At 44.1% G+C, this 71794-nt stretch overlaps 2 protein-coding genes across 2 annotated transcripts; both read right to left on the bottom strand.

Annotated features, from left to right (window-relative positions):
- Positions 1-23417: 23417 nt before the first annotated feature.
- On the bottom strand, positions 23418-28349 carry LOC119256683 (coiled-coil-helix-coiled-coil-helix domain-containing protein 5). The gene is made up of 4 exons (XM_037524454.2): positions 28157-28349; positions 27093-27233; positions 26840-27005; positions 23418-23748 (listed from the first exon to the last, which is right to left on the bottom strand). Coding segments are annotated over exons 1-4 (333 nt in total). The 5' UTR covers positions 28159-28349; the 3' UTR covers positions 23418-23724.
- An 8142-nt stretch (positions 28350-36491) lies between these two features.
- LOC119256685 (DNA-directed RNA polymerase I subunit RPA2) lies at positions 36492-60505 on the bottom strand. The gene is made up of 15 exons (XM_037524457.2): positions 60276-60505; positions 56260-56427; positions 55433-55579; positions 54410-54542; positions 52632-52768; positions 51707-51930; positions 49671-49842; positions 47697-47868; positions 46780-47061; positions 45817-45950; positions 44132-44302; positions 43479-43635; positions 41247-41443; positions 40255-40508; positions 36492-38548 (listed from the first exon to the last, which is right to left on the bottom strand). Exons 1-15 carry the CDS (start codon positions 60450-60452, stop codon positions 37666-37668), a joined length of 3408 nt encoding a protein of 1135 aa, XP_037380354.1. The 5' UTR covers positions 60453-60505; the 3' UTR covers positions 36492-37665.
- Positions 60506-71794: the final 11289 nt, after the last annotated feature.

Here is a 71794-nt window from a genome sequence, read left to right as displayed (position 1 = left end):
GTGTCATCTCCTTTTCTCACCCTGCTGGCTGTGCTGCACCTGATGTCAGGTGCTGCCACTTGGCTCCAGTTTCCTGTGAGGTCTAACCAGCTATAGCTTTTCTCACTTGCACAGCAAAGAAAGAGTGGACCCACACCTCCCTGCTCATGACCCCACCAAAGTCAGCCAGACCCAGTTTCCCTAGGGAGGGCCTGCTGGGCAGTATCTTATCCCTGAAGAATGCTGATCCTCATTTACATGACAATTCAGGTGGTAAAGGGACTGGTGGGGTCCTGGGGGTAGGGTGGAGACAGGGACATGGAGGAGAAAGGCAAAGAGAAAGACAAGTGTGGGGGGAAATAGAAAGAGCACAGAAATCCAATTTTGACTTCTATGACCTGTCTCTCACACCTATAGTCCCCCACTTCCACCATCCTTCCCCCAGCACGTCCACCCCCATCTAAATCCAGCCCCTCATCCCTCGCCCTCGACACCTCTCGGTTATTCCCTAGCCTCCAGCCTCACCCACTTCTAAACAACCTACACAGGTGACCACACTCATCTGCCCAACCATTATTTTCATGAAGTCTTTCCCCACTCCCACTGCCTACAGGATAAAATCCAGACGGTTCTGTCTGGCTGGGGCTTTCCATGACTGCCCTCCTCTGTTCACCTAGCTTTATTTTCCACTGATTCACAACAGGAAAAAATCTACTCTTCCCAGTGGGACTCGTCGCCGCACACTCCCTACCGTGCACTGAAGCCAGTGTATTTGCCGGGTTACCTTAGAGAGTTACCAACGTCCTCACTCCATGTATATCTCCTCATTTCCCTTTCACAGCAAGCCTGGGGAGCGGCCTAGTTATTCTAGGTCTGCAGATGAGAAGAAACTGGGGCTCAGAGGGAGTGGGTCACTTCCCAAGACCACAGAGCTCCAGAGTGGTAGGGCCTCTCAGCGCAGGTCTTTGTTCTCCCCCTTCTGGGACTTCTCACTTTACCTTAAATGAAAGCAGTGAGTTTCTGGGAAACTAGGACTAGGTTCTTTTTTTTGTGAATGACAAACAATAGTTACAATTACAGTATGTAACAGAAAGCAGAGCTAGGTAAATAGTTTAAAGGAACATTTTCTTTCTTCTTTTTTTAATCTTTAGAGTTGCTAAAACTCATTTTGAAAAGTAAATTTTCTCCCCCTTGGCAGACAACACATTGCTGTTCTCCTAAATTTGAAGAATCAAAGACACAAAGCAGGGCCTCCCTGGTGGTACAGGGGTTAAACACAGTGCTATCAAGCTATCACCCAGCCACTGCGGCATGGAGTTCGATCTGAGTTCAATCCCCAGCAGCCAGGGAGCTACCCAAATGGTGCAGCCGACCTCTCCTGTCTCTCCCACTCTCCCCTCAGCAGTGTATATCAGTACATCTGCCTGTTCCGCTCCCCACTCTCTCTCGTGAATCCTCTTCCCCCCCACAACTTTGACTTAACACCCCAGTTTTTGTATGCAAAAATAAATAAATCTTAAAAAAAAAAAAAACCAGACACAAAGCAAATAGGGTCCAGGTGCAGGCTAGAACCCACCTGGAATGTTCTCATTTGGGTTCCTTTCTGAGATGGCAGGCTTTCTACAGAATGGAGCTCATGATTATTGCCCTATCACAGCACAAAGAAACCTCGACTTTGGTTTCCCAATATAATGTTGTGATGTACACACTAATTATGTCTCATGATCTGTGCTGTGTCTGACAGTTTTCTGCCTGGAACATTGGCACATTGGAACAGGAGGCCGGTTGACCCCCTCCTGCAGTGAGAAGGAAGAGGAAGCTCTGCAGGCCTAGGGCTGGGTTAACGAGGAGGCGTGACTGCTATTGCTCCAAGGGTCACATTTGGGCTCTCAGGGCTCCACACTGTCTTTCTAATTAGTTCTCTAGCAATTCCAGATCTCAGAGTTGTTTATGAGTGTTTAAGTTCATTCTAAAGTGCAGATGCTTAATCTTAATTTTTTTTTTTTTAAAGATTTATTTACTTATTTATACAAGCACTGGGTACAGTCAGAAGCGCGGGAGGGTGAGAGAATTCACCAGAGCCAGAGCAGGGAGCAGAGCAGGCAGAAGGACCGAAGTACACTGCTGAGGGGAGCAGCGGGTGGCAGGAGAGGTCTGCGCGCCATGTGGGACCCTCCTCCAGTGGCCGGGGAGCAGCCAGGAATCGAACCAGCGCTGCAGAGGCTGCGGGCAGCTTCGCAACCCAGCGCTCAACCGCTGCGCCAGCAGGGAAGCCCTAATCTTAATTTTTTTAAAGATTTATTTATTTTTATACAAGAACCGGGGTACAGGCCAGAGGCGCAGGAGGATGAGAGGATTCACCAGAGACAGAGCGGGGAGCAGAACAGGCAGAAGGACCGAAGTACACTGCTGAGGGAAGCAGCAGGCGTGACAGGAGAGGTCTGCCACGCCATGTGGGAATCTCCCTGGCCGGCTGGGATCGAACCTGCACTGCAGAGGCTGCGGACAACTACACAGCGCTGTGCTCAACCCGTTGCGCCACCAGGGAGGCCCTGTTTAATCTTAATTTTTAAAAGAAATTTTTATTGCCGTAACATTGGTTTATAACATCATAGAGATTTACAACATTCCATGCATTTATCATTACAAATGGCATCTAAACATACTATGTTAAGTTCATCATCTAAAGTCCAATTCTATCTTTCGCCATACAGTTGAATTACCCACCTCTCTGCCTCCTCCTTCCCTTCTAGTCACTGCTTCCTGTCCCTGGGCAGCTTCCCTGTTGGGAACTGAGGGTGGAGTTAAGCAGCCAGGTCTGGTATATAACCAGACACGTGGGCCTTGGGGGTCTTGGGGGTCCTTGGTTTTACACCGGCTTTTAGCGCGCTATTGGTGTTCCAGCTCAGCGGAAATGGTAGGACACATTCACCAATTTCTCTCTCTCTCTTTCTCCCTGAGTTCTTCATTTCTTCATTTCCCCTTTTTGTAAGTAAACCCTTTATTACTCTTTTTGTATGTGCCTGCAGTTGAGTTTCATTATAAGTCCCTTTAAGCATGCGGGTGAGGACCCACAGTCAGGCAACCCATTTTACATTGGGGTTGCCCTGTAACAAGGATGGCAGCAGGTGAGACAGGAGAGGTCTGCTGTGCCATGTGGGTAGCTCCCTGGCTTGGGATAGAACTCAAGCCTCTGTGGCTGGCAATAACTTGATAGTGCTGAGACTTGAACCCCTGCACCACCATGGAGACCCTTCTCTTGATACTTTAGGGCCATGGCTTTCTACCTGCAAGCACTTTATTAATTATTTCTAAAAGATTGATTTATTTATGCATACAAGAGCTGGAGTGTAGGCCAGAGGTACAAGGGGAAAGGAGGCATGAGAGGATTCACCAGAGACAGAGCGGGGAGCAGAACAGGCAAACTGACTGAAACACACTGCTGAGGGGAGCAGCGGGCGGCAGGAGAGGTCTGCGCGCCGTGTGGGACCCTCCTCCGGAGGCCGGGGAGCAGCTGGAGATCAAACCGGCACCGCAGAGGCCGCGGGCAGCTTCGCAACCCAGTGCTCAACTGCTGCGCCACCAGGGAGGCCCCAATCCTACTAAGCTTTTAAGCCAGTTTGAACATTTAATTCTCTTCCTAATCCCTGGGTGCAAGCTGGGGAGGAAGGCCATCAGATTATAGACCACATGCAATCCTTTCCACATCTGAGTTGTGTGAGCTAAGTACTCTAGCTCATCACGCATTCACTGAAAAGCAGCCTACTTCCTGTCAAGCATCTGGAGTTTTGTTTCCCCAGAGCTCAGGATAGCAAACTGGGCAGGAGAGGTCTGCTGCGCCATGGCCATGTGGGTTGCTACCTGGTGGGGATCGAACAGTGGCTAGGGATAGCTTCATAGTGCTGATACTTAACCCTTTGTGCCAGCAGGTAGCCCCAAGTAAAAGATGTTTTTTAGTGAGAGATGTAGCTTAAAAAGAAAAGGAAAGGACATGGCTCTTGCACTTGAGAAACTCTGAATCTAAGGGGACAAGAAGACAAACACACACACCACTAGGATAGGATGTGAGAAACCAGAGACAGAGGGGTGTTCAGAAGGCCTGAGGGCTCAGAGGAGGGGGCTAGCACCTTGCCAAGAGGGCGGGGAGCAGCCCTCCCAAAGGTGGTCTGCCTGAGACTGGGATGGGGACGGATACAGGACCTGGGGTTGTGGTTGGGGATGTGAACACAGAGATGCAGGAGGCTGGTGTAACTGGTCCAGGACTTGGGGCATCGCAGCAAGGCTTGGAACCCTGAATGGGATCTGGGGCAGTGGGGACAGACAGGCGTGAGAAGAGCAGAGGGAGGAGACAAGGACTTTTATCCTGTGAGAGATGTTAGATTATTTTTGTTGTTTCAAAAGGCAGTAATGGGGAGAGCAGCCACTTGAGGGACAGATATTGGTTCAGAGATTTTTCAAGTTTAGCCGAATAATGGTTCTCATGAAAACTTAGGATACATTTAACCATTCATCTGACGTGACTTATTTTCCACCTTGCTGACCAACAAGACCCAGCATTAGCAGCTCAACCAGCTTCCCAGTGCGCGCCCTTGCTTTCTCCTTTCATTTTCTTTCTTTAGCTCTGCTGAGCATCCAACCCTCAGCTAAGGAGGGGCTGTAAAGGGGGAGCAGTGCTTTCCCCTAACACCTTTTCTCAGGCAACTAGGGGACTGCCTGTAAACTGACTTTAGAAAGACACAGCAGGGCTGACAGTCTGGTTTTCAGCTGGCAGACAGGGAGTGGCCTCTCTTTCTGCTTGTAAATCTCTGCAGAGAAAATAGAGTTGGAAGGGAAAAGCAAGAGCAACAAAGAAGCTAGCATTTTATTTCCTTTTTATGCAAAAACACTTTTTATCTGTAGATCCGGAATGTAAAATCTGCCTTTTTCTAGTAATCTCTTCGAGGTCATTAATAGGAAAGGGATGAGGCAAATATTAAATATCAGTAAGTAGGGCCTCCCTGGTGGCCTCAGGGTTAAGTCTCAGTGCTGTCCACGCCTAAGGCCTGAGTCCCACCACTGGCCAGGGAGCTAAAGCACATATGGCACAGCAGACCTCTCCTGTCTCACCAACTGCTCCCCTCAGCAGTGTTTTTCAGTCAATCCTCCCGTTCTGCTCCCCACTCTGTCTCTGGTGGATCCTTTCACCCCCCACTCCCCAGCACCTCTGGTCTACACCTCAGTTCTTCTACACAAAAATAAGTAAAAATTCAAATAAATATCAGTAAGCAAGTATCAAAGGGACTGGAATTGTCCAACCTCACACCCCTTTGTGGACAACTTCCTCCCATAATATTCACCATGACTAGGAATTCTAAGAGATCTCTAGGAGAATTATACATGTGCCATTCGATATTGTCCATTCTTCCGTAAAGGCTGGTCTTTTCCCTGGCTCCCCACACCCACACCCCAAGCCCTTTTCTACACAGAATCCCCTGCTCTCAGGGAATTCTGCCCCCCCCCCCAAATTCCTTTACTCTTTTCTACCCCAACCTGAATCTTACCTCCAAATCCTCCTGGAAGCCAACCCACAAGGAGTAAAATAAATTCCTGAGACCTTTATGGTCTTTTATATATTTATGAATGATAAGGGACTCATTCATTTCCTTATTCTTACAGCCTCGGCTGCTAAATGTCACTGATAACTGCGGATTCCTGGAACACAGCAACCTCTGGCACAGAGCTGAGGATGCAATAGGATCTCAGAACGGAGATCTGAACGGAGATCTAATAGAATCGAATACAAAACCTGAGTTCAAGTCCCTGGGACTTTAGGAGTTTCCTTACTCTCAGAGGCATGATTTCCTATCTTGAAAAACTAGGATAGCAAAGAAGTATCTACCTTTTTCAGATGTTGCAGAAGTTAAGAGAAACTACAGGAAAAAGTTTAACACCTAAGGGATCAATTAATTTACTCTAAAGTGGTAAGATAGAACTCAAGGGCATTCTTTTTATTTGCTCATTTTTGTCTATTCAGTTTTAGGATTTTTTCCAGCCTTGTGAATTTTATTCAATTTTTATTTTATTTTTGAGATGTGTTAGGTCAGAACAAAAAGATACATTCATGAACTGCAGGTAAATGAATCACATTAGTCTGTTCTTGTGTTTTTCCTTTTCTTTTTCTTTTTCCTTGAACAAGTAGGTAAATGTGCCTATTTCCTCCTCTCCAATGGTATTCTTGAGACCGGCTTTTCAAGACCTCGGTCATCTTTGGCACCACTGCTTAGGAGGCGTTGCCAGCAAGAGCTCCCGTGACAATGGGGTGAGTTGTTGCTAATCCTCACGTGGATTAGAGTTGGTGACGGGGAGCTGACATTCTTCTCATGACTGGCTCAATCATAAATAACTTGTCCCCGTCCCGCAGGCGTCCCTGTGACTGGTGATGGAGCCATAGTCCAGGTCCGGCTATTCAGAAGGCTGGGGCTCCAGCATCGTGTCCCCAAGAAGCAGCCCAGCAGAGGCTGTCTGAGTGTGAGGTGGGATATTTCAAAAACCACGTTCTGCCTTTTGCAACAACATGGATGGACCTGGAGGGTTTTTATGCTTAGTGATAAGACAGAGAAACACAAACACCCTGTGATTTCATTCATGTGGTACAAAGAGAAATAAAACAAATGAATGAACTAAATATTTAAACTATAAAACCACTCTTGGTTACCAGAAGGGAAGGGGAGAGGGTGGGTGAACTGGGTAGAAGGGATCATTACACGTTGAAGGACAGAACTGGGATTTTAGTGGTGACCACAATGTACGTACAGAGGTGGATTTATGGGCTGCACACCTGAAACTTGTAGAATGTGGGCCTCCCCGGTGGCGCAGCAGTTGAGCGCTGGGTTGCGAAGCTGCCCGCGGCCTCTGCGGCGCCGGTTCGATCCCTGGCTGCTCCCCGGCCACCGGAGGAGGGTCCCACATGGCGCACAGACCTCACCTGCTGCCCGCTGCTCCCCTCAGCAGTGTACTTCGGTCCTTCTGCCTGCTCTGCTCCCCACTCTGGCTCTGGTGAATTCTCTCACCCTCCCGTGCTTCTGACTGTACCCAGTGCTTGTATAAACAAAACAAACAAACAAACCAGCAAACAAATAAATAAAGCATGCCTCTATAAAAAAAAAAAAAAAAAGAAACTTATAGAATGCAATGTAACTTCAACAGGAGCCATTCTGAGCACAAACGGCCATCTTGTGACCTACACACTTTCCAGGGAAACAGTACTTCATGCTTGAAATCATTCATTATTGATGAGAGCTGAGGAATCAAGGGTGAAAATCCCCTTGGGGCCCTTCTCAACAGGATGTTATGTTAAGGAGGAAAAGTGCTGGTAAACACAAGTGCCCAGCCACAGGGAGGTGGCCGGAAGAAGTGGAGCTCCACAGCTGGAAGTATTTATTGGAAAAAACAGCGGGAGGGGAGGTTCTGCCTTGGTGTCAAGCTACCCACAAGTCACCTCAGAGGCTGTGACTCACTGTGTTCTGGGGGAGGCTGCTTTCTCCAAACGGAATTGATGCCCAAGGAAGGAAATGAAGCAATCTCAGACTACTCAGCAGCCTTGGGGTAGGCATATCTGAAGGTCCGAGTCATCCCCAGGTATTGTGACTTAGTACTTACACTGTGGCCCCAAGGCACAAACAACACCAAAGGGATAGGATTTCTGGGGAGAGACGGAACTGGGGACTATCTTGAGTGAGTAGCTTTCCCTCACTGCACCTTCATTTCTTCGTTTTAAGGTGAAGGGGGAGACTTGGCACCCAGCACCCCAACTCTGCCCATATCTGTGTTTTACTTTACAATTAGAAAAAACGTTGAATTTCAGTGCCTATGCACACGACTTGTCTTCCAGGTCAACAAAGCCTCTGTCCCGCCCTTCCACCTCACCCTTAGTCGACTTCACAACTTCAGGCTCCCTGCCTGCCTTTGACGTTATTTGAAATGGCAATGCCAGAGCTAGCAGCCCCCTAGTCCTTTCCAGCTCTGGACCTCTCAGATTCCAAACCTTAGAAAATCAGATTCCAAATACTGAGTAGAAACAGAGCAAGTAGCCTGCACTGGGATGAGAAGGAAATTATCCTTCATCCCAGGATTCTAGAGACTGAGCGTGGCAGGGTGCCAGGGCTGAGCATCTGCCAGGCAGAACCGTCGCAGCTTAGGGGAGAATCCAAAACAGTCTCTTTTACCGCCTCCTGTGAATCCTGCTTCTCTAGTGCTGGGCCGCCAGCCGTGGGCATCATGCCCAAACTTCAGTGCGCAGTGAGGGGGCTAGGTACCCATCTGTCCAGTTTCCTAAGCAGGTGGCTGGAAGAGATTGCCTGCATCCAGACTGCCCTCTGCTGGGCAAGCACTGCAGCTGCTGTGGGGTGCGAGACAACAGAAAATCTAGAGGAGAGTGATATCCACTCCTAGTGTCTATACATCTGTCAAGTGAGAAAGGCAAGGAAAAAGCCTTCAGCTTTTCTTCCATATTAACAGGAATGCATGGCACCTTCCTTGTGGTATTGGTCCTCCAAAAAGTCTCTAGTAAGCAGTCTCAGTCTCCTATGTCTAATCAAAATGATTTTTCTGACATTAAGGTTGACACAACAGTGTCTCATACATATTTATTGAACAAGTTAACTAGGTCAGCAGTTACCTATGGTAGAAGCTACTCCTGGCTTTGTTGAGGAGGGTGCTTACTGCTTGTTGGCTCTTTCTGAATTCCCCTCTGTAGCAGGGGGAATCAGACAGGTCCTCCTGCTTGGTTCTTCAGTTCCAAACTGTAGCTACTAAGCATCTTCTAATTCCTGGACCCTACTCCCGCCCCCCTACCGAGATGCTTACAAATCATGGCAGACCTAGTTCATAGCTTCTCCCTTTTCTCTCTCTTTAAATAGTTCCTTCTTGTCTCCCTTTTAGATACCTGGATTCTCATCTGACCTTGAACTCATTGGACTTAGAGATATCTCACCTTCCTAAAATAGTCACAGGCATGCCTCTTTCTCTTATTAATTGTTGTTACTTGACACTTGTCAATACTGTGGGTCTGTACAAAGGGTTAGAAACTTCAGGTTTTCAGGAGGGGCATCTAGGACCCCCCACCCCCAGGGTTAGACTGGGCAGAGCCAGGCTCTGAGTGGCTAAGGTAGGGCCTTACGTCCAGGCTCACAGCCAAGTGGCAGGATGTTATGTAAACACTGAACTTGTCTCAAGTAATCTCAGATGACCCCCACACCGTGAGCTAACTAACCACACTTAGGGTATGTGTGCCAAACTGAAGCATGCTTAAAATTTACTTTGAGTAAAAAATTGATTCAATCTAGCAGATGGAAAGGAGCTATGAGGAGCTGTGCAAAATGAAAGACTTTTATGGGCAGAAGGAAGCAGGAATAAGGATGTCATACTGTTATAGGACAGGGAGAGGGTCAGCCCAAACCCCGCAAACCTGCCTATTCTACATGGGTTCTGCCATCCGCCGCATCAACACAAAACATAGGAGACTTTAATGGGAAGGAACTTTAATTAAACTAGAAACAATACAGGTAAGGCAAAGAGTCTAGTTTCTAAATGAAGCATCCAGAGTTACCCGTCCCCTCGGGGGTAAAAGTCCATCCATATGGGATCGGCCCAGAACAAGGCCCCAAGGCCTGCTACAAGTCTAAAGCATCTTCCAGTGGGGACCCACAGAAAAGGGTCAGGAACAACCAGACAAGCCCGGAAGGAAAAGAGCAAAATCAACATCAAGATAAAAGCTGCCATTGTCACCTCCCCACAGGTCTCACCCACATCTGTGTCACCCAGTCCACGACCAAAAGACAAGCGCAGTTTCTTTACGTGTCTCTAGGCTCCATGCGTCTCCTCTAGGTCTCCTGGCTCCATCCTGCTTCCTTCCTCAGTCTCTTCTGCCAGCTTCTCCTCTTCCTGCTCAGCTCCACCCTCCCTTGGGTGGGGCAGGGAACCTCCCCCTTTCCTGGGACCACCCTGTTACAATACTAGGCACAAAAAGCAGGCTGATTATGGCAAGGGCACAATTCTTTAGAGAAAGGCAGGGGTCTATCAGGCAGATTATCTCACTAGTGCCGAGGAGGCAACTCCTGATGGTCTGGTTTAAGATTCCTTTCTGGGGAGTGGGAGCTATAATTAAACTAAATCTTGGTGTGGTGCTGTAGGGCTTAGCACAAATGACTCCATTTTGGACGGGCTTTCTTGTTTTTAACAATTGGTAGAACAAATTCAAAGGGCTAAACTTATGCTCATTCCCGCTCCACCCCCCATTTTCCCTGTGTATAGAACATGCACTGTCCTTTTCTTTGGATCCTTATAGAAAAGAATTTTATGAACATAAGGATCTGTATGTATAGTCATTTACTCAGTCAGTGTTTCTCAAGTGCCTGCTATAGATAATGAGATAAATTAGTCAACTATATAAGTTAGACTTGTATGTGCCTCGGAAAAGACTTAGTAGGATAAGTGAGCTGGGAATAGCCCTGCAGGCATTTCCCTCTGCTCTCTCACCAGCCTCTGAGCCCCTGACTCTGTCTCTGGTGAATTATGGCTTCATGCATTCCCTGTGCTAGGGGGCTGGCACTGCATAACTAGGTGGCTCTGTGACAAACCCTGGGGGTAAGGTGGGGGAAGCTTAAAAAAAGCTTCATCTTCATTTATCCTGGGTCAAAGTTTGGGCATGTTTTTCTGGCTTTAGTTAAATGTAATAAAAATAGTCTTTATCAGCTGTTCTCAAAGTGTAGTCCATGGACCAGCAGTGCCAGGATCAGCAGCATCTGGGAACTTGTCAAAATGCAAATTCTCTGGCTTCACCCCAGTCCTCCTAGATGAGAAATTCCAGGGTACGAGCCTAGAAATCCCAGTTTTAACAAGCCCTCACATCTGCACTATAGAAATGTTTGGAAATACTCATTTCTACCAGTAGTAGTCTTAAGTACACATTTTCTACAGTCTTACCAGTTGAAAACAAATCTTTCCAAATTAAATCCTAGACTAGGGGTACAGATGGTATATTAACAAGTGAAAAATAATTCACATGGCTTAATTATTTAAAAATAAGGATCAGGGCCTCCCTGGTGGCGCAGGGGGTTAAGACGCAACCTATGAAGCTATCCGCAGCCACTGCAGAAGGAGTTCGATCCCCGGCCCACCAGGGAGCAACCCACATGGCGCAGCAGATCTCTCCTGCCCTGCCCGCTGCTCCCCTTAGCAGTGTATTTCAGTCGATCTGCCTGTTCTGTTCCCCACTCTGTCTCTGGTGAATCCTCTCACCCTCCACACCTCTGGCCTGTACCCTAGCTCTTGTATGCATAATAAATAAATCTTTTTTTTCAAAAGAAAAAAACAAAACCTTAGCCCTTCTCTCTCTCTCTCTAAATATTTAAAGAGCAGGTTTATTAGGGAAAGGGACAGCTTTTGCTACGAGAGGCCTGCATTGTTGCAGGCAGGTGACCTTGAGGAGAGCTGCCTCCACACAGGGATGTCCGTGAAGAGAAGCCCAGGCATGGTACAGGGCATGGGCAGCCAGAAAGCTGCTGCCCTGCAGAGGGAAAGAGTTGATGAAAAGAGGCACTTGGGCCTCCCCTGGTGGCGCAGGCAGTTGAGTTGAGCGCCACGCTGTGAAGTTGTTCGCAGCCTCCACAGCGCGGGTTCTATCCTGGCTGGCCGGCGAGAATCCCACATGGCGCAGCAGACCTCTCCTGTCTCGTCTGCTGCTCCCCTCAGCAGTGTATTTCATCAGTCTGCCTGTTCTGGTCCCTGCTCTGTCTCTGGTAAATCCTCACACCTCCCACGCATCTGACCTGTACCCCAGCACTTGTATAAATAAAAAAAAAATAATAAATCTTTAAAAAAGAAAAGAGGCATCCCGATAGTCACAGGTGGGCAGTGGGAGTGCTCAGCCTTTCTCTGTAATAGTTCAGGAAACTGCAGTTATGAATTGTAAGGAATTTAAAAGCCTGAATTTAAAAGCGGTCAGCATGAAGGACTCACATGATGATGTGATGTAAGTTAAAGGTTCTGTGTCTATGTAAACAATAGTATAATGTAGGAAATGGGAACATTGTGAGGGAGGAAGATGAAGGCAACAAGGCTGAAGAACCGTCCCCTCACCAGACAAGAAGACTAACAACCATCTGAGTCATTCTCATTTCAGCTTTAAAATGTAGAAAAGGCGAGTCATGTGCAAAGCCAGAGCTTAGACTGGAGCAGCAACAACGTTACCAAATCTCTTCCTTTTGGAAAGATGGATATGTGAGTGGCACTTAGCCAAGCAGAAAGAGTCATGATTTAAAAAAACTTGAATTAGATGTCATGCATGGTTTTTTCAGCTTACTGAATTGAAATGAACTCAACCAATTAAGTGTTAATCAATTACATTATACTTTATTTTTTTTTTTTTTTTTTTTTTTTTTTTATAGAGGCATGTTTTCTTTCTTTCTTTCTTTCTTTGTTTATACATGCACTGGGTACAGTCAGAAGGCGGGAGGGTGAGAGAATTCACCAGAGCCAGAGCAGGGAGCAGAGCAGGCAGAAGGACCGAAGTACACTGCTGAGGGGAGCAGCGGGCGGCAGGAGAGGTCTGCGCGCCATGCGGGACCCTCCTCCGGTGGCCGGGAAGCAGCGCGGGGATCGAACCGGCGCCGCAGAGGCCGCGGGCAGCTTCGCAACCCAGCGCTCAACCGCTGCGCCACCGGGGAGGCCCTACATTATACTTTAAATCATTAAATTCTATCTCAGAATTTTTTGTTTTTTAGAAAAGGCAATCTTTCTGGAGATTCAAGAAGTTCTTCTCCAGAACTTTTTGTACTTTATATATTCATTTCTCCCCAACCATTTATTTCAGAAATTTTCAAATCTACAAAATGTTGCAAGCACAGTACCATATACCCCTTTACCTTCCTTTATGAAATGTTAACCTTTTTCCATATTTGTTTTCTGTAGAAAGATAGATGTTTATACATAGTATCTATATATGTACATTTTAACTATACATATGTGAATAATAGTATTGATATTAGTATATCTATATATTTGAGACGTATATACTTTTTTCCCTCCTCAACTATTTGAAAATTTTATTCTGATACTTTACCTTTAGATACTTCAATGTGCATCTCCTGGGACATTCTTCTATATTATTATTATTATTTTTTTTAACAATTTATTTATTTATTTATTTATTTATTTATGCAAGCACTGGGTACAGTCAGAAGCGTGGGAGGGTGAGAGAATTCACCAGAGCGTGGGAGGGTGAGAGAATTCACCAGAGCCAGAGCAGGTTGCAGAACAGGCAGAAGGACTGAAGTACACTGCTGAGGAGAGCAGCAGGTGGCAGGAGAGATCTGTTGCACCATGTGGGACCCTCCCTCACCGGTGGCCGGGGATCGAACCGGCGCTGCAGAGGCTGCGGGCAGCTTCGCAGCCCAGTGCTCAACCGCTGCGCCACTAGAGGAAGCCCCATTCTTCTATATTAAGTCACTACCATTATCAAACCCACAGCATTTAACATTTCTGGAAACTCTTATTTAACATACAGTTCTTATTCAAGTATCCCTAATTAAACCAACAGTGGCTTTAGGGAGTGGTCCAGGCAATATCTCTTTAGCCTATTTTAATGGAGTCTTGTTCATGGGCTTTGCGTTTCATGATATTTACATTTTTTCTTTTTTAAAAGATTTATTTTTATTTATTTATGCATACAACAATGGGGGTGCAGGCCAGAGATGCAGGGGGTGAGAGGATTCACCAGATACAGAGTAGGGAACAGAACAGGCAGATTGACTGAAATACACTGTTGAGAGGAGCAGCACATGAGACAGGAGAGGTCTGCTGCGCCATGTGGGTAGCTCCCTGGCCAGGGATTGAACTTGTGCTGCAGTGGCTGCAGATAGCTTGATAGTGCTATCTTGCATCACCAAGGAGGCCCTATTTACATTTTTTTCTATCTACATTTTCTCTTTTTATGGACTGTTCACATTCTACTCTGTTGGCTTCAAGTCATGGTTCAGAAGGCTTTAAAAACATAGTCAAGGACCTCCCTGGTGGCCTAAGGGGTTAAGTCTCAGTGCCGCCTGATGCGAAAGGCCCACCTCATTGGCCTGAGTTCCATCCCTGGCCAGGGAGCTACCCACATGGTGCAGCAGACCTCTCCTGTTTTGCCCACTGCTCCCCTTAGCTATGTATTTCAGTGGATTTGCCTGTTCTGTTCCCCACTTTGTCTCTGGTGGAATCCTTTCACTACCCTGACCTCTAGTCTACACCCAGTTTTTCTACACAATATAAATTTAAAAAATAAATAAGTAAAAATCTTACAATAAAGGAATAATTCTTTTAAACAAACAAACAAACAGAGTCCAAAGATGCTCTTTGACAAAAATACATCTGCTTTTTTCTAGCACAGAGTTTTATCCTGGGGTATTTGCTCCTGTTATTAATGTGTTTAAACTCTGGTTTATGCAAGTGTTCATTTGTTGTTTTGGATTCAGCGGGGGGTGGAGGGATGGGAGAGAGGCAAGTGTTTTAAATATCCCAGCGTCTGCTTTGAGTAGTAGCCTCTTCTATGAAGAAACAGGTGATTCATTCTTTTTTTCCTCACTGACTCAGGCTTCAGCTATTCTATATTGAGAGTCTCAGGCTCAAGCCAGTAATCCTTGCTCTGCACCCCCACCCTTCCATCTCTCCAACAGTGCACCTTCTGTACTGGATGCCAAACGTGCACATCCCCTCACACTGTGCAGTGGTAGGTCTCCTGATGCAGGGGATATGTACTTGTATTTCCTATAAACCGTCTTCCCCAGGGCCTCCCATGGTGGTGCAGGCTGTAGAGTGCTGTGCTGTGAAGCTGTCCGCAGCCTCTGCAGCGCCAGTTCAATCCCAACTGGCCAGCGAGGGTCCCACATGGTACGGCAGACCTCTCTTGTCGCTCCCGCTTCTCCCCTCAGCAGTGTATTTCATCAGTCTGCCTGTTCTGTTCCCTGCTCTGACTCTGGTGTGTCCTCTCACACTCCCATGCATCTGGCCTGTACCCTAGTTCTTGTATAAATAAATATATATATATATATATTTTAACAAAAACCTTCTTCCCGAGACAACGATGCAACTTCAATCATTTAGGTAGAGTCATTTAGGGCAGAAGGTGAGAGAAGACAACTACAGACCACTAGATCTCTAGACCTCAGTCCACCACTCTACCACCATTTGTTGCCCTTGTACCTCACCACCACAACTACAACCATACTCTTAGGTTGTGACCTGAACACAGAATGGTGACTTCCTCCTTTGATCATTCTAAAATATTTACTGAACCCTGACTATGTGCCACACTATTCTAGTTGCCTTGGGTATATCAGTGAACAAAGGAGACAAAGATTCCTGTCTCATAGAATCCTTTCTGGGGAGAGCGGGGAGACACAATAAACAATAAACCTAGTAAATAAGTGCTTCAAATGGTATGTGAAGAGATGATAAGGAGGAGAGAGCAGGTTATCAGATGTGCTGGGCATGGGATAGGTGTCTGAGGTATGTTGGTATATCATCGGATGACTAGAAGGTGACTTTAGAGAAGGATTTAGAGGTGACAGTCACTTTATCTGGGAGAAAGTTCCCAGCAGAATAATCATGCAAATACCCTGAGGCAGGGCCAAGCCTGGAGTGTTCCAAGAGCTGAAAGGAGGCCACCTAACTGGGAAGGAGGGAGGAAATAAGGTTAGAGAAGCAATAAAAAAGGTGCCTAGAATGCACAGGGCTTTGGATGCTACTGTAAGGACTTGTGCTTTGCTCTGAGATGATGTGTGCCTGCAATTTTAGACAGATAAATGACATATATTCTGACTTCTTGAAAAGAATCCCTCTGGCTATTGTACTGAGAACACTCAGATGGAAGCAAAGTAGAAACTGGAAGAACAGGGAGGAGGAGGCTGCTGCAGAAACCCAGGTTTGAATGATGGTGGCACATGCTGGGAGTGATTAACAGGGAGGTAGTTGGACTATGGAGGTATTTTGAAGATGTAGCCAACAGGATTTCCTAGTGAAATGGACTGAGTGTGAGAGAAGAGGGGTCAAGAAGGCCCCAAAGTCTGGATCTGAACAAACTGAAGAACAGATAAAGCTGAGGCTGGAGCAGCTTTATTTATTTATTATTTTTGTTAAGATTGGCTTTTATTTATTTATTTATTTATGCACACAAGAACTGGGATGTAGGCCAGAGGTGTGGGGTGGGAGGTGAGAGGATTCACCAGAGACAGAGTGGGGATCAGAACAGGCAGACTGACTGAAATACACTGCTGAGGGGAGCAGCAGGGAGACAGGAGAGGTCTGCTGCGCCATGTGGGTTGCTCCCTGGCCAGACAGAACTCAGGCTGTCACAGTGATGGCGCTGAGACTTAACCCTTAGGCCACCAGGGAGGCACCTGGAGCAGCTTTAGCAGCAGGAGTTCAGCTCTGAAGATGTAAGACTGAGGTTTCCAGAGATCAATAGAGATGCTGGGTACGTAACTGAGACGCAAATCTGGATTCTGGAGAAAAAGTCTCAGTGGAGATTAAATTTCAGAAGATAACTACCTTTCATAGTGGCTGTTGTCATTTCCCCAATATATAATTTATGACACACAATAATGCATCATCCATTACTGCATCGTTCTGAATGTGACTTAAAAGTGCAATCTGTGTATATTATAGTTGTGTGGTAACAGTCTGCCTTTGACTGAGGACTAACTGTTGTGCTTTGTATTAAGACAGTGCTAGTTTTTTTTTAAGATTTATTTTATTTATTTATGCATACAAGAGCTGAGGTACAGGCCAGAGGTGTGGGGGGTGAGAGGATTTGCCAGAGACAGAGTAGGGAGCAGAACAGGCAGATCGACTGAAATACACTGCCGAGGGGAGCAGCAGGCCAGACAGGAGAGGTCTGCTATGCCATGTGGCTTAGCTCCCTGGCAGGGGATCAAGCTCATGCTGCAGTAGCTGGCAACAGCTTCATAGTGCTGAGACTTAATCCCTTGCACCATCAGGGAGGCCTGACAGTGCTAGTTTAAATTTAACACTGTGGATATTGCAACCATATTTTCTAGGAGTTCAAGTAATGAAATGAGAATGATTACAGTATCAATGCCCCATGACCAGGCATCACTGAAAACACAGACTAATGGTCATTAATGACAAATGGGAGGACATATGACTGGAATAAGGAAATAATCAAAACTTTCTTGCTGCACATTTCTAAATAGGCAGAAAGACTTGGAATTGTGCCTAGTGCAAAAGAATATTTTAAAGCACACATTGGAGAATGAATTTGAGTTTCAGGATGAGACCGGCAAGTACTTCTAAATCTGTCAAAAGTGAAGTTTGGGTTTTTTTTTTCCTTTGTCTCTCCAAAGACACCAATGCTAGTTGAAGAGTGGCCTTTGAAAAAGCTGCGCACACCACACACGCAAGCACTTATTAGCCTATCATTCCCTTGACTGTTCTATAAAGCAAAGTAAAATTGTATTTTCTGATTCAGACACTGCAACGAAAATGCCCTGTAGGGGGACAAAAGGAGAAAATTCTAACACATGTGTTGGTCTATACAGTGCAAAGCTGATTCTGGCAGCTCTCACCAAGGATCATGCTTGCTAGTTATCCACGGCAGCAACAACAAACATTCTCCCTGACTCTTAGGTACTTGGATTTCAAAAAGAGAATATCAAGTCATCTTAATTTCTCTGTGGTCTTAATGAAACTGCAGAAAACATAAAAGACCATTGATCACTTATCCAACTACAAACTAGACTTTGCTTATTTATCTGCATATTTGGCAGACAGTACAAAAGTAAATTTTGGCAAATCCTATTCAGTCTATAAGCTTCTTGCCAAAGAAAATAAAAAGACATGTTTATAGTGTCCCGTACATTTTGTGTGTAACATTGATAAAAAGACATGTGATTCACTTACTTGTTATATTGAGGCTTGTAAATTTTCCATTGCCTCAAATATCCATAAGAATTTAATGAGTTTTTTTTATTTTACTTTTTTTTCTTCTTTTTACTTTACTGCTTTTATTATATAAAATTCACTTTGGCGGCGCCGGTTCGATCCCCGGCTGCTCCCCGGCCACCAGAGGAGGGTCCCACATGGCGCGCAGACCTCTCCTGCCACCCGCTGCTCCCCTCAGCAGTGTACTTCGGTCCTTCTGCCTGGTCTGCTCCCCGCTCTGGCTCTGGTGAATTCTCTCACCCTCCCGCGCTTCTGACTGTACCCAGTGCATGTATGAAACAAAACAAACAAACAAACCAGCAAACAAATAAATAAAGCATGCCTCTTTTAAAAAAAAAAAAAAATAAATAAAATTCACTTTGATGCACAGCTCTATGCTTCTAAGTTCCCATCACGCCAATTCCTGGTGTCAGTCCAAAGTGACAACATCAAGCTAAATATCCTTTTAACAGAAGTATTGAATGTGGGACAATTAGGATTTTTATTCTTACCACTACATAGAGGAAAGAGGGTCCCTAAAGACTCAGGAAGTTTAGAGAATTGTTACTGGGAATGGAAACAGAAAAAGCAAAACTATTTTATTGTATCATGAGACATAAAGAAATAATATCATTGCTATTTTTTATTCATATCCATTTTAATTTGTGGCATTGTAAGTCTTGCATTTATGTATCTTAAGGAAATCAAGCTTCCCTGGGCCTGGTTTCCTGAGGCACTTGGCAGGGTAGAGTGTTTGTTTGTTTGTTTTCTTTTCTTTTTTTAAAGATTTATTTATTTATGCATACAAGAACTGGGATACAGGCCAGAGGTGTGGGGGTGAGAGGATTCACCAGAGACCGAGTAGGGAACAGAATAGGCAGATCGACTGAAATACACTGCTGCGAGGAGAACACACACGGGAGAGTCAGGAGAGGTCTGCTGCTCCATGTGGGTTGCTCCCTGGCTGGCCAGGATCGAACTCGTGCTGCAGTGGCTGTGTACAGCTTCATAGGTTGTGTCTTAATCCCTTGTGCCACCAGGGAGGCCCGGCAGGGTAGATTATTTGGAGGATGCTATTTCTTCAATTTTTTGATCCGCATTTCCCCCTTCCTCGTCCCTGGCATCACACACTGCTGCATCACAGTCACAATGGTAAGCTTCAGTGACTTCTCCTGGGAGGTATGAGATTTGTCTTGGATTATCCACCCAAGCTTTGCAGCCAGAGCAGCTCATTGGCAGTGTCCAGCCTCTGCCCTTGGGAGCCTCTGGAGGGCAGAGCCCCTCACTGCACAAACTTATCCATATTTGCTGCTTGGCATTTTTAGCTGCTTCTTAATACCTTTCAGAGAAATACTCTTTTTGTCAGCAATTGAACTGATACACCAAGCATCCTATAATTTCTGGTCCATCAGAGAAGAAGGAAGTGATTAAATTTTATGGATGTGATCCTGTTTCATATTTCACCATCTCATTGGTAAATATTCACGGGGTTAAAAATACTACTGTTGTGACACTCATAGGCTCCCAGACTCTGAAAACTGTATCATCAAGGCCCTCAGAGTAGGTTCATTAATTTTCAGAATTTTATTTCTAAGCAATATTATAAAAAACCAGTCAACCAAAATTGAGATATTCCACCAGGCCAGTGGTGCCTAATGAGTAAGCTTGGCTGCCTAATGAGTAAGACAGATTTAAAAATTGATATTAAAAAAAAATACCTATACTGGGTCTAAACCCAAGACATTCTGATTTAATGGGCCCTGTGGTTTGGTGTTAGAACTCTTTTGAATAGCACACATTATGGCAGAAGTCAGTTTGCTTTCTTTTCAAGATTATTGTTAGAAAATCTGACTTCTATTTATGCACAGTCTGCCTGAAAATTTTCAATGTCATGAAGTAGATTGTTTACAGAAGGCTAAGGGCCAACTGAACTATCATTACTATAGTAATTATCAACAAAGTCAGTATGTTCAATGGCAATCATAAATTCTGTTTAGCCATCAAAGGTGAAATGAGAACCTCAAAAACTGCCTTTTGGTTAACAGAGCCCACCTTCTCATCTGGCATTGATTGGCACATTCTGCCGCCTCAGAATTCTCAGTGTCATCAGCTCACTCAACCACTTCAATATTTGCACACATCCCCAACACTGCCACCTGTCCCTTCCCCCACTATTCCCAGTAGTTCCCCATCTTCCATGCTCACTAATTCTAGTTGGCCTCCTTGGTTAAATATAGTCATTGTGCATGTGATCAGGCATTTTGAAAACACTCTTGTTATCACAATACTTCCAGCAATGGTGGCTGTGGTAAAATGCAGAGATGAATGACAGCTGTAACAGGCAGCAAATGTGGTTGACGTGATGGTGGCTACTGCTAAGGCAGCCATGATGGGCTGCCACAATGGCAGCTGTGGCAACAGATGTTGGCCATTGAAGTGAGTGGCCATAGGGCGACTACCACTGAAGTGAACCCAGTGGGCAGCAGCAACTGAGGCAGCTTTCTCTGTTGGAAAGTTTCTCCCCCCAAAGACTACTCTGCCTGTGTGCAGTCAGCAGGAATGGCATAGAATTAAAACTCTGTCCCCTTAAGTATTCCGGAGCCAAATGAGTTACAAGGTTAGTGTTTAAATACCCTCACTCCTCCAGTAGAAAGAATATATATTCCACACAGCTGCCCAGAGTTCCCCAGAGAATTAACCTGTTGCCCACTGTGCCGACTTGCTTGATAATGCACCCTTAATGTGCTGCTGTCCCTTTCCTGTCTCACTTCCCATTGCTCTACCAATAATTTCTGAGATCATTTCCCAAGCCCTGGTCTCAAAGTCTGTTTCCAGGGGACACCAACCTCAGATAATGCATCATGAACCAAGGGTTATGAATCAATCACATATGGCACATTAACAAAAACTGACCATATGCCAAGGCATTTTCAACATCTTTCAAAAGAGTGAAATCATATAAAACATCTTCCTAACCCAACTGCAATTACCCAAGATAATTAGAAAAATCCCCATGTTTAGAAATTAATATAATTCTAAACTTCTAAATAATCTAGGATCAATTAGAAAAACACAATACAAAGCCATGCTTGGTGGGAAATTTAGGTGCATATATTAGAAAAGAAAAAAAGGCTGAAAATGAGTAAGCTAAGATTTCACTTTCAAAAAGCAGAAAATTAAATCCAAATAAAGGAAATAATATAGAATTGAATTAAAAATACAAAATAGAGCACACTGAGAGAGTGAGAAGTAGATTCTGTGAAAAAATACGATTGATAAATCCACATCAAGGCTGATCATGAAAAAAAGGAAGGGGGTACAAATAACCAAGGTAAGAAATGAAAAAGGGGTTTTCACTAGATTCTATAGACTTAAAAGATTGTGAGGGTCATTATAGTTAATAACACTGTATAATAGAATTGAAATTAGCTAAGAAAATAGAACTTAAAGGTTTTCACTATTGAAAAGAGACAAGGAGGATATTCTGAACAAATTTGTGGCAATTTGAAAATTCAGATCATGTGAGAAATTCCTAGAAAAATGTAACTTACCCAAACTGACACATAATAAAATAGAAACAATGACATTTTCACGGTAGCTTAAATATGGGCACAAAAAATTTTTGCAGTTAAATGTCATCAAGAGAGGGGACTCCCCACTCCTCCCCACCAGCACGTCATCTGGGTTGACCTCATGACTTGCTTTGACCAATAGAATGAGTAAAGGTGTTAACTTTGAGGTTTCCATTTTCGCTCCCTTGGACCGGAGACCATAATGCAAGGAAGCTGGTCTAGACTACTGAGAGAGACCACTTACAGAAGATGTTCTAAAGTGAAGCCCCAATTTCCATTTTGGCTGTTATAGTCACACTTCCTTTAGCTATTTGGAGCAGAAGCCCACTCAAGCTTACTTAAGTGGGGTTAGCTGAAGACTCAGAAATCTGATTATACATCCACAGTTCAGAGAAACTGGAGTCAAGAACATAAAGCCACCAGATCCAAGCAGCCCTTTCAGGCACAGAGAACTGATCATAATCCTCTCTCTGCTACGTGGGGTTTTCTCCTGTTCGGTTACACGCTGTCTGATGGTTCCCGCAATTCTGATTACACATGTTTTGCGGGGCTCCTAAAAGCCAATTCACAACTTCCTTTGTCTTAGAGATGAAATCCCTAGGAGAGAGCCTGGCTCACTTCTCCAAGCCAGGTCACAAACCTTGGGTTTCAAATAGCCAGTCTGGTCAACACTGGACAGATTTCCAATTCCCAGAGGTTTGTAGTCACTTCCAGAGAGGAGTGACTTGTCTAGCTGGTGAATCTGGGTGCAGGTCCTTGCATGCTCTGCTCAGCTCAGCTCGGCTCAGCAATGGGACCTCTTTTCAGTAAATGTGCCTGTCTGCCTCCTGGCCTATAGGACCTGCCCCTGATGGAGTTCCAATGACCGAACAGCTATACCCACAGAGCCTGTAATCTTGAAGACACTAAGAAGTTGCAGCAGCCACTGTTGGTATCAGCCCAGATCCAATCTGCACTCTTCTGTGTACTGAAGCCTGCTTACTTGATTCCATTACGTTCTTCACAGGGATCTCTTCTGATGGCAGTAGCACATGCAGACACACACATGGCAGGCAGATATGACAATCAATGCCCATGAAAATAGCCCTCTATGACAGATGGGTTTGCCTCTTGGATAGGATAACTGAGTTAAGTTCTCTGCGGTCTCCCAAAAGTTCCCAGAGGGACAGAGCCCCAGCCATGATGACTGACTGGGTAATGCACCTTTTATTTCCCTCTCTGTCTTAACCCTCTACTCCCCTTCAAGTGTTTCTAGAATCAAGTTCCAAATATACCATCTGCACTCAAATTGTCAGCACTGGATTCTGGAATACAAACTGAGCCAGAAATCCAGTGCAGCAGACTCTAAATCACATCTTTCAATACAGCTATTTTCAGAAATTAAACCAGTATTTTTTATCTTCATTGCCCAATACCCATGTCTATCACTCAATTGGTTCTGAACTCAGAAGCAACAGAGTTGTGTTATTTCTAGTACTTGAAGGCTCAAGACTCAAAAAAACACTCAAAATAATTCTTAGTAAATGCCAGAGTGGGAGAAAGAGCCTTTCCCCAAGTAGATGTAGGAGACAGAATATAGTTGGTGAAATGTAACAATTGTTAAATTAAATTTAACAATTAAATTTCTTTTTTTTTTTTTTTTTATAGAGGCATGTTTTCTTTCTTTCTTTCTTTGTTTTTGTTTATACATGCACTGGGTACAGTCAGAAGCGCGGGAGGGTGAGAGAATTCACCAGAGCCAGAGCAGAGAGCAGAGCAGGCAGAAGGACCGAAGTACACTGCTGAGGGGAGCAGCGGCGGCAGGAGAGGTCTGCGCGCCATGTGGGACCCTCCTCCGGTGGCCGGGGAGCAGCCGGGGATCGAACCGGCGCCGCAGAGGCTGTGGGCAGCTTCGCAACCCAGCGCTCAACCGCTGCGCCACCGGGGAGGCCCAACAATTAAATTTCTTAACCATGTTGAACAGATGGAATATTTTGCCCCCTTCCTTGGTATGCTAGGTAGAGTTAGGGTACAGAGGGCCTTTCCCCTGCAACTCAGGTGCCAAAGGCTAGAATCAAGACTTGGTACACAGAGTCTTTATTTACTGTGGGTCCTGATGTTCAGGGATGCCAGGCCCATGTCCACAGCACTCAGGACTTCATCTGGCCACTCTTCAGGGTAAAGGCATCAAGTGGTCTGTCACTCATGTCCATTTTTCCTGTGACCCAAAGGATCCTCAGGAGGCAGGAAGTGGCTGCGGCTGTGAAGGAAACACATCAACATCTACTAGCACATTTTCTGTGCCCACTCCTGGAACCACTGCTGGGGAGATCACATAGACACAGCAGAGGCTGCACTTGTAGAATTCAGTCTGTAGGGAGTCAGGTAAAGACCTTGGTCACCTACCATCTAAACATGTGGGATGCAGTGAAATGTCACTGGGAGGAGGGAAGGACCATTTGCTTTATGTACTGAGCACCTGCCATGTGCCCAGGATTGTTCCAGGTAATGGGGACCCATCAAAAGATGTGGGAGATACAACTCTGCCTCTAAAGAGGGACAGACAGCCAATGAACAAAAATAAGTTAACTGCTGATAAATTCTAGCAAAAACAAAAACAAATTAAATCAGGATAAAGAACAGAGGTGAACTGCAAGAGGAAGTACAAGTAACACTTTAAATTGTAAGCTACATTAATGTAGATGTTCTATAAAGTCTTTCCATCATGTTTTATGAAATGAGACTGTTTGTGTGTTTGCTACTTTGTAGACTAGCAAATGGAGGTGGTCTGAATCTCACTGCCCCAAACTGGGGAGGAAAAGCTGTACTAGAATGCCATCACCAGAGAGGAAAAGGATAGTGAGAAGGAGTTGGGCGTTGCGTTAATTACACTGAACACAATGAGCAGCCCCAACAAGGTTTTTAAGGTTAGAGATGTGACCTAATATCCACTTGTAAAAATTCCTTTGACTGGCAGAGGAGAGCACATTTGGGGTTCAGAGATGGTCACAGGAGGACCAGGGAAAGGCTGGCTGCTTGTTCAGTGAGGGAAGGAGCATATGGGAAGGTAGGGTCTTTACTGTTCAGATGCCAAAATAACTTCAAAGAAAAATCACCAATACATGACTAAGAAAGAGCATGAACAGCATGCAATCGTTACTGAATGTTTCCTGAAAAGAATCAGAAGTCCTTCCCTCTGATAACTGCTTTTGGGGTCTGAGTCTTTCACGTATCCCTGCCTCAAGAAACAACCAATGACTACAGACCAGGTAGAAGGGAAACTCCCCAGTCTTTAGCCAAGAACTCCTCTGAAGCAGGCAATGCAAGGGAAGCAGGTACAAGGCAGTAAGGTGAAAACCATGGTGGAGTGAGCTCAGGTACCTTGGGTGCCCAGGGACAGGGATAGGTCATCAAGGGACATTTTCTTAGTGAGAAAACATCTAAACTGAATCAGGATTAGCCCAATAGATCAGGAGGGGTAATACAGATAGAAGGAATGATCTGGATAAACACTTAGCAGCAGGAGATATATCCCTGAGTACCATTCACTAAGGCTGGAACACAAAACTTGAAGTAGAAAGCAGGGGGAAGTAGGGCCAGAGGCACAGGGGCCACTCCTGTAGGGTGCTCTGTGCTGGAGTTTAGAATGGAACTGGTAGAAGTGAGAAGTCATGAAAAAGTTTTTAAGTAAAACAGAAAATGTTCAAATTCCACTGAGAATCACTCTGGGAGCATCACAGAGAATGGGCTGCAGGGGTGAGAGGGGGCACAGAGGTTCCAAGAGAAGGCTATTCTTTTGGATGCAGTTAAAGATGGGGTTCCAGGGACACAGACAGGGGCAAATTCCAGCGTGTTTAGAGGGGGCTGGTGAAAGGTGTGACTTTTGACTTTGGAATTCACAGTTCAGTGGGGAGGTAGTAAACGTCTAAATCAGTGTTTCTCAAGCATTTTTTCATTTGTGCCCCGAGGAGCCCTTTAAAATATATATATATTTATAAAGATTTATTTATTTATGCATATAAGAACTGGGGTACACGGCCTCCCTGGTGGTACAAGGGGTTAAGGCGCAACCTATGAAGCTATCCTCAGCCACTGTCAGCACACTGTAGGAAGCGGCGCACTGCAGGAAGCTATCCTCTCATCCTCCACACCTCTGGCCTGTACCCCGGTTCTTGTATGCATAAATAAATCTTTTTTTTTTTTAAAAAAAAAAGAACTGAGGAACACGCCAGAGGTGAGGGGCGGGAGTGAGAGGATTCACCAGAGCCAGAGTGGGGAGCAGAACAGGCAGACTTACTGAAAATACACTGCTGAGGGGAGCAGTGGACAAGACAGGAGAGGTCTGTTGCACCATGTGGGTAGCTCCCTGGCTGGCTAGGGAATCGAACTCATGTTCCAGAGGCTATGGATAGCTTCACAGTGCTGTGCTTAACCTCTTGCACCACCAGGGAGGCCCCAAAATATTTTAAAAATATTTTACCCATCTGTGAAATTTTAATACCAGATACATAAATAGGTATTAGTTTATGTCTTGTACACATTTATTTTTTTTTTTTTTTTTTTTTTATAGAGGCATGCTTTATTTATTTATTGTTTGTTTGTTTTTTGTTTATACATGCACTGGGTACAGTCAGAAGCGCGGGAGGGTGAGAGAATTCACCAGAGCCAGAGCGGGGAACAGAACAGGCAGACTGACGAAATACACTGCTGAGGGGAGCAGCGGGCGGCAGGAGAGGTCTGCGCGCCATGTGGGACCCTCCTCCGGTGGCCAGGAAGCAGCCGGGGATCGAACCGGCACCACAGAGGCCGCGGGCAGCTTCGCAACCCAGCGCTCAACCGCTGCGCCACCGGGGAGGCCCGTCTTGTACACATTTAAAAGAGCAAGATTTTCTTGTTTCATCCTCATTCTGTCTGCCAGTACAGCCAAGCACACAGTGAAGAAGGGAAAGAGAGTAGATATGAAGGTGGGTGAAGTTAGCCTGGAGAAGAACACAGTGAATCCAGCAGGGATTTTCTCAGCATGAATGGGAAGCTACTGATGAGTTTTAAGCAAAGGTGTAATATGTGACCAGTTTTTAGTTGTTAAATGCTCATTCTGGCCACTGAATAGACCCAAGACAAGAACATATTCAGGGAGACTAGGTAGAAGATTGGAGCAGGTAACCTGGAAGTAGAAGGGTGGGGTGATGGCTGAACTAAAGCAGAAATTGTGGAAGGGCAGGAGGTGATCACAATCTGGATTCTGGATGGAAAGGGTAGCTGTGTGGGGCTGAGGATGACTCCTTGTCTTTACTCTGAGCAACTAGACAGATGAAGGAGTGATATGAAAAAGTGAGCCCCCCCTCACTTACTTCCACATTCGAGGCTGAGGGTGGCAGTTGCACTTGCTCAGCACACTGCAGGAAGCGACGCACATGCTCTGCACAGTTGCCCACTGCTGCCTCGTTCTGTCGAAGACACTCCTCAAAGGCCTCAAAAGGTTCAGCACAGGCCTGGCGAATCTGACGGATGATTGGGCTGTGGGGGTAGAGCATTTCACGCCTCAGACTTCCATGCCACTGCCCCCCGCCTCCCAACACACTGTTCCCATACTTGCCCACTCACTGGGAGGATGTACATCGAGCAATACTCATTTTGAGGTGGTGGCAATCCCGCTGCCATGACTCAGGTTTGGCTGCCACACACTGGCCATATTGCTCCAACTCCCGACCACAGTAGCGGGCAGTTATCTCCAGGGCTGCTTGCCTATGGGACAGAGTAGGCTAAGGATAATTCCAGGCAGCAAGCAACCCGGGAGTTCTGATTTAAGTCGGGTGGGTCTAGAGCCTCGGGCAGATCTGGGAGTGTGAAGCATCCTCGGATAAATGTAGAAGTGTCATGAGCCATGGGGTGTGCAATAGGTTGGGAGCTTCTTGGGAGATAGTGGAGAACCTAGAAAATATCTAATTATTCTAAAGCAGATGTTGGGGGAGTGCTGGAAGAAAGATCTTTGAGTCCAAGCATCCTGCAATAGGTCTGGGAACCATGCAGAGAAGGCTCTGGGCTTTAGGAGTAAGATCTAAAGTTATAGGGACAGAACCCACAATTTTAAAGTGGGTCTGGAAGTCCTAAAAGTAAGGTTTAGAAATAAAGAGGTGAATTTCTGGAGAAGGGTCTTTGGCCAGTCTTGAAATAAGACTGAGAACAGGGGTACTGGAAGTTTCCTAAGGCCTTGGAAGCCTTGGCTGAGATTCTAAGGTAGATCTGGTAATCCAGAGAAGTGTAAGAAAAAGTCTGTGTGGATCCTATAAGTGAGGTATGCAGTACTCTGGGCAGATCTGGAAGTTCAAAAGATCAGGCTAGATGCGCCAGGGGGAATGGCTAAGGACGGGTCTATGAGTCCTAAAGGTCCTGAAACAAGTCTGAAATTTTTGGGTTGTAGGGAGAGGGACTGGATTCGGGGTCCTGAAAGACGAAACTTAGATGTTGAGATTTAACCTTAAAGTCAATTACCACGAGGAAGAGGCGGGGACTGGACACGCGAAGGGGTGGGACTTGTGAGGGATGGCGCTGAATCCTAAGGACAGAATCTTTAAGTAATAGGGACGCTAATCTTTCCCGCAATTCTGGGCTAGATTCAGGCCACTGAGCGAAAAAAGGGGTGCGGGTTCAACTCTCCAGCTACTCACATCTTGGTGGCGGTGTGGGATCAGTGAGGGAGGAGCGGGCCGCCTTTTCCGGTTTCAGGTTGTCATGGCGGCGCCCAGGCCCACCCTCCCAGCCTCGTTTTTTCCGGTCACAGAGCGGACTAGCAGCCCGATTCCCTATAGACCCAAATCGTCATGGCGGCGCCCTGTGTCTCCTTCCGGCTTCGGCCTCTAAAGGCCACGCCCAGACTAGCCACTTCCGGCCCTCCCCCCCCCACCCCCGGCGAGGTTGCTTCATCCCTTTCTAGTTCCGACTTGCCATGGCGGCGCCCAGTAGCCACGGAAGTAAGATGGGGAGGTGCAGCGTTACATCAGCCTGAGCACTGTGCGTCCGAACTGAGGCGCTGAGCCACGGCCACACGTGCGTGTAACCACTCTACTGGTGCTGGTGGCGAGCGGTTGCCGCTGCAGCGGACCACAACCTGCTGCTTCCTCCCACCCCGCGGCTTGAGTAGGCGCCATTGCGGCCGGCTGCTGGGAAGCGGATGAGAAATCACGTGGCCGCCATCTCCCTTGCGCATGCGCCCACCGCCCTCTCCGGGCTCTGGTTCTCGGGCGCTTGGGGAGCGGGACAGACCTGCTGGCGAGGCACGCCCATTTGCTTAGCCCATGTTACCCAAATATTACCCCCTGCCCCTTAGCCTCAATTCTGAAAGCAGGGTGGACGTGAATTTAATCCTGACACCTTGTGAGCATGGACAAGTTATTTTTCTTTGTAATTCCTCCTGGCGTGGCTATGTAGCTTCCTCTTTATCTTCAGAGTGAGGATAGACCTGGGGTGCGTTTCCTCATCTGTGGGACTAAGCATCGATGTCCCTTGATTAGAGAATTGAGCATCAGACCTGCCTTCTAATATGTAGTCTTTCCAGACACCAGCGCAAATGAAAATAACATTTAATTAATCGTAACACTTTAAAGAGGTACAAGAGCTATTTGTGAACAAGTGATAACTTCGTGGAGTCTTAATGTGCCCATCCCTGTAAAATGGGGTGATGACAGTGACATCCTTCACATAGATCAGAGTGTTATGTGAGTTTTGGGTAAGTCAGAACTGTTACAGGAGGCCGCAAGGGGACGTCTGGTTGGCAGTTAACACCTAACAATTGCCCACTGACCATTGAACCTGCTTCACATGACAGTAGGAGGTTTGGAGCAATGGGTACTGTGCCAAAGTTTTGCACCTCAAGACCCTTGTGTTCTTCTTTTCTGCAAAAACTTCCAGGTGAGTGGTGGGACAAGAGGGGGAAAGAACAGCCTTCAAGGACAGAGGGCTCTTTAGTTTCAAATGTGGCCTGAATCTCGATTTCTCTCCTGTAGAGAGAACCTGCCCTATGCCTCCTTCAGATTGTCTTAATGATTGCTTTCTTCTTAATGCTTAGCTGAGAATAGCACAAGAATTGGGCGTCATTGAGAGGGGAGGAAGATATAAGTTGTTTGACTTTAGGTTTGCAAATTAATTGGAAAGAGAGGAAGGTATGGTGAAAGGAGTGGGACAGGAGATCAGATTGTCTGGAAGTTTCATGGGAAGAGGTAAGTCAGGAGTAGGTGTCAGAGTGTTTGTTGCTGTTTTTTTAACCTCCCCCCTCCAGTTTTATTGAAGCATGACCCAAAAAAGTTATATATGTTTTATGTAGATCATGTGATATTTTGCTATATAATATATTGTGAAATACATATGCAAGCTGAGTAATAGAACCATCACTTCACCTTTTATCATTTTTTGTGTGTGATGAGAACATTTGAAGTGTACTGTTTTGGCACATTTCAAAAATACATTATTATGAGCCTCCCTGGTAGCTCAGGGGTTAAAGTCTCAGCACTGTTAAACTATCACTAGCCACTGCGGCATGAGTTCCATCTCCAGCCAGGGAGCTAACCACATGGCACAGCAGACCTCTCCCGTCTCACCCACTGCTCCCCTGAGCAGTGTATTTCAGAAGATCTGCCTGTTCTGCTCCCCACTCTGTTTCTGGTGAGTCCTCTCACCCCTGATACTTCTGTCTGCACCCGAGTTCTTTTATGCAAATAAGTACATCTTTAAAAAAAATACATTATTATTAACTGTAATCACCATACTGTGTACTAGTCTCCCAGGATTTACTCATTTTATAACTGAGATTGTACCCTTTGGCCAGTATATCCCCATGTCCCCCACACGTCTGGCAACCACCATTTTACTCTTTGTTTCTGTGGGTTTGATTTACTTAGATTCCACATGTAAGTGAGACCATGCAGTATTTTTTCTGTGTCTGGCTTATTTCACTTAGCACCAAATGCTCCAGGTAGGGCCTGTCAGATTTGATGAGGGAGGTTGGGAGTGTGAGACTGGGAGCATACCCAGTCTGTGCAGAAACACAAATGCCTTTGGCCAGATGATCTACAAACTGGCAGCAAATAAGTCCTGATCCTCGCTGCCCTGAAGGGTCAGTGTACCTAGAAAGGGTGGTGCCTGGGTGTGTAGGTGATTTTTTAATGGGACTGTTATGAGAAGGATGCTCTAGACTAGCAGTCTTCTGGATTCCTGAGGGCTCCTTGTTGCTGCTCAAGTGGCTTCACCTGTTACCTTCCACCGGTGGCTTTCTCCATCTTGCCTTTTTTTTGCAAGTACCCCTACCCCTCTCCAGATCTTAGGGCATGATGGGGTTGGAGGTAAATCCTGAGGTGAGGTTGGAGTACATGCAAACTCTCCAAGCAGTGAGGACAGAGAGAGCAGTTATGCTCAGCTGTATTTTGTTTCTTCTCCCTAACCAGGTGGTTAGTGACATAGAACTTCAGGACCACCCTGCTCTGGAAATAGTCGCACAGAAATTTGTTAGAGGAAACTAAGTACTCTGACTCTGATGGGGTCTCCTGGCTGTAATTGCTTTACCCATATTTAGTCCCTTAGTTAAAAAAAAAAGTGAACCCTTTCCTTGAAGCTTGGCTTCTGTTTTCTCACAAATGTCTCCTGGATCCTATTCTTTCCAGGTTTATCCTTCCAAACATTGGGCTTACTGGAAATTATGATACATTCTATCCTTGACTCCTACCTCTGGATTCCAGCCACTTGTTGGTCTATACAGGGATGGGTGAGGCCTGGCTGAGGCTCCACCTAATAATATACACAAGTCTGTATTATTATTACAAAATTTTATTCTTAAAATATTCCCCCTTTTATTTTTTTTAAAGTATATATATATTTTTATATATATTTTTAAAAAATTTATTTATGTATGCAAGAACTGGAGTGCAGGCCAGGTGCTGGGGGTGGGGGTGAGAGGATTCACCAGAGACAGAGTGGGGAGCAGAACAAGGGGATCTACTGAAATACACTGCTGAGGGGAGCAGCGGGCGAGACAGGAGAGGTCTGCTGTGCCATGTGGGTTAGCTCCTTGGCCAGGGATCAAACTGAGCCCATAGCAGTGATAGCACTGAGATTTAACCCCTAGGCTACCAATGAGGCCCCAGCATTTTTTCGTTCTTGAGGTTTCCTCTGCTCCCCTTTGTTTCTGTTTGAATGCTTTCTCTCCCTTGCTATCACCCTGGCCTACTTCTTGGGCTGCCTCACTTGGTTCTTTTTGCCATCTTCACAGCCACACATGCAGCTGCCACTCCTTCCTCCCACAGGCCTGTAGTAAGGGCCCAGCACCCTGCTCTCTGGTGCTGACTGAGGGAGGGTCTGGGGAAGGAGTAGAAACCATGGCTGAAACCTCGAGAAGCTGCCTAGCACTAGCTCAACAAACTTCAGGAATGGTGATGGGCAGGCTGAGGGTGGAAGGAGGTTGTGGTGACCTTGTGATGAAGGTCAGGCCAACTCTTGTGCTTTCTGGGAGCAGAGCACTCCCTTCTGAGGATGGGTCTTAGGCAGGTCCTAGACCGCCCACTCAGCAGGTCCTTTGCTCCTGCCTTGAGCTGGTGTGGGGTTCCTGGTGGGCCTGGTCTGGGCACCCTAGTTTTCCTTGGCTGCTGTAGATTCATGAAGTTGAAGGTTTGGTGGGAGTGCAAATTCAGAAGCTTTGGGTAATGACTAGGTCCCTGTACCAATCTCCTCCTGGTCCTTTTGGAGCTGTGAGCCCAGGCTGGTAAGGAGGCATGCAGAAGCTGGTGACAGACAGGGAGTGTTGCCCTAGTTTGTCTGTTCCTTCAAGAGGTGACATTGGATGTTTCAAGTAGAATGTCTAACCACTTAGATCGGAAAAAGGAAGTCAAGAAGTGTTAAATGTGTGGTTTGGTTGGCTTAGATCCAATCTAGGCCTACGCTTCTACCTCACCAATCTCAATATTAAATTTTTTGTCTAGGGCCTCCCTGGTGGCGCAGCGGTTGAGCGCTGGGTTGCTAAGCTGCCCACAGCCTCTGCAGCGCCGGTTCGATCCCCAGCTGCTCCCCGGCCACCGGAGGAGGGTCCCACATGACGCACAGACCTCTCCTGCCGCCCGCTGCTCTCCTCAGCAGTGTACTTCGTCAGTCTGCCTGTTCTGCTCCCCGCTCTGGCTCTGGTGAATTCTCTCACCCTCCTGCGCTTCTGACTGTACCTAGTGCTTGTATAAATAAATAAATAAATCTTTAAAAAAAATTTTTTTGTGTCTAAATTGAGGTATCCTGGGAAATTTCCCATTTAGAGCCCATACTGGCTCATAGTGTGTCCCACTGCTGCTCAGCTGTTTGTTTCCTAAGCTTGCAGTAACATTATCACCAATGAGGTGATTTAAAACCACAGAAATGTATTCTCTCCCAGGTCAGGAGGCCAGAAATCCAATATCAAGGTGCTGGCAGGGTTGATTCCTTCTGGAGGCTGAGGGAGAATCTGTTTCAGATCTGTTTTCCAGCTTCTGTTGATGGCTGGCAACAGCCAGCCTTGGCATTATGTGGCATTATGTGGCTGGTGCAGTCTCTACCTCCATTCACATCACTTTCTCTGTGTCTGTGTCCTCTTCTCTGCTTATAAAGACACCGGTCTAAAACCACTGGGGGCTCTATGCCAACATCCTTTTGCCACAGGTTGTACTCTGCATAACGTCAGTAATTAACACTAGCTCATTCAAAAGGCTCACTGGACTAACTGGGCTGACTAGAAGGGTGTTCCATACAGCCTTCTGCATTGTGTTTTTAAGCCAGCCCCGCCCCCCTCTTTCATAAATGCTGTGATCTCATCCCTCACCCATCCTGTACTGCTTCACACACACCACGTGGCTGCACTGGGCACCAGGTGGGTCCCAGATGTTGACAAATCCCTCTCTCCTTTTTGTCATAGTAGCATTTTCCCCATAGGGAACTCTAATCAAGAGCAGCTCTACAGATACTTGAAACGATATAATACATCTTACAGTACCAATTAGAACCACTTGGGGGCGTGGAGTGTCCATTAAATAGAAGTTTCCTTTCAGTGGCCCGGGTTAGGTGGGCAGAGTTGACTGAGAGGATTGTTACAGTAACACTGTAACCTGAAGACCAGTCAACAATTGAAAAGAACCGCTGGCAGCCCTGGGCAGGGGCCAGGAGAGATGTCTAAGACCAGTCCGTCATCTGCAGTGAACAGTTGGGGCTGATGGGTGTGATGCAGCCTCTGCAAGAGACACATGAGAGTCTAGCATGTAGGCTGGTTTATTAAAAACAGTCCACAGTCCTTTACTTGATGTGAGAAAGCTGGGTTTTTGTTTGTTTTCACTGCAAGAAGCACCACTTTATCCCGATTGTTCCACGGCTAAAGTGATGAAATGTTATCTCCAAGGTGGGCTGTGTCTGGAGGTCTGGTTTCTAACAAGTCCCAGGGATGGGTACTCCTAGGAATCAGTCTGTCAGTAAAATTTGTATTCTTTCCTTTTGTTTAAGAATTTCATAAATTCTCTCAAGCAACACTCTATGGACAGATCTAAGTAATATACTCAATTTTGTTTAGCTCTGTCCTTTCGGTGAAGATAGTCATTTTCTACACTTTCAGAGATACATAATTCGATCTTTTGAGTCTTTCCTTTAAAGTGTTGTGTCCATTGCTTCACTTATTAAGAATGTGTACATACATATATGCATACATACTTATTCATGTTTGAATATGGATCTGTTGCATGTCATGCCCATTTGAGGAGGTGTATTCAGTTGGGTGCACATTCAGTTCATAAAAGATAAAACATTTATTGTCATGTATGGCAGTTTGTTTCAGCAGATACTCATTTCTGGTCTGCCAGCAATCCATTCATAGGAAAAAAACTTTCATTCACTCATTCCTAAGTATTTCCTTTTAATAGGTACAATTGCTTAAATTCTTTTTTTTAAAAAAAGATTTATTTATGCATATAAGAACTGCTGAGACTTAACCCCTGCGCCACCAGGGAGGCCCAATCTTAGAGTCTTCATCTTAGAGTCACCACAGGCCCCAATTGCTTAAATTCTACAAACACTACAGATACATGCTTTTATCTCCATGAGGTAAAAAGCACATCACTCAGTCTTCACCAATATTGAATTCACAGATAAGTAATTTATCTTTCAGCAGTAACCACATTTCCTTCAGTAGATTTATTTCTCTTCTAAGTACTTCATTCCAGATTCACATGTATTGTATAGGTTTCCTTTCAGTGAGACACCTTATTTTCTACCATCATTCCATTTGTAAGGATGTAGTCCATACCATTCGATTTTGTGTATAAATCCTTTCTTTCAGTAGATACATTCAGATGCACAAACTCTTCATTTATGGAGATATAAAATATAGACTTCAGTTATGTGTATAGCCAGTTTCAGTTTTGATATAAAGTCCTACCAACATCCAATTCACAGAAATACTAGCTTATACCGTAATTATATGTGTTTAGTTTTCCATTTATTCTGTTATGCTCTAAGAGATATGTAATGTCACTCAATCTTGTATACAGGTGTCACATGATGATTCCATTTTACATACTATTTTTAAAATAACAAATTAGTGGTTGCCAGGGTTGTTAAAAATGGGGGAAGGAGGAAGGAATGGCTATAAAAAGGTTGGCAGAGTCTTTTGGTGATGTAACAGTTCTTTATCTTGATTATACTGGTGGCTACATCAAGCAACAAATGGTAACACTGAAGATACATATGTAGAACTATACATACATATACAAATGAGTGCATGTAAAATTGGGAAATCTAAATAAACTCTGTGAGTTGTTCCAGTGTCAATTTCTTAGTTGTGAATCTGGAGTATCACTTTTAGTTAAAGCTAAAAGTTGACTATTTTATTAAACATTTTTATTTATTGCTACTCAAAAAAATGGAAGGACATGAACAACAGATTTCACTTATGGGATGGTGAGGTAGACAGGCTGGTGCTGCAGTCTAAACTGGGATTCTACTAACAGTAGGGAAAGTTTCAGTCAACAGATGCAAGGCGTTTTTCCAGATTTTTTTCCCAATAGTTTCATGAAGCAAAGCCAGAATATACCTTGAATGGTCTATTTTTCGCAGTCTAGAATTAGCTGCCTCAGAATTAGTAATAGGCCACCTAAAGCCAGACTCGGGGGAAAAAAAACTTTTTTTTAAAGATTTATTTATTTATTTATACCAGAACTGGGGTACAGGTCAGAAGCGCGGGAGGGTGAGAGAATTCACCAGAGCCAGAGCAGGGAGCAGAACAGGCAGACTGACAAAACACACTGCTGAGGGGAGCAGCAGGCTGCAGGAGAGGTCTACGTGCTATGTGGGACCCTCGCCTGGCGGCCAGGGATCAAACCGGTGCTGCAGAGGCTGCGGGCAGCTTCACAACCCAGCACTCAGCCGCTGTGCCACCTGGGAGGCCCTTAGAAAGCTTTTTCACATCAAAAAGCATCTTACACTTGCACAAGTAAGTGTAGGCAAGGCAGCTCCTGCCAACACTATAAAAGCCAGTCTGGGACAGCCCAAATATCCATCAGCAGGGGAGAGTACATACACATAATGAATACTGAATACAAAAAAGAAAAGCACATCCACTAGATCTTATGGATTTAGTATAGAAAAATATAAAATACCCCAATAAATATTTTGTATTCACTACATGTTGAAATGACATTTTGGCTGCATTACGTGAAATATTATTTCTGAAATATGGAAACTAATTGTCCATTAATAAAAGAAGTGGGCAAAGAAAATATGGCATAGAGGCCCTCCCCTGGCGGCGCAGCAGTTGAGCGCTGGGCTACGAAATTGCCCGCAGCCTCTGCAGCGCCGGTTCGATCCCCGGCCACCGGCGAGGGTCCCACATGGCATGCAGACCTCTCCTGCCACCCGCTGCTCCCCTCAGCAGTGTGCTTCGGTCCTTCTGCCTGTTCTGCTCCCCACTCTGGCTCTGGTGAATTATCTCACCCTCCCGCGCTTCTGACTGTACCCAGTGCTTGTGTAATTAAATAAATAAATCTTAAAAAAAAAAAAAGAAAAAACGGCATATACATACAATAGAGCAGCATTAAACTTGAAAAAGGGATATCCTGTCACATGCAACATGGAAAACCCAGAGGACAATACCCTGAGAAGGAGGCCAGTCAGAGATGGGCAAATACTCTGCACAAACCCACTGACATGAGGTATCTGAAATACAGTCAAGCAAAGAGACAGAGAGAATGGTTACCAGGGACCAGCGGAGAAGGAAATGGGAATTGCTGTACCACAGCCACAAAGATTCCATTATGGAAGATGAATAGATGCTAGAGGTCTGCCTTACAAAACTGTGCCTACCGTTAACAATACTGCATTGTACACTTACTTTGTTAAGGAAATAGTGTTCTTACTGCAACAAACAAACAAAAACAAAGGGGCAGGAGGAAACATGATGCTTATTACCCTGTGATTATTTCAGAGGCGTGTGGTTCAAAATACATGTAATTGTTCACATTAAATATATGTGGTTATTTGTATAACAATCACACTTCAGTAAACCTGTTTAAAAATAATTCTGTAACAGTATGAAAATATAAAATTGTATACATGGCTTGCATCATATTTGTATTTGACTGCTCTGTTCTACATGGACAAATACATGTAGGTGGGGTACAGAGAACTGGGTTTGGAAAGGACAATTTCCCCTATAGAGGTTCTATTCTTTTTAATGTGTCATTTTTTTAAAAAAGATTTATTTATTTATGCATACAAGAACTGGAGTACAGGCCAGAGGTGTGGGGGGAGTAAGAGGATTCACCAGAGACAGAGTGGGGAACAGAACAGATGGACTGACCGAAATACACTGCTGAGGGGAGCGCTGGGCGAGTCAGGAGAGGTCTGCTGTCCCATATGGGTTGCTCTCTGGCCAGCCGGGGATCGAACTCATGCTGCAGTGGCGGCTGTGGACAGCTTTCATAGGTTGCGTCTTAACTTCTTGTGCCACCAGGGAGGCCCAATGTGTCATTTTTTAAAATCAATTTCAGTAGTTATTATACCAAAGACTTAGAAATCTTGAGTTAGTTTGAAAGTTCTAACATCCTTGAAAAAACACCAGCATAATGTAGCAACAGCTCCACTGAAGTGAATTTGGTTTTAACCTGATAGCCCTAACCCAGAAGGTCACATCAAGTTAAATGACATCCAGTTTCACTTTGATGTTCATAGCTGCCAGCTCAGCTACAAAATATCGAAAAACATAAGGCACAGAAACAGTGTCAATAGTGTCACTGCGATTACACACAGTACAGTTGTATTTTCTATTGCGCAGGGCAGACCAAGAAGGGGGTGGCTTCTCCAACAGTGGCGAGAGTAAACTACCACACTCCACACACACGTGGGCTACCGATCGATCAGAACAGTTGAAGAGGCGGTCATGAAGGAGAAAAGATGTACCATGAGCCAAAAGAGCATCCCGCTCCATTTCCCCAAAACGGATTCCACCCTGGACATTTCTTCCCCCAATAGGCTGGTTTGTGACTTTGTCTCTGGCTCCTGTTGTTCTAACTTGGAATTTGTCTGAGACCATGTGTCGTAAGCGTTGATAATAAACCACACCTATGAAAATGTCTGCTTCCAGTTCTAGCCCACTGATGCCACTGTACAACCTCTCGGTGCCATAAAAGTTGTAGCCAGCAGCCTTTAACATCTCACCGAAGTATTCCAAAGCTGAGTTCTCCTCTGAAAAGGTGAAGGGTGTAGCATCATGGCAGAGACCATGCAGAGCAGCAGACTTCCCTGCCATACTTTCGATTAACATTCCGATGGTCATTCGGGACGGAAAGCCATGAGGATTGAACAGAATGTCTGGGACCATCCCACTCTCAGTAAACGGCATGTCTTCTGCTGGCCACAGTCGGCTCAAGATACCCTTCTGCCCATGACGACTGGCAAATTTATCTCCGATAGTTGGGTTCCGAGGGACTCTCATAGTGATGCAAACGCACTTGAATCTTCCATTTCCGGTGTCATTACTGCACACTTTGATGTTATCCACAACACAATTTTCTTTACTCCTAGAGCAAAATAAACCATACAAAAAGTCAAAATCGTTTATTTCAACATATACAAAGACTTAAGTTTTATGGATATAACTATTTCTCCATAAAGATGTTCGGAAAACTTAACCTTATTTCCAGTCTCTAATACACATAGAGATTTGTGTTAAAAGTATTTACAAATAGGGCCTCCCCGGTGGCGCAGCAGTTGAGCGCTGGGTTGCGAAGCTGCCCGCAGCCTCTACAGTGCTGGTTCGATGCCCTGATGCTCCCTGGCCACCGGAGGAGGGTTCCACATGGCGCGCAGACCTCTCCTGTCGCCCGCTGCTCCCCTCAGCAGTGTACTTCGGTCCTTCTGCCTGCTCTGCTCCCCGCTCTGGTGAATTCTCTCACCCTCCCGCGCTTCTGACTGTACCCGGTGCTTGTATAAATAAATAAATAAATCTTAAAAAAAAAAAATATTTACAAATAGGGTTACTGATTGTGCTCACTACAAAATTATTAAGACCTACTGAAAACTTTATAGTTGTAAAATAAGCTGAAAATATTTTAAGTTTTAATAGAAGTCACAATGAACTCAATATTTTAGCTAGGAAACATCCCTAACAACATGTATGGCATGTTTCAACATACTTCATAATCAAATCACAGATAACTCTCATCAATTATATTTTTTATTTTATTTTATTTTATTTTATTTATACAAGCACTGGGTACAGTCAGAAGTGCGGGAGGGTGAGAGAATTCACCAGAGCCAGAGTGGGGAGCAGAACAGGCAGAAGGACCGAAGTACACTGCTGAGGGGAGCAGCGGGCGGCAGGAGGGGTCTGCGTGCCATGTGGGACCCTCCTCTGGTGGCCAGGGAACAGCCGGGGATCGAACCGGTGCTGCAGAGGCTGCGGGCAGCTTCACAACCCAGCGCTCAACCGCTGCGCCACCAGGGAGGCCCCCAACTCTCATCAATTATAATAGACTGACAAGAGAAACAGAAAAGTCGACAGAATTTTATCTTGTTTAAGAAATACCAATTCAGGGCCTCCCTGGTGGCGTAAAGGGTTAAGACACAACCTATGAAGCTATTAGTAGCCACTGCAGCACGAGTTCGATCCCTGGCCAGGGAGCTACCCCCATGGCACAGCAGACCTCTGCTGACTCACCTGCTGCTGCTTCCCTCAGCAGTGTATTTCAGTCAGTCTGCCTGATCTGTTCCATTCTGTCTCTGGTGAATCCTCTCACCCCCCCCACACCTCTGGCCTGTACCCCAGTTCTTGTATGCATAAATAAATAAAACTTTAAAATAAAAAGAAATACCAATTCTTTATGACTGAGTTATAACTACCTTTTATATTTTTTTCTAGAAATTCTCCTGTTAAAAGATAACTTTCATTGACTTCAAGCAATTTCTCTGAGAAATATCCTTTGAAAAATAGCACTGGTAAAATAGATTCTGACTGTAGAACTGACGGTACTAGAGAGGGAGGGGAGGAGAGGGGTCCAGAGGAGAGAGCCAAAGGACCCTGGTGGAGGATTATGGGTACTTCAGTGGTAGGTGTGGCTTGATAACATACATTCAAAGAGATATAGCCCTAGATCCCTAAAACATACACAATGCTGTAAAGAATGTTACCTTGATTTAAAAATATATTAATTAAACAAAATTAAATTTTATAAGAGGGAAAAAAAAATTAGCACTGTTTTGTTTGTAACTGGATATCCAAACTTACTTATAGTACATAACGAAGCTCTCCCCAGTGTTCGGGTTCAGGTAGCTGTAATATGGATCTCCATACTGCAGTTTAGCTCCAATAAACGGCAGCCCATCATCATCCAACTTCTGCAAAACCCGTGGGTCACCGGGCTTGATTCCAAATACCAGACTATCATCTCCTTGTTTAATTTTTTCAGAGAGGTCTATGAACTCAGACTTGTAGACACTTCCATGGGCAAAGCCTCGTTCCCAAGAGGCCTTACTCACAATCTACAAGATCAAAGAATAATTTAGGAAAACTGAGGCCAATTAGCAATTTTTTAAATAAAACTAGTTAAAATTATAATACTTGGTTTAGGATAACTGGTATTCAATTATCTACATTTTCCAAATCACCTGACCTGTTAAAACCCAGACATATACAAATGTTTGCTTAAAACCCAATCATGCATAAATATAAAAGGTCAATATATCCAAGACATTTTATATTCTTTCAAAATCTACTATGTGCTCAAACACGCATGTGAATATCATCTCCCTAAAGCTTGCTGCTGTCAACTTAGACCATGAATTAACCTTTTAACAGGATACTCCTGTGCCAAATCCTAGACACCTGGGGACAGAAATACTATCCTTCAGTGACTTAACAGTGGGCGGGGGTGGGGGGGGAATTAAAAATTATAAAGAATGGAACTAGAGGGCCTCCCTGGTGGTGCAAGGGGTTAAGTCTCAGGACTATGAAGCTATCATCAGTCACTGTATCATGAGTTCAATCCTTGGCCAGGGAGTTGATCCACATGGAACCACGGACCTCTCCTGTCTCACCCGCTCCTTCCCTCAGCAGTGTATTTCAGTAGGTCCACCTGTTCTGCTCCCTACCGTGTCTCTGGTGAATCCTCTCACGCCCCCGTACCTCTGGCCTACACCCCAGCTCTTATATGCATAAATAAATAAAATAAATCTTAAAAAAAAAAAAAAAATGGAACTAGATCTCTTGGTGAAACTTACCATGGCATCTTCCATATCATAGCCAGTGTAAGAAATAACAGCAACGATGGCATTTGTCCCAATTGGATAGTTATCCATGTCATAATAGTCATACATGGAAGGTCTCACTAAAGGGCTCTGTGGAGTCTGAAGACGATATAGTTTATTATCTGATCGGTCTTGATAAGTGAGAAGTGGAAAGCCCATGGTTTGTTTACCTATAAAAGGAAAAAACAACTTTTACTTTGTCCCCTTGATTATAAAGATAGTATATGAAGTTGGAAACAACTAAATATTAACTATAGGAGAATGAATAAATAAATCATAATGGTTAAGCTCACCGTGTACTAACACACAGTGTGAAAGTGAAGTAGACCTACATATATCAATATGACCAGACCATGGAAACAATGCAGAGTGGAAAAAAATACAACACTACATTAATATATACTATTCCTGCACATTTGTAACACATCCCAAACAATCCTATACCCAGTGTACGGGACAAGTGTAATGTAACAAAAAAGCATTAAAAGGTTATAGTATTACATTAGCTTCCTTTCTCATATACACACATATATCTACAGAGCAAGATGTCAATATTTGTTAATTCTGGGGAGTACAGGACATAAGTAAGACTTTTTATTTCTTTTTATTACTTTAGAACACAGAATCAATTCAAAACAAAATTATTCTGAAAACATATACACTGGATTTTTTAAAAATATAGTACAGGAGACTCTAGCTTTCAGTAGTAGAGCGCTACTCCTACAGGACCATCCTCAACTACTGAGATCCAGAAAAATAACAAAACAAGAAACACATACATATATGCACACAACTTGAAAGCACTGGAAAGTAACCAAAAGCAGCCACAAACTTAAGAAAAATTTAGATGTGGAGAAAAGGAATTGCACTAGATGAATTTCCAGTTTTTATTTTATTTTACTTTATTTTTGCCTGATAGTCCAGTCAGTGTAATGGCTATGTAGAGTCTAAATGACTTGAAGAACCAAGAAATAGAGTTCAGAAAAGTAAGAGGAGAAACTCTAGAGAGGGAAGAAATCAAAGGAAGAGTCTTAAATTCTGCACATAAAGTGAGTTCAAATCTTCAGAAGACTCATGAATAGTGCATGCATAGAACATTTCCACCTAAATCAGCCCACCTAAATCAAGAGTATACTCCAACTGCTATGTTCAGCTAAGTTATCTAGCAGTTAAATCTAAAAAGGAATCCTCCTCAGAGGAACATAACAGAATCCAATCTAAAATATTTCAATCAGGACCTCCCTGGTGGCGCAAGGGGTTAAGCACCGCACCATGAACCAAACCACAGCCTCTGCAGCACGAGTTCGATCCCCAGCTGGCCTGGGAGCAACCCACATGGCAAAGCAGACCTCTCCTGTCTTGCCCGCTGCTCCCCTCAGCAGTGTGTTTTAGTCAGTCTGCCTGTTCTGTTCCCCACTCTGTCTCTGGTGGATCCTCTCACCCCCCGTGTCTCCGGCCTGTATGCATAAATAAATAAATCTTAAAAAATAAAATATTTCAATTAAAATGTCCACCAATACAATTGACAAAGAAACAGGAAAATATTACCCATATTCAAGGAAAAAGTCCAATTAATGGAGACTGATTCTGTGATGGTCCAGATATTGGATTAACAGACAATGAGCTAAAAAAGTATCTGTTGCATAACTATGCTCCAAATTTTAAGGAAAATATAACAAAGACAAGCATTTCAAAGAAAACAAACTATAAACAAAGAAACAAATGGAAATTAGTCTAGGCTGAAAAACAGAATATATGAAATAGAATGAAAAGTCTGTGAACATGATGATGATGAATAAAAATTCCTATATGATGAAAGAAAAGAGAGAAAACAGAAATCCAGTTGCTTGAGACAATTATCAAAAAGTTTAATTTATATGATGTGTAACTAAAATCTCAGAAGAGAGAGAATGGGGCAGATGCCATATATTAGAAGATCAGCAAAACCCAAGCAACACAAACACAACGAACATCTTATCTACATATATCACAGACAATTTGCTACAAATAAAACCAAAAATCTTTAAGAAGAGGAAAAATAACACAACTTACGGCTAAACAACAATGCATATAGCCAATGACTACTACTTAGAAATGACAGAGACCAAGAAAAGACAGTATAACATCTTTTAAGTGATGAAATTATTTCAAAATTAAAAAGCTATAGGTACTTTTCTTCTGTTACCATCTTTCACCTCATCTTACCCATCTGGCACTGGTACATGTTCCGTGGACTCTGGTTATGATCGGAGAATGGGATAAAGTTGGCAATAACACTCAGCAGGCTGTGAGGGAAGAGCTCTTGGTGGGTGGTAACTCCAGCAAAAACCTCATCCTCAAAGATAGCAATGTTCATGAAGAGCTGGAAAAGAGGAAGGATGAGAAAGTTCAAGGTACAAAGTAACTGTGACTGCTAACATATTAACCTCTCAGGGTTTTTCACTAAAAGACTTGAGAGAACCACCCCACCCAGCATCACGAACATGGCAGGGATCCACTGGGAAGCATAGGGAAGCTTCCAGTTAGAAATACACTTGCCTTACAAATTTCACTCTCAGTCTACCCTGGTCCATATGCAAAGGGGGATATGAAGAGAAGATTTTTTTTTTTTTTAAGTAGCAGAAAGCCCAGTTTTGCAAAAGCAAAGATGTAGGCAAAGAATATGAGTACATATAATTGAGTATTTCACCCTCACCCCTAAGGCAGAACAGTGTGGAAAGGAGCTTTGGGAGCTGGGCAGAATGGGACAGGCAGGTCATGTGACCACAAACCTATTATAACAATGACAACTCTTTAGAAGAGCAATAATAATTAGGTCTCTGAAGTTGTACAGCCGCCATCACTCAATTTCTGCATACCTGTTCCATAGTTCCAATTAGTTCTTCTTTACCCAACTCCAAGTTCTGCACCGGTCGCACCAGTCTACAAGGAGTGGTAAAAAGGAACAATCCTGGGTAGAGACCGGGTTTTCCTGTCATGGGGATGAGGGCCACTTCCATCCAGGGAGGAATTCTTTTTTCTCTCAACACCTGTTTCAACATAAAGAGTTCGGTAAAGAATAAGCAATGTGTTTACATCGTTCTGCTGCTGGGAGACAACTTAAATAGGGATGAAGTCAAACAAGAAATGTAGTTATCTTGGGCCTCCCCTGGTGGTGCAGCGGTTGAGCGCTGGGCTGCGAGGCTGCCCACAGCCTCTGCAGTGCCAGTTCGATCCCTGGCCACCAGCTCCCACATGGAGTGCAGACCTCTCCTGCCGCCCACTGCTCCCCTTTCGTCAGTCTGTCTGTTCTGTTCCCCACTCTGGCTCTGGTGAATTCTCTCACCCTCCCGCGCTTCTGACTGTACCCAGTGCTTGTATAAATAAATAAATCAATCTTTAAAAAAAAGAAAAGAAGAAAAGTAGTTGTCTTGAGAAAATAGTTATGCAGGTAACAAACCTAGCGCCCTGCCAGTCTCATTCTCACACAGAATGCCACTCACCCCATTTTCCAGAGCTGGCAGAGCCCTACTTACTGGGAGGTCCAGCATCACTATCAGGCAAACCAATAGTGAGAAACTGGTAAATCAAGAATGTACGGGTAGGGGGCCTCCCTGGTGGCGCAGCGGTTGAGCGCTGGGTTGCGAAGCTGCGCGCGGCCTCTGCGGCGCCGTTCGATCCCCAGCTGCTCCCCGGCCACCGGAGGAGGGTCCCACATGGCGCGTAGACCTCTCCTGCCGCCCGCTGCTCCCCTCAGCAGTGTACTTCGGTCCTTCTGCCTGCTCTGCTCCCCGCTCTGGCTCTGGTGAATTCTCTCGCCCTCCCGCGCTTCTGACTGTACCCAGTGCATGTATAAACAAAACAAAGAAACCAGCAAACAAATAAATAAAGCATGCCTCTATAAAAAAAAAAAAAAAAAAAAAAAAAAAAAAAAAAGAATGTACGGGTAGACATACTATATGAAATTGTTCTACAGAATCTAAAATAATTACTGAGTTTATTTTAAAGGGTATTTAATGAAAAAGTCCTTCTACCTGGAAAATTTTTTAAAAACACAAACCAAAATTTGAAAAAAATAACAAAATTATATCTCAGAACTTATGGGAATTCACAGCTAAACATATTATTTAAAATGAAAATGAATTAAATTCCTAACTCAAAAGCTTAAAATAAAAGCAAAAAAAGTCCCCCAAAAAGTACAAATCAGGAAATTATAAGATAAAACCTGAAATTAATGAGATGTAGAAAAAGTTTCAAACTAGTGAAATTCTCAAATCTTAATTAACGATCACTCACCCCTTGGGGTGGGGGTGGTAGAGACAGGGGAGAGGACGCACTACATTAAGAAAAGACAAAAGGGGAAAAGCCATCGAATCAAAAGATCATGTAATTTTATGCTCCACAAGCTGTTGCAGAGGGTAGATATGTCCTAACTAATTCTTTTTATAAAGCAGAGACTTACGAATGTAGATTCAAACAATCTTAAATAAAATATATTTCAGAAAGTATTTCTTAAGTCTCAAAACCCAGCGGGACAGAACAATCCACAAAGACACAAGATCACCTTAAAATGTCGGATAGCATCTGCAATGCCAGGCGCAAGCTCCTTATCCACCCAGCCGACCATGGCGCCGTCCAGCAGGACAGGGTAGCACTCATTGTAGGGTCGGTGTGGCGTGCCATCGACTGGAGTGACTCCTGATGGAGAACAGAATGAACATATCAGGATGTTTTTCCAACAGTAAAAAGCCCCTTCAGAGGGGTTCATCAACTCCTTGATCATTTTATTCAGCCAATGATACAGTCTCTAGCAGATGTTTTTGTATTGCCAGAGTAAGTTTCTAAGTCATTTCAGTGAGGATACACAAGAAACTATACTCTGATTGCCTGTGGGAAGAGGCACAGGGGGACAGGAAATCCTTCCACTGTAAACTTTTTATATATATTTCTAAAACCATGTAAAACATTGCCTCCCACCTCCCCAAATTTAATTATTATTGATTTTCAATTGCATATCTATATCTGCAAATTTGCCTACTTATTAAGTTATTTGTAAACCTGATATCAATACCAGTAGCGTTTGTGGTCACTTGAGGACACTCAGCAAAACATCTGAGTCTCTAAAAAAGCAGCTGAGGTCTAATGAGGTGACATCCTACCTTCTTGTTTCAGCTCTCATACTATACACAAGGATCCTTTTCACAGTCTATTCAATGCCATGGTTTTTACATTTCTGTGCTTTATGATGGTGATTTAGTGCTAGGTGTTGAAAATGGCCTCAGCAAAGGTGTGCAGCAAGTGCTATCCAGTGTTCCTGCCACAAGGCTGTGCTGTGCCTTATGGATAAAAATGCACAGTCAGAGATGCTTATACTTAGAGTCCTGTTGGCTGGGAGCTCTATGTGAACGAATCACAGTATACTTAAATAAAGTCTTTAAACAGAAACTCATAACGCAAGCATAACTTATTTGCACTGATTAAAATCCACATAACCAAACAAGACTGTTTATCTCTGTACAACACATACCCAAGTTGCAGAGCAAAGCTGGAATAGATGCTGTGTACACAAACTGTGTGACAACCTCACATATGGCAGTTAAGTGGTTCATCAGGCCGCAGGGCTCCCCGTCGGGGGTATGCACGGGACAAAGAAAACCCCAGGACTCTGGCAGCAGCCTGCGTACTGTGGTGGTTCTCATCTTGGCAAAATCGGCCCCTCTGTGCACACAGCGGAAATGGGAGAGATAGCGTATGAAGTTCAGCTTGTCAGCCACAACACAAAGTCCAGAATCTTGCAGGAAGCCAAGACCTTAATAAAACAAAAGTCATTCAATAATGGGCTAAACTTTTTTTTTAAAGTCTATTTTTATTGGTGGCTACATACTACAGATCACAGACGGGGGTATTACAAAGCTTCCTCAGCTAGAATGAGTGGGAAGAGTACAAAAAGTAGTTAAAACCCCCAGATTTCACCAATTTTATTAGTCCTGACTGGTTCCCTATCTCCTCTACCACTTTCTCCTTTGTGAGGAAACATTAAATACATAGTAAAATAGCCAATATTAAGTGGGATTCGGCCAAGAGAGTTGGGTATTATTAAAGTAATTACTAGCCTCTAAATCTGTATCAGAATCAATCATTTGTTTAAAACAAAAAAAGACAGATTCCTGGGCCCTCAATTCCCATTTTAAAGTTTTCCTTCTATTCTGATGAACCGATCTAGGAAGGGCATGTGTAACAACCCTCCCACAGCACCTATCCAGGTAACCTTCCTCAGGTGGCGCAACCATCTTTAATCTTCTAGGAGGAGTAGGAAATGTATTCGATTATTACACTGTATTTAAGCCAGACAGACACTGTCTAATGCTCCTGAGATTGACATACACTTAAACGTAAATAATTTTACAAAAATTACTAAAATAAAGCCTATTTATTTAATTTCACCTGTTTTAGAACGTAGATTCCCAGTAGCAAGAAGATACTCAAATGGTCTTGTAAGGTCTGTTCCCAGATTAAAAATCTTCATCAAATTTTCATTGTTAATGTACACATTAGTCTTCTGAGCCCTCTTATCTATAGCTAGTTTAATAGACACTAACCAAGCTTCCATTTTTTCCTGAAATAAGAAAAAAAATTAAATATTTTGTGTTTTAAATCCAAGTTTCATATTCATTCCCACATAATCTATGCATTCATACAGAACAAAGGCCTGCTAATATATATACCTAACATAGAAAACATCTAAACTACAAACCTGAAAGACAGCTTTTCAATGTAATATTAGTGGTCAGGCATTTCTTAAGATAAAAGATACAAACCCTGTTTACATGTGGGTTTTTTACCCTCAGGACTACTGTTATTTTGATTGCCCCTTTGTGGTGAAGGACCATCCTGTGCACGGTAGGAAATGGAGAAGCATCCCTGGTCCTTACCAACCAGATGCCAGCAGCACCCTCCGAGTTGTAACAAACAACAATGTCTCTAGACAATGTCAAATGTCCTCTGGGGTGGGACAAAAGTCACTTTTAAGAATATCCACACTAACAGGAAGAATCAAAATGGGTTGCTTTGTTCTTAGAAACTTTTCAATTAAAATGCTTTTATCAAGCAGTCAGAACAGCATCAATCTCAGAAACAGGCAACAACAAAGCTTTGAGATCAGCATGTTGCCTGTTGTCTCAAGAACAAAATCAACCAACAGCTCAAAGTCCTCAAATGACATCTAACACACATGACAGTTAATAAACTAGCAGGAAAGACGGACATGTTCTTCTCATATGAAACCTGTGATGTAACGGAAAAGGAACAGAAGACCAAAGAGAAAAGAAAGAGCCACAGGGTAACAGCACTGGCACCTGAGCTAGGAGGAGGCAGGAGACCCGTCCCCTGCAAGACGTCTTCCTAGTGAACTCACTGTCACTAACTCACAGCCAACAGCACTTTGACTCAGCCCCAATGAGCTTGTCTAACCACATATTTTCTCAGAGAGGCACATCACACAGCCTCCACGCACTTGGGAACATCAGGTAGAACGCCAGCATCACACCTAGGGCCATTTTAAACAGCCAGATCAGCTACAAAAAGCACAAAAATGTGAGAAAATACTAACTCTTGTTTATAGAATGAGAACTAAAATAAGAAAGCAGAATGCCGCTCTGTTACACCTTGGTTGGGAACAAGTGCAGCAGAAGACTCCAAAATTTTTACTCTCATTGTGTGTCTGTAAATAACCACGAAAAGTGATGCCAGTGCTGATATTGTTGGTGTTACAAGTTAATCTTAGTGAGTGGGTGAATTTGTAAATATGGAACATGTGAATGAGGACTGACTGTATGGTGACATGTCATTCACACTTAATCTTTAATGTTCTTAATCAAGATTTGTCTTTACTTACCCTATATAAAACCATTACAGAAATTTCTCAACCTAGTGTAACCTAGGATCTTTGATTAGATTTCTTACCACTAAATACAGAAAATAGAGACTATATAAAATGCCCAAACTAGCAATTAGTCAAACTAGCAATTAGTCAACTATCTGTAAGTTCTGCATCCAGCTTTAAAGATGGAGTTCGTCCCACAATAGATACTGAACATGTAGACTTGTCATTATTCCCTAAACAATACAGTATAAAAGCTATCTACAAGGCATTTTATTGTTGTAGGTATTATAAGTAATCTAAAGATTATTTAAATTATGAGATGATATGCATAGGTTTTATGCAGTACTGTACCATTCTACATAAGGGATTCAAGCACCTGTAAATTTTGATATGTGCAGGAGGTCCTGGAACTAATCCCCTGTGGATACCCAGGGGCGACTGTATAAACATACATGTAGGAAATAACACTGCTAGATACTGTCACACCATTCTTCAGAGGCACAACTGGTCCCAGGTGAAAACAGCACATAATTTACCTTCAGATACATGAGGAAGAGTTGACCAGGCGTAAGGACTTCCTGATTCACCAAACTATCAGGATTCTCCTCCATGCACTCTCCTTTGGCTAATGCAAAGAGCTTCCGGGTCATGAGACAAAGTATATAAAACTTTTCAGTATTTGATTTCAAGTGGATACAGATGCACTGGCTGTCAAAACAGAAAGGAGTAGCTTATAACAATCCAGCTGTTTTTTTTTTTTTTTTTTTAAGATATATGCATACAAGAGCTGAGGTATAGGCTAGAGGTGGGGGTGGTGGTGAGAGGATTCACCAGAGACAGAGTGGGGAGCAGAACAGGTGGTCTGACTGGCGAGGGGAGCAGCAGGTGAGACAGGAGAGGTCTGCTGTGCCATGTGGGTTAGCTCCCTGGCCACAGGATCAAACTTACGCTACAGTGGCTGCCAACAGCTTCAAAGTAGTGAGCCTTAACCCCTTGCGCCAACAGGGAGGCCTCCAATCCAGCTGTTAATACTACTTGATGTCCTACTAACCAAGGTATCCACTTCATGTTTACCAAAAAGTCTTTACTCATTTTTTGAAAAACTGTTTTTCACCTTTAATGGCACTATTTTTTTTTTAAAGATTCATTTATTCATGTATACAAGAACTGGGGTACAGGCCAGATGTGCAGGAGGGTGAGAGATTCACCAGAGACAGAGTGGGGAACAGAACAGGCAGACTGACTGAAATATACTGCTGAGGGGAGCAGCAGGCAAGACAGGAGAAGTCTGCCACGCCTTTAATGGCACTATTAGCAAAAGAACAGAATATAGTCTGGAGTTGTGCTGGCCAACATGGTACTGACAAGCCACATGTAGCTAATTAAATTGCAATTAGTTAAAATTAAATGAAATTCAGAATTCAGTTTCTCAGTTGCACTGACTGGTCACTTGAGCACTCAAAGTGGCTCATGGCTGTGTATGAGACAGAGCTGTGCTACAGCAGGGTTGCTTTATATAAAAATCACATGGTAGTTACTCAAGACAATTCCTTGCCGCAAGGAAATAAAGGGATGATGTCTGCAACTTTCAAATCATGCAGAGAAAATAATACAGCAAATGTAGTAAAAATGTTAACTACTGAACACAAGTATCCAATATACTAATTTTGCAGTAATTCCAGAAGTTTGAAGTTATTTCAAAATAAAAACTGAAAAGTACAATAAAACAAAACAAAAATACCATAAAAAGAAAGGAGAGGGGGCCTCCCCGGTGGTGCAGCGGTTGAGCACTGGGTTGCGAAGCTGCCCGCAGCCTCTGCAGCGCTGGTTTGATCCCCGGCTGCTCCCCGGCCACCGGAGGAGGGTCCCACATGGCGCGCAGATCTCTCCTGCAGCCCGCTGCTCCCCTCAGCAGTGTGCTTCGGTCCTTCTGCCTGTTCTGCTCCCTGCTCTGGCTCTGGTGAATTCTCTCACCCTCCCACGCTTCTGACTGTACCCAGTGCATGTATAAATAAATAAAATAAAAATAAATAAATCTTAAAAAAAAAAAAAAAAACTAAAGAACTTAAGAAAAAATTACCATTAAAAAAAAAAAAAAGAGGGCCTCCCCGGTGGCGCAGCGGTTGAGCGCTGGGTTGCGAAGCTGCCCGCAGCCTCTGCAGCGCCGGTTCGATCCCCGGCTGCTCCCCGGCCACCGGAGGAGGGTCCCACATGGCCCGCAGACCTCTCCTGCCACCCGCTGCTCCCCTCAGCAGTATACTTCGGTCCTTCTGCCTGCTCTGCTCCCCGCTCTGGCTCTGGTGAATTCTCTCACCCTCCCGCGCTTCTGACTGTATCCATTGTTTGTATAAACAAATAAATAAATAAATCTTTAAAAAAAAAAAAAAAAAAAAAAAAAGAAAGGAGAGGAAGGTCATGGGAACAAAGCTAGTCCCTACGCTCCTAAACAGAATTCTACCCCCAGGTCCATTCCAATTCCTAAATGAATCACCAACTCTAACTACATCAATACAAAGAACTACTGATACCCTCCAACCCCCCTGAAAAAAAGCTTGGATGGAAGCACACGTACTTAAACAGAAACTCTGCAGCTTGTTCATTTGGATACCAGTCAGGAAGATTGAGTTTTACTCTGAAGCGTTCACCTAGATAGTGAAGGACTTGTTTTTGTGTGGAACAACCCTCTTCTGCCACAATCCTTAACATCTGAGAAACAGAGTTTCTGAAGAAAGAGTCATCCTCTTTTCCTTTGACGAGCTCCTGAAAAATCTGATAATCGGAGAAGTTGACAAGTGCCTAGAATAGGAAAAAAAAGTTTTAATTGTTATGTAATAACTATTCCACTTAACTCATTCAGTAACAATTCTTTTCTTTTTCTTTTTGATGCCCAGGACAAATGAGCAGAATTGAACCCTCCACAATGAGTCAGTGTCTGTATGATAGATACCAAGAAACAGCCCCATGATTCTTGCCTCATGGAATTCACAACTCTAGTTTCCTCCTGAAATCAATCATGGTCACTTATGTGACCAAGAGACTACAGTGAAAAAGTTCACATGTGACTCTCCAGGCTTGGTCATGAAAGGCATTGTTGCTTCTGCCTCATCTAGGTTAACTCTCTCAGAGAGCTACCCTAAGCAGGACCTGTGCAGAGGAGCTGAGATGTCCTGCCAACAGCCCACACTGACTTGCTAGACACTCAAACGGTACAGAGTCTACACTGGAAGTGGATTCTCCAGCCCTGGTTAAGCCTTCTGAACAAATGCTGTCTTTACAGACATCTGACAGAAACATCTTCTGAACCAGAACAGCTCAGCCAAATCACTTCTACAAACCTGACCACAGAAACTACAGGGGGAAATGTTTAGTGATGTTTTAAGTCACTGAGTGGAGCAGCAGATAACTAGGAAGTAGGAACTCTGATGAGGAGAACATATCTATTCTGTGGCCTCCAATGAATCTTCTCACAACAAAATAAAATACTCAGTAAATCATACCTTAAGTGCAAATCCCAGAGGAAGGAAAAACAGTTCTTTCCGATAAATGAAGTTCAACATAACTGTGCCATTTTCCAAGTAGTGAAGATTCATATTGATAGCAGAATGTTCTTCCCGCACACAGTGCATTGAAACTCCTATTGAAACAAAAAATAAAAAAATTCTATAATACTGTAAATGCTTCAATCATTTTTTTCCCTGAATTAGTTTTACCCTTTTAGAAATAACTGGAGTCAAACCACTAAGTTCAATCAATGCTGGCCACCAAAAATGTCACCAGAACCTGCCAAATGTCCCCTAGAATGTAAAATCTTCCAGGGTTGATGTTGGGAGAGACCCCGCGCAGTGAGCAGAAGGGCCTTGACCTGAGTCCCTAAGGCATGTGAAAACACATGCGTCTTGAAGGAAAACCTCTGAGTGACAGGACTTGGTGTTGAGTGCCCGGAAAGTGACCTGTGTGGAGTCAGGCCTCTACCTCTCCACAGTCTTAGAATAACAAAAATAATGAGCAAACTTCCCAAGCTCTAGCTAGGGGGTGATAAGATTATGTGCATGAGAACCAACCACCTGGTACCCTACTGTCTGAAGTAAATAGATAATAGTAAGAAAGTAGACTAATCATTCATATGTGTTATCATTATATGGTATGCTTTGATGTTACACCTGCTGCAATTAAAATAGTATATAATGAGCACTAAGACAATAAAGATTTACTGCATGCTGGACATGACAGTCCCCCATGTCTGATTTCCCTCACCGTCGTGTCCCAGGTCCAGGACTCACTAGAAGTCCACTGGTTGAAAACCCCTCAAAGTACTAAATCTAAGAATTTAATGAAAATTCAAAGTTTTCTATCAGAGCATGGCCCTTGTCTTATAGCACTTTATATCCCCAGCACCCACAGAGTCTGATCAAATGGAGAAAAGGAGAATTTTAGATATTAAATTAAATTAAAACAAAGATTGCTAAGACATACTGCATCAAGTGCTACAAAAGAATAAATGCCTGAACACTTTGCCTTGCTGCTATGATTATAGGTACAGCACGTATGGTTATAGAGGCTGGTCTTTAGTTGCATTATAAGAATAAATTCTTCAGCTATAAGAAATTCTTATCAGGGTTACACAAGAATGCAAAGTCCTGTGAGGCACTGTCACAGACAATGCTTAATCAGAGGCAGGTAGCAGAGCATGGATCAAAAAATTTCTGAGGCCTACTCTGATCTCTGGCCAAGTCAAACCAGTCTCCATCTTCATAAACATATATGTTTCTTTCAGCTTAAAAAAAAACCCACAATATAGATACTAGGCTTTCCACTTACAAAATCTTTTTTTTTTTTTTTTTTTTTTTTTTTTAAATTTTTTTTTTTATTTTATTTATTTATTTATACAAGCACTGGGTGTAGTCAGAAGCGCGGGTGGGCGAGAGAATTCACCAGAGCCAGAGCGGGGAGCAGAGCAGGCAGAAGGACCGAAGTACACTGCTGAGGGGAGCAGCGGGCGGCAGGAGAGGTCTGCGCGCCATGTGGGACCCTCCCTCAGGTGGCGGGGGAGCAGCCGGGGATCAAACCGGCGCTGCAGAGGCTGCAGGCAGCTTCACAGCCCAGCGCTCAACCGCTGCGCCACCAGGGGAGGCCCTCCACTTACAAAATCTTAATACAGAAATGATTACACACAAAAATATCACTCTATTTAGGTACAGCTACTTAAAAAAAAAAAAAAAAAAAAAAAGGCTTATAATTTTTCTAATAGAACGTCCCAAAAATCACTACAAGTTACCAAAGTGAGTATAGCCAGGGCCTCTGGTTTTCCATTTTGGTCTTATCATTGCAATGGGGAAATTTCTCCGAGGCATAATTAGCATTCGGATGACTTTTTCAATGCCATTGATTATAAAATAGCCTCCCATTTCCTGCCAAAGAGACAAATTATAATATTAAACAAAACTATAAACACAAAAGTGAATAACTGCAAGTCATCACCCTCATTCCCAGGCAGACACAGAACAATATGAGTAAGAGGAGCACACAGGCGAATTCAGATTAGTAATAGGAGAATAATAGCTTTAGTCAGTATCACATTTCTGTGAAAAATATAAGGATTGCCTACCTTGAAGCAGGCATATGATTCTGGGTACTCTACATTATTGTAACATTTAACCCTCGTGACAATGAGCGGGATAGCTATTGTGCCCATTCTCAGCAGAGGAAGCTGCTCAGGGAGATTAAACTTCCCAAAGTCACACAATGGTCAGTGGAGCAGCTGGGTCGTCAAACCTAGACCTGCCTTCAGAACTCTCTTCCTGCCACACAACACAAGCTCCCTGCTGCATGCAGAATCTGTATGTCTTGATCAACTCACACAATAGTGCAAAGCCACCCAACACAGCTGCAAGAACTGCTGAAGGGAAGACAGGTGAGTTATTTAACATGCTTGCGGCATCATACTCTGGCAGAGCACATTTTAGACAATAGTTTTTCATAGACTAAGTTAGCGTAAAAAAAAAAAAACAAACAACAAAAACAAACCTCTCTAAATATGTACCATTCAGAAAATTAGGGGGAAAAAAAAATCTATCAGTTCTTTCCCTGCAATAATAGCCTCAATTTTAAGGCTACTTTTTTATAATTGTCTCATTTGAGACTCACTCTGAGCCCTACACAATATACAGCCAGGATATTAATGCCCCACTTTACCTATCCAGAAAGCAAAGCAGAGAAAGAGACACTGACCCCCCGCAGTCAAGCTTCTAGTCTTCTCTATTGTCACCTGGCCCATTAGTGCACTGGACCCTGAAATTACCTCTGCTTCCTCATGGTGCTTGATGAGCGCTTTGGGAGGAAGGTTGTATAAGTTGCAAAGGTTGGACTTCACCATGATGGGAACATAGCCAAGAAATTGTTTAATGATTCCTTTTGAGACCCCGTTTACTGCCCAACTGATATCGGCCTAAATGGAAATAACAGAAGAAAAATTATTGAAAAAATCTGAATCTACAAGAAAAAGATGAGCATTTTAAAAGAGCAAGGAAGACCATAAATGAAATACTATGTTTTAGATTTAAAAGATAGGATCTCTTAGATGATGGTACCAACAAGGCAGACTACAAACTCGGGATCTAGCTTTGAACAGCCTTATTCTAAAAAATGTAAAATGTGGGCCTCCCCTGGTGGCGCAGTGGTTGAGTGCTGGGCTGAGAGGCTGCCCACAGCCTCTGCAGCGCATGTTCGTTCCCCAACCGCCGGCGAGGGTCCCACAAAAAACAAAACAAAACAAAACAAAAAAACAAAAACAACAAACAAAAAAATGTAAAATGTGACGGCCTCCCTGGTGGTGCAAGGGTGAAGTCACAGCACTATGAAACTAATGGCAGCCACCGCTGCATGAGTTCGATCCCTGGCCAGGGAGCTGACACACATATGGAACAGCAGACCTCTCCTGTCTCATCCGCTGCTACCCTCAGCAGTGTATTTCAGGAGCTCCGCCTGTTCTGCTACACAGTCTATCTCTAGTGAATCCTCTCACCCCCAAATCCTCTGGCCTGACCCCAGTTCTTGTATGCATAAATAAATAAAGCTTTAAAATAAAAATGTAAAATGTGAAAGTCACACACTGTCACTTGTACTCACTGTCAACTTTCCCCTGTAGGTGCTCCTTCGGCCCCGGCATTCTGCTGGGTAGACACTGAGCTCTTTGCAGATGCTCCCTTTTGGAACTGTGGGGGGGCTGATGACAGCATCCACAATAGTGAGAGAGATACGTTCATCTTTGAAAGCAAATTCGAAGGGAGGTATAGCCTGAAATACAATTGACACTATTCACTGTTTGCATTTCCAAGGCATTTTTTTCTCTAATACTCTTCCAAATCTTATTATGTTCTATGAATAATGATGCCTGTAATGCCAAAGTGACATATATTTAAAATGACAGTAAAAGCCACATCTGGTCTATTCATGCCTTCATCAAATGCTTAAAACTATAATGCATGAGGGCCTCCCCTGGTGGCACAGCAGTTGAGCACTGGGCTGTGAAGCTGCCCCGCAGCCTCTGCAACGCTGGTTCAATCCCCGGCCGCCTGCAGGGTCCCACATGGCGCGTAGACCTCTCCTGCCGCCTGCTGCTCCCCTCAGCAGTTACTTCGGTCCTTCTGCCTGTTCTGTTCCCGGCTCTGGCTCTGGTGAATTCTCCACCCTCCTGTGCTTCTGACTGTACCCAGCGCTGTATAAATAAATAAATAAATAAATAAATAACTATAATGCATTAACTCATACTTTTGTGAATGCCTACAGGTATCAAATTCTGTAGTAAGCTCTTGGGATCTAGTTTTGTACAGAACAAAGCTGTTTTCTGAACCAAGTACCTGCCTTCTCTTTTCTACCCTGTGCCCTCTATGTGCACAGCAAGACAGATGGGACTGCTGCTAAGAGGACAAGGATATGGAAACATCCTCCTGATCCAGTACCAGACCCACCAAGCTATTCCACAGTCTGTTGTTTGTACATGTCATCCCACGATGGCTTCATACGAAAGCCAGAGCCATGCAAAGAGAACGGTGGTTCCCCTTCCTGAGCAGCGGCTTCTCTACACCACTCCCTTGGGTGAGCTCTGCTGTTCTGAAGTAGGGGCGCCGCTAAGTATGCGCGCATATTAGCTACGAACAACCTCCTAGCCTTAGAGTAATAAGAACATCAAAAACAGAGTCACATAAACCATAAATCAGAGACATTCTGTGAGGCAGGGGGAGTGAGCAAAACAATCAGAGGGATCGAAGGGATCAAAACAAGGGAGGGAAGAGCACACGGGACTAAGGTGATGGTTCACGGGTGAACTGGTGGTGGGAATTTTATGGGGACTACACGATGATGTAAAAGTTATAAATGAGGGCCTCCCCTGGTGGCGCAGCGGTTGAGCGCTGGGTTGCGAGGCTGCCCGCAGCCTCTGCAGCACCAGTTCAATCCCCGGCCGCCGGCAAGGGTCCCACAAAAAAAAAGTTATAAATGAAAATAATTAATTAAAAAAACAGTGTCAGTATATCAAGGAAGTTGTCTACTCCTGTGAATTCGACTGACCTTTTCCAAATTTTAGCTAAAGCTGTTATTATTTTAGAACTCAACATTTTATTCTAAAATAAAACTTTGGGGCCTCCCCGGTGGCGCAGCGGTTGAGCGCTGGGTTGCGAAGCTGCCTGCAGCCTCTACAGCCGGTTCGATCCCCGGCTGCTCCCCGGCCACCGGAGGAGGGTCCCACATGGTGCGCAGACCTCTCCTGGTGCCCGCTGCTCCCCTCAGCAGTGTACTTCCGTCCTTCTGCCTGCTCTGCTCCCCGCTCTGGCTCTGGTGAATTCTCTCACCCTCCCGCGCTTCTGACTGTACCCAGTGCTTGTATAAACCAAACAAACAAACAAACAATAAATAAATAAATAAGACATGCCTCTAGAAAATTAAAAAAAATAAAATAAAATAAAACTTTGATGTATTTCATATTTAAGGACTACTGAACCACTGTTCTTTAGGATTTTCATAGTCTTTGGTCACAATATTTTGTTACATGGTCAATATGTAACCTTTATGTGTTTCTACTTAAGGACATTTTATTTAATATATATTGTTGACTCATTAATATTGAACTCACAGCCAACAGCACCTACATCATGACTAAACAAGGTTATCTACCACACGCTTATTTGTAAGGCACATCATAACCTTAATATGCTTAGGAAATATTAGACAGCATTTCACCATATGGTTGAAGGCCAGGAAAAACAGCAAAATCGTCAACAAAAAGCCTAAGAATGCAAAAATCTGAACAGACTTCAAAAAGGACACTTATTTACAGTATAAGAGCTTGAAACATGAAAGCAGAGTATTGCTTTACAGGATCTTATGCACCAGGAAACAAATTTTTCACTGAACTGTCCATATTGGTGAGTACTGATCTGGAGGTCACAAACAAATTTTACTTAGTAGGTAACTCACAAACATGGAATTCCCAAATAGTGAGAATCAACTATATTCTGAAAAGATGACTATGATGGACATACCGATTTGAACTCACAGAATGGAGGAATCTACTCAAAAGAAACCAGGCAAAACTATAAACAAACAAAAATATGTTAAGGCTATTTCTCCCTTGGCTCTATAAAGTTTTTAGTCATTTGCCTTACTATGTTATGGAACAACAATTTCAAATAATAAAATGCCAGCTAAGTTGCAGTATCATTATTTATCCTGAACTAGATTTTCTTCATCTCTTTCAACCAGAATATATCCCAAGAGAATGAATGCAGAAGCAGATACAGGAACTCAGCTGTCTTCTTATAAGCCAGACTTTTAAAAGATATGCAAAAACGTCATCATAATGTTAACATACAATTGGCTTATTTTTAAATGAATTAGTTTTTCCATTTTAATTTCTAATAGAGTAATAAATACTGTAAATAAATACCTTGCCCTCATAACACAAATCCTACCCTACAAAACCAAAGCCAATAGTATCCCCAGAGCATTGCTCCTTCACTTTCCTAGGTGGGAATTCTCTCTCCTCTTCCCCACAATTCATCTAAGCCTGCTGTCCCTTCTCCAACACCTGGATTTGGTTGTACTTCCTCTGTACTCCTCAAGTGGGTACCCAACCCTTGGCAGGGGAATTCTCAAGAGGACTGTCACTACTTTCATATCTCCACCACTCTACTCCAAAACATGATGCCCAGTTCTCAAAAGCAGAGAACTCAACAGTCTCTTCCACTTCCACTTTCTCCTCTCAGAGTCTCATGCCTGGAGACACTGGCAATGCTTATTAAAGGAGACCTTCCCCATCACCTTTACTTGAATCCTTCATTACCATTACCCTCTGTGCCAACCACTTAATGTTGACAAATGTTACCTAATAATGCCATTATACTTTCCTACTGAATCTAGCTTTTATGTCTCGTTTATCTTTCTCAGCATCAACCTAATTGAGAACAGGTGCCCATTAGCTTCTAATTTCAAAGCTCTAAGTGTGTGTGTTGTGGGGGGCGGGGGGCTGTGAAGGAGAACCTTACACATTAGTGTAGCCACAAACAAGCTCAGAACCTTTTGAGTTAAGTATTGGACAGGTTAAGTCTTCATGCTATAAAAGCGTGTGTCTTAAGAAGCACATTTCACACGGGCCACTCCTCACTTCAACAGCACCCACAAACTGTCCTACAGACACTACGGTTCCCAATCACATACATTCAGAAACCCCAAATACATCTATCTCTAGCTGACTCTACAAGTGCCAGGGGGCCAAGTCCTGCGCTGAGTCCAGCACGATCTAATGGTGTAGCCTTGGGGGGTATAGTGTGACCTCCCCGGCGTCTCTCTCGACCCACCGCCGCGGGTCTTAAGCCCTCTAGGCCCAGGCCCCACCCACCCCCGCTTCCCGAGTCTCCCCCACCCCTTGCAGGCCCCGAGTCTCATTCATCTCTCTCCCCTCTCATCCTCTCCCGAGGCCCGCGCCCGTCCCAAGGCGCCCTTCTGCAGCCCCTCCGGACCCTCTCTCCTGTACTCCTCGTGCTTCGCCAAGGGCGGAGGGTCGTCGCCAAGGGCGGAGGGTCGTCCCCGGGTCCAGCCGCGCGGACAAGCGCAGGGCTCCAGGGCGTCGGGGAGGAAGCCGCGCTCACCTGCACCGCGAGGCCGAGTCCCTCGCGCACAGCGTAGTTGAAGGACTCCACATGCGCCCGCGTCAGCTCCTGCAGCGCTGGTTTTTGCTGCTCCCGCGGGATCCCGTAAGAGGGGTCGGTCAAGTGCTTCAGGCTAGGCCCGCTGGGCAGGTTCCGCCACCGGCCGCAGGAATCCATGCGGCCGCCCGCACCCGGAATCCCAGCGACCACTCCACGCGCGCCGCGAAGAATGGCAGAAGAGCCGGCGCCCGCGGCCTGCTGGGAAATGTAGTTCTCCTTGTCACCCCGCCCTTGGTCCTTCCATTTTATAGGGTCGACTTGGAAGCAAAACCAGACTGAACGAGCCGGTTTAACACTGTGCAGATCCAGACGGTGCCAGGTCCTCTCTGCTTACCCTGCCGCTCCGGAGAGACCCGGAGGTGGAAACTTGACCCACCCTCTGCCCCACGCCCTGTTCAGGTTGCGACCTCTTTGGCTCTGGATTTAAAGACGCGATCTTCAAAACATACCCTTTTATCCTGTTATCCAGTTGTGGGATCCAAGGCTGATGGGACTCTGGGGAGGCACCCCTGGCTTTAAGGAAAAGGCAGATGTTGCGCACCTGGCTGCAACTTCTACCCATCTCTTTCGTTGTTCCATTTTTATTTTTTAATGGTATTATTTTTTATTGAGGTAACAGTTGATTTACAACACTGTGATTTAGAGAGAGAGGTGCACACCTTTTCAGATGTATGTTACCACACGTACCCCTAATCCACCATAATCCCCCACCCCCTTTCCGGAAACCTCAAATCTGTCCTCAGATTTCTATTTACCCAACTCTTAAATCCTGAAGGCTCATTACTGGAATGGACAAGAAGTAGTCTACCCTAGCTTTTTCTCTCCCCGTCTTCTGGGGAGCTGGGGCAGATGGAAGGCCTTACCATCCTTAAAAGCCTTTTTTTAAAAAAGATTTGTTTTATTTATGCATACAAGAACTGGGGCACAGGCCAGAGGTGTGTGGGGGTGGGGGGCAGTGAGAGGATTCACCAGAGACAGCGTCGGGAGAAAGACAGGCAGTTGGACTGAAATACACTGCTATGGGGAGCAGCGAGCGAGCCAGGAGAGGTCTGCTGCGTCATGTAGGTACCTCCCTGTCCAGGGAGGGATCGAACTCGTGCTGCAGGGGCTGCAGATAGCTTCACAGTGCTCTGCCTGATCCCCTGTGCCACCAGGGAGGCTCCCTCCTTAAAAGCCTTTGAATCTCTATGAATCCTGTGACTCACTTAATCTCCCCAGAATGGGGGTTTATCAGGGAATGCCTGCAGATGTCTTTCAGCGTCATCTTTTGTGTATATGTGTGTTCAACAGTTGTAACCTGTGTTGCAATGTAACTGACATAGTTTAATTTGCATTTCTCTAATGACTAGTGCTGTAAAACATCTTTTCATGTCTATTAGCTATTTTTCTAATTTCTTTTGTTTTTTTTTTAAAGATTTATTTATTTATTTACACAAGCACTGGGTACAGTCAGAAGCGCAGGAGGGTGAGAGGATTCACCAGAGCCAGAGCGGGGAACAGAATAGGCAGAGTGACGAAATAAACTGCTGAGGGGCACAGTGGGCGCAACAGGAGAGGTCTGTGTGCCATGTGGGCCCCTCACCTGTGGCCGGGGATCGAACCGGCGCTGCAGAGGCTGCGGGCAGCTTCACAGCCCAGCGCTCAACCGCTGTGCCATCAGGGGAGGCCCTCTTTTTCTAATTTTTTTTGAGAAATGTTTAGATACTTTGCCTATCCTAAAATTGGATTGTCTTTTTGCTGAATTGCAATAGTTCTTTATATATTCTGGTTCTTATCAAGTATATGATTTCCAATTGCTTTCTTTCATTTTATGGGTTTTTACTTCCTTGATGGTGTCCTTTGAAGCACAAGTTTTTGGTGTTGATAGAGTCTAGTTTAGGTTTTTCTTTTGTTGCTCATGCTTTTGATGTATTTAAGAAATCACTACCTAATCCAAGATACATAAAATTTACACCTAGATTTTTTTTAAAATTTTCCACAGTGGCAGTATGATAACCAATAAAGTTCATCTGAGGTACAGTTATTGCTAATTATAAAAAAAAGATTTACATCTATGTTTTCTTCTGAGGGTTTTTAAATTTTAACTCTTAGTTGTAAGCCTTTGATCAATTTTGAGTTAATCTTGTATGTTGTGTGAGAATGGCATTCAACTTTATTCCTTAGCATGTGGAAATATCGTAGGGCCATTTGCTGAAAAAGATGCTTCCTTCCATCCATTAAATTGTCTTAGCTCCTTGTCAAAAATCAATTGACTGTGGATGTGAGGGTTTGTTTCTGGGTGCTCAATTCTATTTCCTTGATCTGTATGTTTATCCTTATACTAGTACAGCATAGACTGATAAAGCGCTATAATAAATTTTGAGGCCTCCAACTTTATTCTTTTACCAGATTGTTTTGGCTATTTCTGGTCCTTTGTTACTTCCACATGAATTTTCGAGATAGCCTGTAAATTTCTACAAAAAAGGCAGCTGGGATTTTTCATAGGGATGGTCCTTCATCTGTACATCTGGGGTCTGTTTTCATTTTTAAAATAATTATCTTCCAATTCATGAGCATGAGTCATATTTCTTTTTACTTAGGTGTTTCTTAATGTCTTTCAAAGATGTTTGGTAGTTTTGGTGTACAAATGAACTTGTTAAATTTATTACTAAAAATTAAATCGTTTGATGCTGATAAAAATTGTTTTCTTAAATTTTCAAAATTTAAAGTTTTACTTTTAGAAATACAATTGAATTTTAGGTGTTGATCTTTGGCAACCTTGTGAACTCATTAGATCTATCCTTAAGATTTGCAATATATAAGCTCTTGTCACCCTCCAATCTAGATGCCCTTTCTTCCTTCCTTTTATCTGACTACTCTGTCTAGAATCTTTAGTATAATATTGACTAGTGTGACAAGAATGGGCATCTTTGTTTTGTGCCAGATATTAAAAAGAAAGCTTTTAGTCCTTCATTATTACCTGTGATAGAGGCTATGAGTTTTTCCAAAGATGCCCTTTATCAAGTTGAGGAAGTTCCCCTTTTATTCCTAGGTTGTTTTCTTCTTCTTCTTCTTTTTTTTTTTTTTTGCTGTTTTCACAAAGGGTTGTGTGTCATATGCTTTCTCTATGTATATTGATATGATTGTGGTTTTTGTCCTTTGTTCTATAAAAATGATTACATTGATTGCTTTCGTATTATAAACAAGCATTGTATTCTTAGGCTAAATCCTACTTGGCCCTGGTGTATAATTGTTTGTATATGTTGCTGTGGTTGCTATTATATTTAATTTTTTCATCTATATTCCCAAGAGGTATTGGTATGTTGTTTGCTTTTATCTTTGTCTGATTTGGGTGTCACAGTATTAATGGTGTAATCACAGACTGAGTTGGCAAGTGTTCCCTTCTATTTTTTTTTGAAGACTTTGTGAAGGATTGGTGTTAATTCAATTGTATGGTTGTAGTTTTCAGTGCCAAATTTTCTCCTTAGTGCTATTTTTAAATAATTTTTATCTATTTATTGATGTTTTCTCTCAGATAACACATCACTCTTTTAGCTCCTTAAACATATTCTAACTAAATTAAAGTCTTGTATAATAAGCCTAATGCCTGGACTTCCTCAGGAAAAGTCACTACTGACTCCCTTTTCCTTCCATGGGCTGTATTTTCTTCTTTTCTTGTTTGAAAATTGGAAAGTTTTAAAGGTTCAACTTTGGAAGTGAGATATTCTCTCCTCTCTGGGTTTTTATTGTTGTTGCTGTTATTTAGTGCCTTTCCAGAACTAATTCTGTAAGACCTGTATTTTTTGTTGTACGGCCACTGGAGTTTCTGCTGTTAGCATAATGGTGAACTAATGGTAGAACAGAGATTTTTTTAATTGCCTGGAACCTGTAAGTCTCCCAGTCTTTGCTAAGGAGCTGTGTTTGTATGATGTGGTCATACTTATACAATTTATGTAACTCTGCTGTGTTTACTTCCAGCTTGTACAGATCTTTCCTAGTCAGAGGTGAAAGCTGAGGAAATTCAGGTCTCCTTGGGGTATGCACACAGCCCTGTGCACATATGTGTCCTTATAGTGTTAGGAATATTTCAAAACTTCAAAACCGCCTCTATGGCAATCTCAGTTACCATCTTTTCTTTCTAAGCTTTTTGGTCAGTTTGGTGTTTGCTCCCACTGGAAGTTGAGATGTTAATTGCTGCTAATTATTTCTGACAGATGAACTGGGGAAAAGGCTGTTTACACTCAGAAACACGTCAAACAAGGGCCTCCCCGGTGGCGCAGCGGTTGAGTGCTGGGTTGCGAAGCTGCCCGCAGCCTCTGCAGCGCCGGTTCGATCCCCGGCTGCTCCCCGGCCGCTCCCCGGCCACTGGAGGAGGGTCCCGCATGGCGCACAGACCTCTCCTGCCGCGCCTGCTGCCCCCCTCAGCAGTGTACTTCGTTCCTTCTGCCTGTTCTGCTCCCCGCTCTGGCTCTCGTGGATTCTCTAACCCTCCTGCACTTCTGACTGTACCCAGTGCTTGTATAAATAAATAAATAAATCTTTAAAAAAAAGAAAGAAAGAAAGAAACACATCAACACATCAGTGGGCACTGATGTGGATCTGACAGGTCAAATAATGACATTTCACTGGGAATGGGGCATTGTACCTTTTAATAGCTATGTGGCTATGGTGGGGCTCTTGGTTTCTAAGGCTCTTGTAGAGCTAGGGAAGGGTGGATAAAAATAGGACAAGTTAAAATGTCACAAAACTTGTTGTTATTACTGAGATGCAAATAATTTTCTTTAATTATCTCCTGGACTGTTGCAAGTCTTTGGATAACCTCTAGTTTTTACCAACAATTTCACTGCTTTTATGAAAGAAAGGGTTTTCAAAGGTTCTTAATGTGCTATTCCCACTCATGTTCTTTCATGTGGATTTTGAAAAGAAGTTCTGCTTGCATAAATCTTCAAGCTGTGCAACCAAGTATTCCACTGGACAGGAGTTTATTTTCCTTTACCTTTATGGATCCTTTTGGGAAAACCTCTTTAAAGTATTATGGGACCTCGGGGGCAATGAGAACTTCAGAAGCAGTTAATGACAGCAAATTGAGCTAGACTCTAAGAGAAGAACTGCAAAACCTTTGAGCCCATCCACTCTCAGGATCCTAGGGTCCAAGTCTGCTTGTCCCCAAACAAGTTTGGTAGGCACCAGAAACTTGGATGCTTAAGGCTAGTGTTTCTGGTATGGAAGGACATTTCTCTGTGCCCAAAATATGTTTAAGGAGTGAAACCAGCCATGGAAAGTAGGCCAACCACACAAGGGAAAGGAGTTCGCAGGACTCAGTCTTATCACACAAGAAGTTACAAGTTAATTACAGTTTACACAAACTGTACAAGGACATCTCTGAGACTAAGAACCCCTGTGGTGGCTTTGGAAAGTCTCAGTAAGGACATCTTGGTGTCTGGCTAATTATGGAAGCAGCCTCATTTTAGAAGCCCCTCCACCTCCACCCCATGTTTATTTTTTTTATTTTAATTAATTCAGTTATTTATACAAGATCTGGGGTGTAGGCCAGAAGTGCGGGGTGTGAGAGGATTCACCAGAGACAGAGTGGGCAGCAGAACAGGCAGATCTACTAAAGTATACTGCTAAGGGGAGCAGTGGGGGAGACAGGAGAGGTCTGCTGTGCCATGTGGGTCAGCTCCCTGGCCAGGAATAGAACTCATGCCGAAGTGGCTGGTGATAGCTTGATAGCTCTGTGACTTAACTCCTGTGCCACCAGAGAGGCCCCCACCCCATGTTTAAAGCACACAAAAACCTCCTTCACAACCATGGATCTCACCCCACAACTTGCATCCTGATTTAGACAACACGTGTAAGAGATGACAGACTAGACTGTGATAGCTGAAATTGTTTCAGTGCTTGACCTAGTTCATGGTTTTGAAGGACAATTTGGTTTATACATTGTGCAACCTGCTGGTGTCAGCAAGTGATGCCAACATCTCACCTGTTTTCTTATGATCTAAGGGCTCAGAATGTTTTTTACATTCTTACATTCTTTGGGGAAAAATTAGAGAATATGCAACAGAGAGCCTCTATGACTTATAAAGTCTAAATATTTGCTATCTGAAACTTTACAAAACTCTGCCTACCTCTGGTTAAATGGTTTCAAATAACCCATGACATCCTAGGACAGCCAACACCCACAGTAAGATGACAGAACCAAAGGGCACGAAAACACTTGAAATATCATTACTTTACTTTAATGCTCCAGGCATTTTAGACATTCATAAAGTCACCTTATTTCAGAAGTCATTTCCTCTTAGGTACAGATTCAGCGTCCACGATCAGAGACAAGGTATCACTGAACTTTCTCTATAATACCCACATACTACAGGGGACCCATGCTGGCACCCTGTCTTCTCTGGTAGAGCTCCCCACCATACCCACAGTGAGGCTGCACCACCCCTACCACCCCTACTTGACAGCCTCAAATGTTCATGTAGCTTCACGCTGCTTGTGGGATCTGTGGATTTATACATTTCCAGCACTACCAGATATTCCAAGTCTGTGATAATCATCCCGAGGCACTAGTGAGACATCACATCAGCACCTGCTCCATTGTATCATACAGACACTGAGGCACTTCATATATTCTGGGTAAAAGAGTTTATAATTACCACAGGAATTAATTGTGAGGGAGAGGTCTTTTCTGTCAATAATTAGTAACCTTAACAGATATTTAGCAGATATTTAAATTCATGTCTGTTTACATTTGTTGTCAAGGCTGCATAAACTGCTGAAGTAAATGAGAGCGTGTTTGAGTTTCCAGCGCTATGAGGAGAAGCAAAGAGAACCCGCTTAGACAACACTGGCTTGCATCATGAATACAGAGGCAACAGCTGGTCATTCTTAAAGGCCCTGTCCTTCCAGAAGGGATTTATTAAAGCCCCAGGGTTTGACTCTTTCAAGGTAAAAATGTTTGTTGTTCTTTCTCAGGCAGCGCTTCCCAGCATCTTGAAGCCTGCTTCATGTCTGAGGTTCCGATTTCACTGGTCAAGGGTGGGAGGAAGAAAGGGAATATGTGGACATCAACATTTTTAAAAACTAATTCCAGCATATAGCCAGTACTGAGAACCTTGGGACTAAAGGTTCTTGAGTCTTGCTAATCTCATCTGTCCTCACTGAAAGTCCTTGAGGTAGTCCCTGGGTCAAGCAATACTCTCTTCCATGAGATAAGAAACTAAGGCACAGAGAGGTTAGCAGGTTCCTCTGACACTGTGCAGCCAAATGACAGCACCAAGATTGGAATGGACATCTCCAAATAAATGACACCTTGTCCCCTAGCGACACGTACACGGACTATACCTATGAAGACTGACTGGGGAGCAAGGTGTGACCATCTGTGCCAAGGACATCATGGAAGGGTATGGAACAGTTCTGAGCTAACCATTTCATCAAAAGAGAAACAAATGGCTAAATACTTATTTGAAACCATGTGAAAAATAAAGTATAACTTTTTTAGGGACTGATTACTTGCACATATATGCTATATTAATTAAGGTTTCTTAGAAATTCCACCAAGACCCACAGACTTCCTGTTTGTGATGCTTTCTGTATTAATTCCTAATTTACTTCTTACCTGTCATTATAAGAGCTGGAAAACTCTTTAATGTCCCTGTAATGTAGGTCTAAAAAAGCACTACACATCTGCATTTGCACGTGACCACATGATACAAACCTCTGTGCCTCCCCCATCATTAGCCCACTATGCTTGCCAGGTACCCAGTACCCTCTCCTGGGTGTTCATCTGCCCATGATTTGCTTAGAAGTCCAAAACACTAACCCATCAGCTGCACTGGGCCTCCAGAATTGACTTTTACCACTGACTATTTTATTTCACTCAGGATGCAAACTTCACTATTCACATTCTGGGTAACTACCAAGACTTATTTTGCAAAAACAAATGCCCTGCAATCTCACCTAGTCGTCCCTTCCTCCATTTCACATGACATAATGCCTTCACATTCTACACCCACTGCTGCATCTGTGAAATAATTTTATCATGATTCCCTTCTCCACTGTAAGCTCCCACATCACATCCTGGATGAGGAGGCATAGCCTTTTCCTTTTAAAAAAGTCTCCCCGACTGCAGAACTGTTTCTTGAGCCAAGTAGAATCAAATAATGAAGCACACGCAGGGACAAAGGGAGACATAGCATGTCCTAGGGAGGAAGATGCCTTTCCACGGACTGCTGTGGTTCCAAGCACACTCTAAAAAAGGTCCTGCTCCTCAGTTCACACTGTAAAAGGCATCTTGTTCTTCCCACTGCAACTTATGTGGCCTCCTGAAGACTACGTAATATTCATCGATGCTAAGTGGGTACTACACCTAACAGGACATATTTATTGACTTACAAGATGCAGTGTGGAGCTCTGAAACGATTTTTTTCCCACTTGGAGACATACACTTACTTATTCAGAGCCCCTCCCTCATTTCAAGAGGCACACGCACAGCAAATCTCCTTGGAATAGAATCTGCCTCTCCAGCTCCTGCAGAGGGGCTTGGAAAGCAAGGAGAACAAAAAGAGGCAATACTATCTGTGCCCGGGGCAGTGCCACCTGGGGGTGGGGAGACTCTATCCTCCTGCCCCTAGAGGGGTTTTCACAAAAATTAAAATTTAAAAAAAAAAGTGAAGAAAAGGGAACTTTGCAAAAGTGCATGTAGAATTCTGGTTAAAACAAAGATAACTGAGGCATCATATTTCAAAGACCCACCACCCTCAAGTATGAAGTAAAGCAAGACACTGTGTTTTTTCTCGCTCATGCTTATTTGATGCTTACGAGTTTGCCACTTGGTTTCTAAAACATGCAGAGAGCAGCGTTTGTGGTTTAGGTGTCCAGGCCATACCAACCCTGACAGCTGACTCACCAAAGACTATCAGGAACAGAAGGAACCCCCTTCACTGCCACGCAGCCCACAGCACAGACCAAAAACTAGTGGTGCATGCTTGTCCGGAATTTCATGGTGCAGTGCCATGGAGGGGGATGAGTAGGGACCACCCAGGCAACCTCCAGAATGCTCTGACATCCAACGCACGTCCCAGAACAGAAGGGTTGCAGCTGGGCGGAGAGGTAAGGCACTAAGGCTGCAGCAGGTAGGAAGACACCAACCAAAGGTCCAAAGCTACAACCCCGGGAGGAGAGGCGCTGTTCACGACGCTGCCTTAGGATAAAAATCAGATTTTTTAAAGGATAAGAACATAAAATAATCAAATTCCTGTTTTTTTGCCCTCCAAAGGATACTTTGCTTTCCCCTCAGAGAAATCTGCCTCAGTTCTCAAATTGGAACAGCAGCGTAGAGGGCTCCAGAGCAAGCACTTGTTGGGGAAGTCACCTTCTTTTCCCACGCTCTCTCTTCCATCATGTCTTTGCAAGTCGCCTTTCCTTTTTCCTGTTTCGGCTTGAGGATAAGCATTCCGGACATTTCACCTTCCCTGGAGTAGGACCAAATACTTCTTCTGAGGCAGCTCTGAGCACCCCCTGGGTCACAGCTTGATGAACGCAGCGGGCAGGGTGGGCTGCTGCTCGGTGTCTGGGGGCGGGAAGACACTGGATATGGCTATGTCCACGATGCCCTGGCACAGCTCTGGGTAAAGCTTCCTGGAAAGTGTTTAGAAACATATCACTGAGGGTGGTGATCAAAGTTTTCAGGATCTGCCCTAGAAATTCCATCTATGAACACATTTCTAAAACTGGTTTCTACTGGATATATACAAACACCACAGAAGGCACTGCATGAGGAAGAAGCATCCCCTAAACAAATATTTCTGGGGCCACCCTGGTGGTGCAGCGAGTTGAGCACAGCACTGTGAAGCTGTCCCCTGTCTCTGCAGTGCAGGTTCGATTCCTGGCTGGCCAGGGAGATTCCCACATGGTGCAGCAGACCTTTCCTGTCTCGCCCACTGCTCCCCTCAGCAGTGTATTTTGGTCCATCTGCCTTTTCTGCTCCCTGCTCTGTCTCTGGTGAATCCTTTCACCCTCCCGTGCCTCTGGCCTGTACCCCAGCTCTTGTATAAAAATAAATAAATCTTTAAAAAAAACAAACAAAAAAACCCAACAAATATTTCTGGAAGGTCTTGCAGGTAAACAGGCACCTCCTGCTCTGGCTGGCATGGAAGAACAAATAATTTCACTGGAGTCTGTCTGTGATGAGTATGTGTGGAGGAGAAGCACTCAGCATGGTTGGGGGTTTTAGGAACGACCACCACGAGTGACAGCTAAGCTAAGGCCTGGAGAATGAATGAAGCCTCACAGAATGGATGACAGGGTAGAAGAGAGGATGAAGAAGAAAGAGACAGTCACAAGTGAGTTGGGGGTGGAGAGAAGAGGGGTAGCACAAATGGAAGGAGGGGCAGATGCCAAGAAGCAAGACCTCAGAGCATCTGGGAAGTGCCTCAATGCAGTGTGAGGCTGGAGACAAGGTCGGGTCAGGCCATACAGGGCCCGTGGTGATTTTAAGATCATGAAATTGAATAAGGTCACATGCAGAGAAAGTAGCGGATAGAGAACATCCAAGTGAGGCCCTGGCTCGGGCAGAGGAGGAATAGGAGGTCAATCTCGCCCATTCTTCCTTAGTCACGTCTTCCCAGTACAGAGTGTGCCAAACCACCACCCAGTCTCAGCAAGGGTGTGGTCAGCTGCCAGGAATGGTCTGAGAGGTCCGGGCAGGTAAGAACAGGGGAAGTCACTGGCCATGGCAACAAGGACTTGGGAACTTCAAAGAACAGTGTCTACAGGGCAGTCAGGATGGAAGCCAGTTTGGAAAGAGCCAGACATGGTTGGGAACGGAGGAAGAGGAGATGGCTTGTGCAGACCTGCTTCCCAGGAGTCCGGCTACAAGGGGAGGAAGGTGAGGGCAAGGTCCCTGGAGAAGGATGTGACATCACATTTGGAGTTGCTATGGACACAATGCTGGTGGCACCGCACAGTACAGAAGGAAGAGGGCGACACTGAAAATGAGATCCAGGAGAAGACGAGGGAAGGCAGGACAGGGAAGGCTTAGAGCACAATGGCAGGATGAGCCTTTGACAGGGGGAGAGGAGAAAGGGGGGACAGGAGAGAGTGGGCATACCATGGTGGAGCTTCCTTCCGACCTCCTCACCAAACATTACCCACCAAGGGGGATCTTGTACATCCTATACTTTATGAAAGAGCTGTCTTGGTCTGTGACCTGTATTTGTCTAGTCTCTGTCTGGTCCGGTTTCTCTCCACTAAGGGCAGGGCTTATGTCTCCCAGGCTTATGTCTCCCAGGGTTACCTAATGAGTACTTGTTAGTTGCAGGCATGGACAAATGAGACACAATCGCACCTGTCATAGCCATCAAGCAAGTGGCAAAGGCATGGCTCCTAATGAAAGAAGTGCTATGTGTCACTACTGCCTCTTTCAGGTACAGGACTTTCTCCTAGAGCTTGAGAAATCACTCCATTTTCCCCAAGAT

The sequence above is a fragment of the Talpa occidentalis genome, unplaced genomic scaffold (genome assembly GCF_014898055.3).
Source record: "Talpa occidentalis isolate TD23 unplaced genomic scaffold, MPIMG_talOcc4v2.1 talOcc4.38, whole genome shotgun sequence".
NCBI classification, from domain to species: Eukaryota; Metazoa; Chordata; class Mammalia; order Eulipotyphla; family Talpidae; genus Talpa; species Talpa occidentalis.
This window is presented reverse-complemented; position numbering and strand designations above follow the sequence as displayed.

Excerpts from the sequence above, each read along its gene's own strand:
- LOC119256683 (XM_037524454.2), bottom strand. Across the intron at positions 27,006-27,092 it reads GCTCGATGTACATCCTCCCA|CCCAATCATCCGTCAGATTC; the intron begins GTGAGTGGGCAA and ends CTACCCCCACAG. Across the intron at positions 23,749-26,839 it reads CCTCAGCCTCGAATGTGGAA|CCGCAGCCACTTCCTGCCTC; the intron begins GTAAGTGAGGGG and ends TTTCCTTCACAG.
- LOC119256685 (XM_037524457.2), bottom strand. The coding sequence starts at position 60,452 with ATGGATTCCTGCGGCCGGTGGCGGAACCTGCCCAGCGGGCCTAGCCTG. Across the intron at positions 55,580-56,259 it reads CCTACAGGGGAAAGTTGACA|GCCGATATCAGTTGGGCAGT; the intron begins GTGAGTACAAGT and ends ATTTCCATTTAG. Across the intron at positions 47,869-49,670 it reads TCTTCCTCATGTATCTGAAG|GAAAAAATGGAAGCTTGGTT; the intron begins GTAAATTATGTG and ends TTCTTATTTCAG.